This window comes from Gorilla gorilla, chromosome 20, assembly GCF_029281585.2.
Source record: "Gorilla gorilla gorilla isolate KB3781 chromosome 20, NHGRI_mGorGor1-v2.1_pri, whole genome shotgun sequence".
NCBI classification, from domain to species: domain Eukaryota; kingdom Metazoa; phylum Chordata; class Mammalia; order Primates; family Hominidae; genus Gorilla; species Gorilla gorilla.
The window spans coordinates 58,857,351-58,918,298 of NC_073244.2; the positions used below are offsets into that span (position 1 = coordinate 58,857,351).

Sequence of the window (60,948 nt, forward strand, 5' to 3'; positions counted from 1 at the left end):
CCTGTAATCCCAGCACTTTGGGAGGCCGAGGCAGGCAGATCACCTGAGGTCAGGAGTTTGAGACCAGCCTGGCCAACATGGTGAAACCCCGTCTCTACTAAAAATACCAAAATTAGCTGGTGTGTTGGTGCACACCTGTAATCTAAGCTACTTAGGAGGCTGAGGCAGGAGAATTGCTTGAACCCGGGAGGTGGAGGTTGCAGTGAGCCAAGATCACGCCACTGCACTCCAGCCTAGAGTGAGACTCTGTCTCAAAAAAAAAAAAAAAAAAATTAAATTTAGAACTAGCATACAGACCCAATGTTGTCCAACAGAAATATGATGTGGGCCACATGTATATCTTTGTTTTCTAGTAGCCACATTAAATAAGTAAAAAGAAATAGATGAAATACTTAATAATATATTACAATCATATGTTATATTAAGAACAATGAGGCTTATGTCTGTAATCCCAGCACTTTGGGAGGCCAGCCTGGGCAACATAGTGAGGTTCCATCTTCAAAAAAATTAGTCTGAGCATGGGGGCTCATGCTTGAAATCCCAGCACTTTGGGAGGCTGAGCTGGGCAGATCACAAAGCCAGGAGTTCGAAATCAGCTTGGCCAACATGGCGAAACCCCATCTCTACTAAAAACACAAAAATTAGCCGGACATGATGATGCACGTCTGTAATCCCAGGTACTCAGGAAGCTAAGGCATGAGAATCACTTGAACCCGGGAGGCAGAGGTTGCAGTGAGCTATGATTGTGGCTTGGCACTCTAGCCTGGGCGACAGAGTGAGACTCTCTCAAAAAAAAAAAATTTTTTTTTTAACGAAAAAATTAGCCAGTGTGGTGGTAGTGCCTGTGGTCCCAGCTACTCGGGATGCCGAGGCTGGAGGATCGCTTGAGCATAGGAGTTTGAGGCTGCAATGAGTTGTGATCGCACCGCTGCACTCCAACTTGGGTGACAGAGCAAGACCCTGTCTCCAAACAAACAAACAAAAAATTGCCTGAGTGTCTCGACAGACAGATGCTGCAGTCTCTTGAGCTTGCAGAAGTGGCTGTGAGTGGTGTCTGTGCCTGCTTGAGAGTAGACGTTGGTACCTGGGACAAGATCCTCTCTGTAACTTGTGCTCATTAGTGCAGATTCCCCAGGCATCGAGGTCACGGGGAAGGACCTGAGCCCCAGCCGCCTTCAGCTCCTGGGGTTGGGCTCCCGGCAGCTCCCTCCTCAAGAAGACAACACCAGCCTCCTGGCCTCCTGGCCTTCTCCCACCTGCTCCGGTCTCTTCCATGGCTGCCCCTGACCTGGATAGTTTCCCTCTGCCTCTTTGCTGGACCTTTCTCCGCGTCCTTTGCAGAGTTTTTTCCTCTTCGACGTTGGCGTTCCTCAGCTGTGTGTCCAACTCATTCGGTGCGCTCACTCCTGCAGCTTCATCCAATATCTTCAGCATCTCTCTTCCACACTGGGCCTCCCCACCCCCTTGCCACGGCCAGACTGACCTCAGCAATCTCCCCGGAACCTCTTCCTCCCCTTCCCTCCCGACTCCCGAGACAACCCCGCGGTGCACCCAGTCACCCAGGCCTGAGCCTGGGGCCCATCCTGGATGCTACCTCCTTCCCGCCCCACACCCTGCCTGGCCCATGCCCTCCATCCTCTCCCATTTGGCTCTCTGCCTTGCCCCTTCCCTGATTTCCTGGCTGTCCAGTCTGTTTTTCCCAGACCATCCCTGCCTCTATTCTGCCTTCCTTCAGGGGTTACCTCCTCCAGGAAGACCTCCCTGACTTCCTCCTCTGCCTCCCCAACCCCTACATTCTATCTCTATTCCCAGTCATCCTGTAGCTTTCCTGGCTTCGGGAGTTGCAGGCAGTGGGTATTTTCTACCCACCCTGATTTGGGAAGGAGATAGTGTCCCAAAAGCTGGGAGGCCAAAGAGTAGGAGTTGGAGGCCAAGGAGTGGGATCCAGGTAGTCTTTCCAAGGCAGCCCCCATCTGGTGTTGACCTGCCCTGCCCAGTATGGAAGTGGGGTGAAGGGGCAGACAATTGCCAAATCTGCAGCTTGGGGAATCTGCTGGGTCAACAAGTTCCGAAGGGGAAGTGGTAGGGAAGGGAAGTGGATGATGGGCTTGGCTGAGTCAGGCTGTGTCCCCTTTCCAGCACCCACCCCCACTCCCTGCAGCCCTGGGATCTTATTCACGCATCTACTGGGCAGACTAGGATGCCCCTAAGTCCTGGAGCCAAAGCCTTCTCCTCTTTATCTGTGCCACGTGACCATCCTGAACCTCACACCTCTCAGAGCCAGGAGGGCATTTCTCTAGATGAGCACAGTCCCATAGAAATAGACTGTGAGTGGCCGGGCGCGGTGGCTCACACCTGTAATCCCAGGGCTTTGGGAGGCCGAGGAGGGTGGATCACCTGAGGTCAGGAGTTCGAGACCAGCCTGGCCAACATGGCAAAACCTCGTCTCTACTAAAAATACAAAAACTAGCCAGGTGTGGTGGCGCATGACTGTAGTCTCAGCTACTTGGGAGGCTGAGGCAGGGGAATTACTTGAACCCGGGAGGCGGGGGTTGCGGCGAGCTGGGATCGTACCACTGCACTCCAGCCTGGGCGACAGAGTAAGACTCTGTCTCTAAATAAATAAATAAATAAAATAAAATAAAAGAGAAAGTAATAGACTGTGAGCCAGGAGGCAGGAGGATCGCTTGAGCCCAGGAGTTTAAGACCAGCCTGGGCAACACAGGGAGACCCTGTCTCTACAAAAAATAAAAACAAACAAATGAAATAGCTGGGTGTGCAGGTGTGCACCTGTAGTCCCAGTTAGGAGGCTCAGGTGGGAGAATTGTTTGAGCTCAGGAGAGACTGAGGCTGTAGTGAGCCAAGATCACACCACTGCACTCCAGCCTCGGTGACAGAGTAAGACCCTCTCTCAAAAAAAAAAAAAAAAAAAAAAGAAATAGAATGATATTTATATTTTCCCACAGGCAAGCAACAGACAAAAAGAAACAAAAAGAATCAGGTAAAATTAATTTTGATAATACATTTTATTTAACACAAGATAAGGAGTATCATTTTAACATGTGTTCAATAGAAACAAATTCTTGAGACTTCATATTCTGTTTTTTTTGGTACTGTGTTTTCAAAATCTGGTGTGTATTTTCCACTCACAGCACTTCTTATCTCGGACCCGAAGACATTTCAAGTGGTCCGTAGTCTCTTGTGGCTGGTGGCTGCAGTGTTGGACTGCTCAGGGCCAGACTTCCTTGACTAATGTATACAGCGTCTACAGAATTTGAACATCTAACTGTTGGAGCCGTGCTTCTAACCCTCCGAGGTTCTGGTGTGATATTCTAGGATCCTGTGATTCAAATAGCCTCTAACTCACATTGTAGGATCTGTTAGGTTCAATAGTCTATGATTCCAACATTTTAAGAGTCTGTGATTCCAATATTCTGGTCTCCAGAGTCTTTGATTGATTGATTGATTTTGAGACAGAGTCTTGCTCTGTCACCCAGGCTGTAGTGCAGTGGTGCGATCTCGGCTCACTGCAACCTCTGCCTCCCAGGTTCAAGCGGTTCTCCTGCCTCAGCCTCCTGAGTAGCTGGGATTACAGGTGACCGCCCCACGCCCAGCTAATTTTGTATTTTTAGTAGATACGGGGTTTCACCATGTTGGCCAGGATGGTCTCAATCTCTTGACCTCGTGATCCACCCACCTCGGCCCTCCAAAGTGCTGGGATTACAGGCGTGAGCCACCGTGCCCGGCTGTGATTGTGTTTTATGACTCTCATATATGTTAAGACATTCTCCCCTATGCATCAAATATCACATAAATAGTTTCATATTATATTGTTCAAAAGAGAAAAAGGTCTATGGTCCTCCCCATCTTAGTCACTCATCCTGTCAAGCCCTGTAATTCCATTAGATTGAACCCTAGGAAATTGCCAAGATTCAGTCCTTTTGGGGTGGGATGTGTGTGTAACAATTTATTTATTTGTTGCTTTTGAAACATTGTGGTGCCATGGCACAGTGGCTCATGTCTGTAATCCCAACACTTTGAGAGGCTGAGGTGGGAGGATCACGTGAGCCCAAGAATTCGAGACCAGCCTGGGCAACATAGGGATACCCTATCTCTACAAAAAAAAAAAAAAATTAGCCAGGTGTGGTGACATGTACCTGTAGTCCCAGGTACTTGGGAGGCTGAGGCAGGAGGATCGCTTGAGCCCAGGAGGCAGAGGTTGCAGTGAGCTGAGATCACACCACTGCATTCCAGCCTGGGTGACAGAGTGATCCGAGGTGGGTGGATCACTAGGTCAAGAGATCGAGACCATCCTGGCCAACATGGTGAAACCCCGAGTCTACCAAAAATACAAAATTAGCTGGGCGTATTGGCACGTGCCTGTAGTCCCAGCTACTCAGGAGGCTGAGGCAGGAGAATCGCTTCCACACAGCAGGCAGGTGGAGGTTGCAATGAGCCAAGATGGAGCCACTGCCCTCCAGCCTGGTGACAGAGCAAGACTCCGTCTGAAAAAAAAAAAAAATGAGTAAAAGAAAAATTGTAGTAAAATGCACATAACATAAAATTTACCATTAGTGGCATTTCATGCATTTGCAGTGTTGTGCATCCATCACCGCTATCTTGTTCCAGAACATTCTCATCACCCCAAAAGGAAACCCAGTACCCATTAAGCAGTCACTCCCCATTCTTTGCCTTCAACCCCTGGCGACCACCCAGGTACGTTCTAACTCTACAGATTTGCTGAAATTTGACCTTGTGGCCTGACATGGTATCTCATGCCTGTAATCTCAGCACTTTTGGAGGCCAAAGTGGGAGGATTGTTTGAGGCAAGGAGTTCAAGACCAGCCTGGGCAACATAGTGAGACCCCTGTCTCTTTTGAAAAAAAAAAAAGAAAGAAAGAAAGAAAAAAAGAAATTCAACCTTTTTGACCTAGAAAAATGATAATTTTTTTTTTTTTTTTTTTTTTTTTTGAGACGGAGTCTTGCTCTGTCGCCCAGGCTGGAGTGCAGTGGCACGATCTCGGCTCGCTGCAAGCTCCGCCTCCCGGGTTCACGCCATTCTCCCGCCTCAGCCTCCCGAGTAGCTGGGACTGCAGGTGCCCGCCACCATGCCCAGCTAATTTTTTGTATTTTTAGTGGAGACAGGGTTTCACCATGTTAGCCAGGATGGTCTCAATCTCCTGACCTCGTAATCCACCCGCCTCGGCCTCCCAAAGTGCTGGGATTACAGGCGTGAGCCACCGCGCCCAGCTGAAAAATGATAATTTCATATGGATTGACTTAAGAACCTTTTAGGATGGTTGGGTGTGGTGGCTAACACCTGTAATCCCAGCACTTTCGGAGGCTGAAGCAGGTGGATTATTTGAGGTCGGGAGTTTGAGACAACCCTGGCCAACATGGTGAAACCCCGTTTCTACTAAAAATACAAAAATTAGCTGGGTGTGGTGGCAGGTGCCTGTAATCCCAGCTACTCAGGAGGCTGAGGCTGGAGAATTGCTTGAACCTGGGAAGCAGAGGGTATAGTGAGCCAAGATCACACCACTGCACTCGAGCCCGGGCGACATAGCAAGACTCTGTCTCAAAAAAAAAAAAAAAAAAGAAAAAGAAAAAAAGAAGCAAAAAAATCCTTGTAGGATGTTCTCATTCAAAATTTCTCCCAGGAGGAAATGGCTGGTGAGTTGAGGGGGTGGTGATCGGCTTTTCACAGGGTGGCTGAGAGAGAATCCCCTGCACGTACACACTGGCCCCCCTCCTGCCTTCCGAGGCCTGTAGAGACCCTGTTCTTGGCCCATAGCAACCCCCAGACCTCCAAGTGACAGCCCTCAGCTCCAGGGACACCAGAAAATCTTTGCCTTCCCAAATCTAAGATTTTTGTTTTGTTTTTGTTTTTTTGAAATGGAGTCCCGCTCTGTCGCCCAGGCTGGAGTGCAGTGGCGCCATCTTGGCTCATTGCAACCTCCGCCTCCCAGGTTCAAATAATTCTCCTGCCTCAGCCTCCTGAGTAGCTGGGATTACAGGTACTCCCCAACCAAGCCTGACTAATTTTTTTTTTTTTTTGTATTTTCAGTAGAGACAGGGTTTCACAATGTTGGCCAGGTGGGTCTGGAACTCCTGACCTCAAATGATCCACTGGCCTTGGCCTCCCGAAGTGCTGGGATTACAGAAGTAAGCCACTGCGCCCAGCCTCAAATCTAAGACACTTAAAAATTTTTTTTTTTTTTTTTTTGAGACGCAGTTTCGCTCTTGTTGCCCAGGCTACAGTGCAATGGCGCGATCTCGGCTCACCGCAACCTCCGCCTCCCAGGTTCAAGCGATTCTCCTGCCTTAGCCTCCTGAGTAGCTGGGATTACAGGCGCCCATCACCTCAGCTAATTTTGTATTTTTAGTAGAGACGGGGTTTCTCCATGTTGGTCAGGCTGGTCTTGAACTCCCGACCTCAGGTGATCCACCCACCTTGGCATCCCAAAGTGCTGGGATTACAGGCATGAGCCACCATGACTGGCAATTTTTTTAAAATTTTAAATTATTTTTTCGAGTCAGGGCCTTTCTCTGTTGCTCAGGCTGGAGTGCAGTGGTGCATTCACAGTTCACTGCAGCCTTGAGCTCTTGGGCTCAAGCGATCCTCCCTCCTCAGCCTCCACCTCCCACTTCAGCCTCCAGACCAGAGTAGCAGGACTACAGGCTCGCTCCAGCACGCCTGGCTAATTAAAACAAATTCTAGGGGGGCAGATGCTGTGGCTAGCACACGTAATCACAGCACTTTGGAAGGCCAATGTGGGAGGATTGCTTGAGCCTAGGAATTGGAGACAAGACTAGGCAACAGAGACAGACCCCATCTCTACAAAAAGTTTTTTAAAAAATTAGCTGGGTGTGGTGGCTTGAGCCTGTAGTCCCAACTACTTTGGGGGCTGAGGTGGGAGGATTGCTTGAACCCAGGAGGTCAAGGCTGCGGTGAGCTGTGATCACACCACTGCACTCCAATCTGGGTGAAGAGTGAGACCCTGGATTAAAAAAAAAAAGATATTTTTCCCCCAGAGACAGCATCTCACTATGTTGGTCAGGCTGGTCTCAAAATCCTAGCCTCAAGCAGTCCTCACACCTCGGCCTCCTAAAGTGTGGAGATTAGAGGTGTGAGCCATCCTGCCCGGCTGCAATTCTAAGAAATGTATGTTGAGAAACTTAGTGGCTGTATCAGGAGTTTATCAAGATGAAGCATCTGAGGAACAGACCATCGTTAACTTTTCAAGTTAAAGAAAGTTTGAGCTCCCGGGCGTGGTGGCTCACGCCTGTAATCCCAGCACTTTGGGAGGCCGAGGCGGGCGGATCATGAGGTCAGGAGATCGAGACCATCCTGGCTAACACGGCGAAACCCCGTCTCTACTAAAAATACAAAAAAAATTAGCCGGGCGTGGTGGCGGGTGCCTGTAGTCCCAGCTACTCGGGGGGCTGAGGCAGGAGAATGGTGTGAACCCGGGAGGCAGAGCTTGCAGTGAGCCGAGATCACGCCACTGCACTCCAGCCTGGGCAACAGAGACAGACTCCGTCTCAAAAAAAAAAAAAAGAAAAAAAGAAAGTTTGAGCTGATAAAGGGAAGCTTCCACCTCGGTTTCTTTCCTCTTAATCTCTTCTTCAGGCCAGGGCAGATTCCCACAGGAGATTGGGGCTGGCAGGATGTCCCTCCTCTCCCAAGGAGGGGGCCTCCCGGTACAGAAGAGGAGGGGAGGGGACTTGGGGGATGTTTTCCTCTCTGAGGGTCCGGGGTGAGGGTCAGCCAACGCAGGGTCACCTAGTCAGGGAAACAGAGTGGAGGAAGCCCTGGGTCAAACAGTGAGTCCCAGCTCCTTGTCTCACGAACAACTTCCTCTAGCAAAGTGATTTCATTCTCTAAAACAATAACAAAAGAAGTGTGTAAATATATCCCTTGAATCCCTAAAGCACGCACAAAAAAACCACAAACAGAAAGAACTGCTGAATAAAGAGTTTCCAAAGTTGGGGTTGGAGCCACTTCCTCTTGCTAAGCCTGAGTGGTATGTGTACTTTAAGAATTCACGTTACAGTCTTGTTGCCGTTGCGTGAGCCTAGCGTATACTATGTGCCAGGCACTGCTCTGGTTTTTTTGTTTTTGTTTTTTTGAGACAGAGTCTCACTCTGTCGCCCAGGCTGGAGTGCAATGGTGAGATCTCGGCTCACTGGAACCTCCGCCTCCTGGGTTCAAATGATTCTCCTGCCTCGGCCTCCCGAGTAGCTGGGATTACAGGCATGCACCACCACGCCTGGCTAATTTTTGTATTTTTAGTAGAGATGGTGTTCTGCCATGTTGGCCAGGCTGGTCTTGAACACTTGACTTCAAGTGATCCACCTGCCTTGGCCTCCCAAAGTGCTGGGATTACAGACGTGAGCTACCGCGCCCAGCCAGTTCTGTGCATTTTAAATGTATCCAACGCTCATAGCAAACATCCACCGCACAGATGAGGAAGTTGAGGTTCAGAGGGGCTGAGGCCCTGAACTTTGATGAGGGTGTGTCGACCTGGAATATGAATCTCATCATTCTGGCCCTTGAGTTCTTGTTCTCAGCCACTGTGATATGCTGGAAGAGGTTAAGAATTGCTATCACGGCTGTGGCTCACTTCTGTAATCCCAGCCCTTTGGGAGGTCGAGGTGTGAGGATGGCTTGAGGCTGGGCAACACAGCAAGGCCGCACCTCTACAAAAAATTTTTAAAAATTAGCCAGGTGTGTTGGTGCATGCCTGTAGTCCTAGCTACTCAGGAGGCTGAGGTGGGAGGATCACTTGAGCCTAGGAGTTTGAGGCTGCAGTGAGGCATAATGTTGTCACTGCACGCCAGTCTGAGAGACAGAGCAAGACTCCATCTCTAAAAAAAGTAAAGCATCGCTATGGCCAACAACATCTTCCCATTCTACAGATGGAAAATTGAGGCCCAAGAAAGGAGTTGTTTGTGCTTTTTCTACCACTGAGGCGTTGGGCCCTGCGCTCAGCTGCTGTGGTCTTTTTGTGGAGAATGTGACCCCAGGCTGTCTTCCTCAGAGCCGAGGAGGAGGGAGGGATGTTTGTCTGTCCTGAGGCTGCAGAAGGGAGGGGTTGAACACAGTTAGAGGCCTGGAGGTGGCTGGGGGCAGCTGGCATGTTGTGGGCAAACAGAATCCAGGCCAAGACCTCTAAGGCATTAAAGAGCAAACCGCATGCAGGTCTGGCTTCCAGGAAGGTGGGACTTCGAGACTAGGGTTGGGGACTTGGAATCAGCCCTCCACCCAACCGAGCCCTCTCCTGCCCTGCCAGCCACCCTGTAATTTTGGGTTCTGTGAGTCACGGGAAGAAGACAGGACAAACACACCCTGAGAGCGAGACAAGGCCACTCCTATTTTGTACTGCTTATAAAGATTCACTGGGACCGGTGAGGTGGCAGTGCTCAGCAGCATCCGACAGGAGCCCTGGCAAACAGGACGGATTTCCAGGACTCTACCAGCTGCCAGACACGGCGGGGAGAGACCCCAGACCTCCTGGGTCCTGGCTGTGGGCCCGGATTGGGCTCCCAAGTGGCATTTGACTCACGTGGGGACACTCTTGGAAGAGACGGTAAGGATGGAGGCAACAAGGGCGGGAAGGAGGGAGAGAGAGAGATTGCATGATCTTGGCTTCTCGGAATCATTACTTTCAGAATCTGGGAAGCAGAACTAGAGTTTGAGAAGTGCAGTCTTATTACAGCCACACTGGAACGCACGTCACAGTCCTGGGCTCTTGGAATTAACTTGGGCAGCCCAGCAGCAAAGCTCTTGTCAAAGGATCTAAGCATTTTTTTTCTTTCTCTTTTTGGAGACAGGTTTTCATTCTTGTTGCCCAGGCTGGAGTGCAATGGTGCCATCTCGGCTCACCGCAACCTCCACCTCCCAGGTTCAAGCGATTCTCTTGTCTCAGCTGGGATTACAAGCGCGTGCCACCATGCCTGGCTAATTTTGTATTTTTAGTACAGATGGGGTTTCTCCATGTTGGTCAGGCTGGTCTCGAACTCCCGACCTCAGGTGATCCATCCGCCTTGGCCTCCCAAAGTGCTGGGATTACAGGCGTGAGCCACTGTGCCCTGCCCAAATGGTTTTTCACACACAGGTGTATGGGAAACAGCCTCTCTCAAACCTGCAGGAATTCCTGCAGCTTTCGGCAGATCCACCAAACTGTAGCATGCGTAGCAAGCAAGCCCTTTAACTCAGCGATTCCAATTCTTTTCTCTTTCTTTCCTTTTCTCTCTTTCTTTCTTTTGACAGGGTCTCACTCTGTCTCCCAGGCTGGAGTGCAGTGGTGCGATCTTGGCTCACTGCAACCTCCGCCTCCCAGGTTCAAGTGATTCTCCTGCCTCAGCCTGCTGAGTAGCTGGGATTACAGGTGCACGCCACCACACCTAGCTAATTTTTGTATTTTTAGTAGAGACGGGGTTTCACCATATTGGCCAGGCTGGTCTCCAACTTTTGACCTCAGGTGATCCACCTACCTTGGCCTCCCAAAGTGCTGGGATTACAGACGTGAATCACCGTGCCTGGCCCCCTCAATGTTCTATCACAAAATCTGTCCACATTCTTGTGTGGTGTTTGTTCATTCTCATCGTGTAGAATATTCCACAGGGTGAACATCCCATGATGTGTTTATCCATTCTGCTGTGGGTGGCTATTTGGACGGTTTCTCATCTTGGGCTGCTGTGAACATTCTGGCACATGTATTCTGGTGAGCATATGTGTTCTTTTCCGGGAAGGAGGCTGATTGCTGGGTCGTGAGGGAGGAATCCTAGAAGATGGATGTTCAGGAATAAAGAATGTTCAGACTTCTTTTTTTTTTTTTTTTTTTTGAGATGGAGTCTTGCTCAGGCTGGAGTGCAGTGGTGCAATCTCGGCTCACTGCAACCTCCGCCTCCCGGGTTCACGCCATTCTCCTGCCTCAGCCTCCTGAGTAGCTGGGACTACAGGCGCCTGCCACCACGCCCAGCTAATTTTTTGTATTTTTTAGTAGAGATGGGGTTTCAGCATGTTAGCCAGGATGGTCTCGATCTCCTGACCTCATGATCCACCTGCTTGGGCCTCCCAAAGTGCTGGGGATTACAGGTGTGAGCCACTGCGCCCGGCCAGCCTTCTTTGATTCTGCTCCAGGGTTTTCCAGAGCAGAGAACCCAGCAAGACTGGATGCACAGACAGGCGTGCACCAAGAGGCACACGTGAGGGTGCTTGCAATCACAACAAAAGAAACCTAAGTGACCACTTAGTCTCTCTGTGCCTCAGTTTACTCTTTTATCCTTTCACTTACCAAATATCGACCATGCCTGTGCTGTGTGCCAGGTTCTGTCCCAGATGCCAGGGACACAGCGGCACCCGAGGCCAGAAGGAGCTGATGTTGTGGGATGTGAGGATGATAATATTGACCTCAAGGGTTTGTGTTGAGGGTTATATCTTGTAGGTCATAGGTGCTCAATAAAAGCCATCTATTATTTTAATTATTATGAAATAATAAGAAGGGTACCTATGATTTAAAAGCTAGATATAAGTACAGACGCTCTTTGACTTACAATGGGGTCCCATCTCTATCAACCCATCGTAAGGCTGGGCACAGTGGCTCACGCCTGTAATGGCAGCACTTTTGGGAGGCTGAGGTGGGAGGATTTCTTGAGCCCAGGAGTTTGAGATCAGCCTGGGCAACAGAGTAAGAGCTGTCCATACAGAAAAAAAAAAAAAAATTAGCTGGGCATGATGGCATGCACCCATAGTCCCAGCTACTCCAGAGGCTGAGGCAGGAGGATCAGTTGAGCCTAGGAGGTAGAGGCTGTGGTGAGCCGAGTTTGAACCACTGAACTCATCTTGGGTGACTGAACAAGACAAAAACACAAAACAAAAGCCCCCAACATTTTCAACATAAGTTGAAAATATTGTAAATCAAATTGGATTTAATACACCTAGCTTACTGAACATCATAGCCTACTTTTTTTTTTGAGACAGAGTCTCACTCTGTTGTCCAGGCTGGAGTGCAGTGGCGCGATCTTGGCTCACTGCAGCCTTGACCTCACGGGCATAGCCTACCTCAAATGTGTTCAGAACACTTACATTACCCAACAGCAAGACAAAATCATCTAAGCCAAATCCATTTTTTTTTTTTTTTTTTGAGATGGAGTCTCACTCTGTCACCCAGGCTGGAGTGCAGTGGTGTGATCTCAGCTGACTGCAACCTCCACCTCCCAGCTTCAAGGGATTCTCCTGCCTTGGCCTTCTGAGTAGCTGAGATTACAGGCACTCGCCCCCACGCCCAGCTAATTTTTTTTTTTTTTAATCTTTAGTAGAGATGAGATTTTATCATGTTGGCCAGGCTGGTCTCAAACTCCTGACCTCAAGTGATCCGTCTGCCTAGGACTCCCAAAGCGTTGGGATTACAGCTGTGAGCTTCTGCACCTGGCCCTGTTTCTCATTATTCTCCTTACCATTGCTATTGAATGGCCTTTAGTTAATAAGCACCACTTGGGCAGACAGTGGACTGTTTTTGATGCTTTAAGGACGAATGGGGTTGATATCTGTACAGATAGACAGGAAAACAGATATCGGGCACGTTAAGTGGAAAAGATGAAGAAATGGAACAATGTATGTTGAAAGCTCCCATTTCTGGTTAAGATGTTACAAAGGAAATGCCATCTACGATACCATTGCTTTGGGCTAAAGCTGGGCAAATTATATGCACAGAAAGTTTCCTGGATTGGGCTGGGCATGTTGACTCACACCTGTAATCCCAGCACTTTGGGAGGCCCAGGTGGGCGGATCATGAGGTCAGGAGATTGAGACCATCCTGGCTAACACGGTGAAACCCCGTCTCTACTAAAAATACAAAAAATTAGCCGGGCGTGGTGGCGGGCGCCTGTAGTCCCAGCTACTCGGGAGACTGAGGCAGGAGAATGATGCGAACCCGGGAGGTGGAGCTTCCAGTGAGCTGAGATCGCACCACTGCACTCCAGCCTGGGCGACAGAGTGAGACTCCATCTCAAAAAAAAAAAAAAAAAAGAAATTTTTCGTTTTCTGGATTGTAATCAACAAGGGCCAGGAAGTGTGGAGTCTTTGCGGGGTGAGAGGATGCGTGTGGACAGTGATAACAGCAGCTAGCATACGTATGACACCCACTGAAAACCAGCGCTATACACTCAGCTCTACCCTTCTAACTTGTTGAATTCTTACGACACCCCCTAAGGCAGGAATATTATTATTCCCATTTTACTGAGGCAAGGATAGTTTAGGTGACTTGCCCAAGGCCACACAGCTGGTAGGAATTTGAGGGTTTTTGTTGTTGTTGTTTGTTTGTTTGTTTTTTATGATGCAGTCTTGCTGTTGTCGCCCAGGCTGGAGTGCAGTGGCATGATCTTGGCTCACCGCAACCTCTGCCTCCCGGGTTCCAGCGATTCTCCTGCCTCAGTCTCCCGAGTAGCTGGAATTACAGGAGCCCACAACCATGCCTGGCTGATTTTTGTATTTTTGGTAGAGACCAGGTTTCACCATGTTGCTCAGGCTGGTCTTGAACTCCTGGCCTCAAGTGATTTGCCCGCCTCGGCCTCCCAAAGTGCTGGGATTACAGGTGTGAGCCACTGTGCCCGGCTAGGGGGGTTCAGTTTTTAAATGCTGTACTCTCTTTCTTTCTTTCTCTTTCTTTCTTTCTTTCTTTCTTTCTTTCTTTCTTTCTTTCTTTCTTTCTTTCTTTCTTTCCCTCTTTCTTTCTTTCTTTCTTTCTTTCTTTTTCTTTCTTTCTTTCTAGGGACAGGGTCTCACTCTGTTGCTCAGGCTGGAGTGCAGTGGCGCAATCATGGCTAACTGCAGCCTCAAACTCCTGGGATCATATGATCTTCCACCCCAGTCTTAGAAAAGGTTGGGATTGCAGGCACGAACCACTATGCCTGGCTAATTTTTACATTTTTTGTAGAGACAGAGGGTCTCACTGTGTTGCCTAGGCTGGTCTTGAACTCTTGGCCTCAAGCGATCCTTCCTCCTCAACTCAGCCTCCCAATGTACTGGGATTACAGGTGTGAGCCACTGCACCTGGCTAAATTCTGCACACCTTTTATTCTAGGGATAAAAATAATATGAAAGTGGAATGCCAGACTCCAAATACACACACCAAGTGGCCTGGACTCTTCACTGCTACCTGGCATGGGGGAGGGGAGTGCCCCAACTTCCTCTCTGTCCTTCCTGTTGCCTCAACACCAGCTGGAGTCCTGAGCAGTGCCAGCCAACCCATAATAGTCAGCAGAGAGCCGCAGGGCCAGGTCACTCTGACATTGTGGGGGTGGGGGGGTGGGGACTCCTCCCTGGGTCCTGTGCTACCCACAGCTTTGTCTACCGGAGCCTGTGTGCCACGTGCTGGACAAATCTTAACTCCTCAAGGACTCCCAAAACCAGAGAGGTAGGTTCACCTCAATGACTCTTGTTTCCCCGATGAGGAAATAGGCACAGCCAGCTGCAACTGACACCCACAGTCATGGAGGCCGGGGCTGCTCAGGGCCACTTGCTGTACTGCCTGCCAGCTCTCCAGAGCCTGAGATTTGGAGACGGTAATATTCTAGGGCATGGGGTTCTGCAGCGGGGACTAACACACTTTGAAATTTACCTACTTAGGGCTGGGCGCGGTGGCTCACGCCTGCAATCCCAGTACTTTGGGAGGCTGAGGTGGGCGGATCACAAGGTCAGGAGTTCGAGACCAGCCTGGCCAATATGATGAAACTCGTCTCTACTAAAAATACACAAATTAGTTGGGCATGGTGGCGGGTGCCTGTAGTCCCAGCTACTCAGGAGGCTGAGGCGGGAGAATCACTTGAACCCTGGAGGCGGAGGTTGCAGTGAACCAAGATTGCGTCACTGCACTCCAGCCTGGATGACAGAGTGAGACTCCGTCTCAAAAAAAAAAAATTTTACCTACTTAGCTGAGTGATCTTAGGTAAGTTACTTAACTTTTCTGTGCCTTGTCTGTAGAATAAATATAACAGTAGTGTCAAATCCAGACAGTTATTATAAGGTTTCAGTGAGGTCAGGCATGGTGGCTCATGCCTGTAATCCTAGCACTTTGGGAGGCCGTGGCAGGCAGACCACTTGAGGTCAGGAATTCCAAACCAGCCTGACCAACATGGTGAAACCCCGTCTCTTCTAAAAATATAAAAAATTGGCCCCGGGCATGGTGGTGCACGCCTGTAATCCCAGCTACTCAGGAGGCCTGTGGCAGGAGTATCGCTTGAACCCAGAAAGCAGAGGTTGCAGTGAGCCGAGATAGCGCCACTGCACTCCAGCCTGGGCAGCAGAGTGAGACTCCGTCTCAAAAAAATAAATAAAATAAAATAAAATAAGGTTTCAGTGATAAAGTGTTTAAAGCTGCGTGGTGGCCGCTGCCTGTAGTCCCAGCTACTCAGGGGTCAGAGGTGGGAGGATCGCTTGAGCACAGAGTTGGAGGCTGCAGTGAGCTGTGATTGCACCACTGCACTCCAGCCTTGGCAAGACGGCGAGACCCTGTCTCTAAATATATATATATATATATAAATTTGCCAGGTGTGGTGGGGAACATCTGTAGTCCCACGTACTCAGGAGGCTGAGGTGGGAGGACCACTCGAGCCCAGGAGTTCGAGGCTGCAGTAAGCCAAGATAGTGCCATTGCATTCCAGCCTGAGTGACAGAGCAATATCTGTCCCTAAAAAAAAAAAAAAAAAGTTGACACAAAACACAGTGTTCAAGAAACAGTGGCTTCCAATAATAATAATTTTTTTATTATTATTATTGTCAGGCACAGTGGCAATCATGCCTGTAATCCCAGCAGTTTGAGAGGCTGAGGCAAGGCAGGTTGCTTAAGCCCCAGAATTCAAGACCAGCATGGGCAACATGGTGAAACCAGATGACCTCCAAAATAATAATAATAATAATAATAATAATTAATCAGGCATGATGGTGTGCACCTGTAGTCCTAGCTACTTGGGAGGGTGAGGTGGAGGGTTGATTGAGCCCAGGATATGGAGGCCGCAGTGAGCTGGGAAAGTGCCGCTGCAGTCCAGTCTGGGCTACAGAGCCAGACCCTGTCTCAAAAAATAGTAATAATATAGTAATAATATTATTGTGGCCGGACATGGTGGCTCACGCCTGTAATCCCAGCACTTTGGGAGGCTGAGGCAGGTGGATCACCTGAGGTCAGGAGTTCGACACCAGCCTGGCTAACATGGTGAAACCCCATCTCTACTAAAAATACAAAAATTAGCCAGGTGTGGTGGCATGTACCTGTAATCTCAGCTACTTGGGAGGCTGAGGCAGGAGAATTGCTTGAACCCGGGAGGCGGAGGTTGCAGTGAGCCGAGATCATGCCACCACACTCCAGCCTGGGCAACAGAGCAAAACTCTGTCTCAAAAAAATAAATTATTGCTATGATAGATTATGTCGCTTCCTTGCTCAGCACCCTCCTATAGCACCTGTCTCATTTGGAATAAATGATGATGTCCTTGCGTTGCCCATGTGGCCCTACATGCCGTGGCCCCTGATAACTGTTTTTTATTTGTTTTATTTTGTTTTGTTTTTTTCTTTTTTTGAGATGGAGTCTTGCTCTGTTGCCCAGGCTGGAGTGCACTGGCATGATCTCAGCTCAGCAACCTCCACCTCCCTGGTTCAAGTGATCCCTCCTGCCTCAGCCTCCTGAGTAGCTGGGATTACAGGCGCCCACCATCACTCCAGGTTATTTTTGTGTTTTTAGTAGAGATGGGGTTTCACCATGTTGGCCAGGCTGGTCTCAAACTCCTGACCTCAGGTGATCCACCCGCCTTGGCCCCCCAAATTCCCGTGATTACTGGCGTGAGCCACTGTGCCCGGCCCCTGATGACTCTGCTATTGCCTCCCACCCTCTCCCGCTGGCAGATTCCACTCCAGCCACACTGGGCTCCTTGCTGTTCTTGGACATGACCGTCATGTTCCCACCTCAGGGCCTTTGCACTGGCTGTTCTCGACGCCTGAAACACTCTTCCCCCAGATCTCGATGCATTTCTCCTACTGTTCCTTCAGATTTGTATGCAAATGTCACCTCCTCAGAGAAGCCTTCCCTGACCATGCCTGTACAACTCCAACATAGCCAGCTTCCCTGTGTGATATTTTTCCCATAGTATTTATTATCTTCTAAAATACTGTGGATTTTGGATTTTGCTCATTTCTTTCTTTCTTTTCCTATTTTTTTTTTTATTTTTTGAGACAGAGTCTCTCTCTGTCATCCTGGCTGGAGTGCAGGGGTATGATCAAGCTCACTCAATCTCCTGGGCTCAAATGATTCTCCCACTTCAGCCTTTTCGGCAGCTAGGATCACAGGCACGCATGACCATGCCTGGCTATGTTTTAAAAGTTTTCGTAGAGATGGGGTCTCCCTATGTTGCCCAGGCTGGTCTAGAACTCCTGACCTCAAGTGATCTTCCCACCTTGGCCTCTCAAATCGTTGGGATTACAGGCCTGAACCACTGTGCCCAGCCCCAATATTCCAATGTACTAGGGTTCTGGCATTGTAATATTCTAGAATTCCAAGATGCCACTTCTAACAACACTAAGTTCTAGAATTCCAATTTTTTTTTTTTTTCTGAGATGGAGTCTCACTCTGTCTCCCAGGCTGGAGTGCAGTGGTGTGAGCTCAGCTCACTGCCACCTCCACCTTCTGGGTTCAAGAAATTCTCAGCCTCCCAAGTAGCTGGGATTACAGGTGCCCACCACCACACCCAGCTAATTTTTGTATTTTTAGTAGAGACGGGGTTTCACCATGTTGGCCTGTCTTGAATTCCTGACCTCAAGTGATCCACCTGTCTTGGCCTCCCAAAGTGTTGAGATTACAGGTGTGAGCCACCACACCCGGCCTAGAATTCCAATATTCTAAAGCACTGGAGTCCTTATGACGCAATACTCCAGTTTGCAAGGTGCTGGTGGGCCGGGCTGATGGACACCCTAGATCTCCAGGGCCGTGGAGTTTCCTCCTCTGAGTTTTCATCGTCTTTCTCTCCTGCCCAGACACCAGGAGCCTGAATGGGGAACGATTCTGTCAGCTACGAGTATGGGGATTACAGCGACCTCTTGGACCGCCCTGTGGACTGCCTGGATGGCGCCTGCCTGGCCATCGACCCGCTGCGCGTGGCCCCGCTCCCACTGTATGCTGCCATCTTCCTGGTGGGGGTGCCGGGCAATGCCATGGTGGCCTGGGTGGCTGGGAAGGTGGCCCGCCGGAGGGTGGGTGCCACCTGGTTGCTCCACCTGGCCGTGGCGGATTTGCTGTGCTGTTTGTCTCTGCCCATCCTGGCAGTGCCCATTGCCCGTGGAGGCCACTGGCCGTATGGTGCAGTGGGCTGTCGGGCGCTGCCCTCCATCATCCTGCTGACCATGTATGCCAGCGTCCTGCTCCTGGCAGCTCTCAGTGCCGACCTCTGCTTCCTGGCTCTCCGGCCTGCCTGGTGGTCTACGGTTCAGCAGGCGTGCGGGGTGCAGGTGGCCTGTGGGGCAGCCTGGACACTGGCCTTGCTGCTCACCGTGCCCTCCGCCATCTACCGCCGGCTGCACCAGGAGCACTTCCCAGCCCGGCTGCAGTGTGTGGTGGACTACGGCGGCTCCTCCAGCACCGAGAATGCAGTGACTGCCGTCCGGTTTCTTTTTGGCTTCCTGGGGCCCCTGGTGGCCGTGGCCAGCTGCCACAGCGCCCTCCTGTGCAGGGCAGCCCGACACTGCTGGCCGCTGGGCACAGCCATTGTGGTGGGGTTTTTTGTCTGCTGGGCACCCTACCACCTGCTGGGGCTGGTGCTCACTGTGGCGGCCCCGAACTCCGCACTCCTGGCCAGGGCCCTGCGGGCTGAACCCCTCATCGTGGGCCTTGCCCTCGCTCACAGCTGCCTCAATCCCATGCTCTTCCTGTATTTTGGGAGGGCTCAACTCCGCCGGTCACTGCCAGCTGCCTGTCACTGGGCCCTGAGGGAGTCCCAGGGCCGGGATGAAAGTGTGGACAGCAAGAAATCCACCAGCCATGACCTGGTCTCGGAGATGGAGGTGTAGGCTGGAGAGACACTGTGGGTGTGTATCTTCTTATCTCATTTCACAAGACTGGCTTCAGGCATAGCTGGATCCAGGAGCTCAATGATTTCTTCATTTTATTCCTTCCTTCATTCAACAGATATCCATCACGCACTTGCTATGTGCAAGGCCTTTTTAGGCACTGGAGATATAGCAGTGACCAAAACAGACACAAATCCTGCCCTCAGGGAGCTGATATTCTAGTGGAGGAAGACAGACTATAAACAAAGATATATAGGGCCATTTGCCGTGGCTCACACCTGTAATTCCAGCGCTTTGGGAGGCTGAGGCAGGTAGATCACTTGAGGTCAGGACTTCAAGACCAGCCTGGCCAATATGGTGAAACCCTGTCTCTACTAAAAATACAAAAATTAGCCGGGCATGGTGGCGCATGCCTGTAGTCCCAGCTACTTGGGAGGCTGAGGCAGAAGAATCGTTTTGAACCCGGGAGGCAGAGGTGGCAGTGAGCCAAGATCGAGCCCCTGCACTCCAGCCTGGGTGACAGAGTGAGACTCTGTCTCAAAAAATAAAAAAAATAAAAGATTTTATTTATATATTTATTTTTTTGAGATGGAGTCTCACTCTGTCGCCCAGGCTGGAGTGCAGTGGCACAATCTCGGCTCACTGCAAGCTCCGCCTCCTGAGTTCACGCCATTCTCCTGCCTCAGCCTCCTGAGTAGCTGGGACTACAGGCGCCCGCCACCATGCCCAGCTAAATTTTTGTATTTTTAGTAGAGAAGGGGTTTCACCTTGTTAGCCAGGATGGTCTTGATCTCCTGACCTGGTGATCCACCCACCTCAGCCTCCCAAAGTGTTGGGATTACAGGCGTGAGCCACCGCACCTGGCCGAAAGATTTTGATAGGATCCCTCTGGTTGCTGGTGGAGGTGAGAGTATGGTGTAGGGGCAGTGAAGATCCCAGAGAGGAGGCTACTGCAATGGTCCAAGCAGGAGGTGATAGCGATTTGGATCAGGGTAACAGAGCCGAGGTGGTGAGAGGCTGACAGGTCATGCATCTATTTTGAAGGAAAGGCCAAGTCCAGGCTCCTTAGCTCGGCATTCAAGGCTTCTCTCCACCACTGGACACACTTACTCTCTAGCTTCTCAGACCCTGTAGCAATCAGAATCATGACCCCCCGTGATGTCCACATCTTAATCCCCTGAACCTGTGAACAGGTGACCTTCCATGGCAAAAGGGACTTTGCAGGTGAGATTAAGTAAAGGATCTTGAGAAGGGGTGGTTATCCTGGATTGTCTGGGTGGGCTCAATGGAGTCACAAGGGTCCTTTTAAGAGGGAGGCAGGAGGGTCAGGGTCAGTCGCAGGAGGTGACAACGGAAGCAGATGTCATAGTGACGTGAGGAGGTGCCAAGAAATGCAGGCAGCTTCCGGAAGCTGAAACAGACAAGGAAACAGATTCTCTCTGAAGCTCCCAGAAGGAACACAGACCTCCTGACACTTTTAGACCTCTGATCCGCAGACCTTTAAGAAAATACATTTGTATTGTTTTAAGTCACTATGTTTGGGGTGATTTGTTACAGCAGCCGTGGGAAGCTAATACACACCCTTCGGGCTATATTCATGCTTCTGCATCTTTCCTGAAGCTGTGCCACTGGCTGGAATGTCCTTCTGATCTATGGTGTGCAGTTCAACAATCAAGAGCCATCTGTGGCTATTCAAATTCGAATCAATTGGCCAGGCATGGTGGCTCCTGCCTATAATCTCAGCACTTTGGGAGGCCGAGGCGGGAGGATTGCATGAGCCCAGGAGTTTGAGACCAGCCTGGGTGACATAGCAAGACCCCATCTCTACAAAAAATAGAAAAATTAGCCAGACGTGGTGGGGCGTGCCTGTAGTTCCAGCTACTGAGGAGGGAGTTGTTTGAATCCTTCTGCTTCAATCCTCCTTAAAGCAGGTAGATTGCTTGAGCCCGGGAAGTGGAGTTTGCAGTGAGCTTAGATCACACCGCTGCACTCCAGCCTGGATGTCAGAATGAGACTCCATCTCGAAAAAAAAAAGAAAGAAAGAATAAATTTTCATTTCAAATTTAGTTCCTCGGGCACACTGGCCATAGTTCAAGTGCTCAGTAGCCACATATGGCTGGTGACTGCCATATTCGACAGCACAGCTATAGAACATTGCCATCATAACAGAGATTTCTGTTACAAAATGCTGTTCTAGAATTTACTTTTGAACTCTACCTGCTCAGATCTTTTAAATTACATGGTAGGCCAGGCATGGTGGCTCACGCCTGTAATCCCAGCACTTTCGGAGGCCCAGTCAGGAGGATCCCTTGAGCCCAGAAGCTGGAGACCTGCCTGGGCAACAGAGCAAGACCCCATCTCTACAAAAATAAAAAAAAGAAAATTAGCCTGGTTTGGTGGCACATGCCTGTAGTGCCAGCTACTAGGGAGACTGAAGTGGGAGGATTGCTTCAGCCTGGGAGGTTGAGGCTGCAGTGAGCCGTGATCTCATCACTGCACTCTAGCCTAGGTGACGGAGCGAGACCCTGCCACTAAATAAATAAATAAATAAATAACATAGTAGTGATACCTGTGTCTGCAGTCATTACTCCAGAACAGCACTTCACACATAGTTTCTCCTTTAAGGTCATTCTCACAACAGCCCAGGGAGATAGGGTGGCATGCTTCATTTTATAAGCTGAGGTCCTGGGAGGGGAGGTCATTTACCCAAGATCACACAGCAAGAACACCAGACAGCTGGAATTTGATCCCAGTTTTGACTCCAGTGCTCTTGCTCTTCATCATCAATAATTTCCTTCAAGGCCTCCCTCAAATGTCACTTCCTCCAGGAAGCCCTCCCTGATTTATGCTCCTTCCAGAAAGAATGGGCTCTTCCTTTCTCTGAGTCTCTGGAACACAAGGTCCCAGCTAAACTGTAAATTCCCCAAGGGTAACAACTGGACTAATTTTTTTAAATTTTATTTTATTTTATTTTTTTGAGATGAAGTCTTGCTCTGTCACCCAGGCTGGATTGTAGTGGCACGATCTCGGCTGACTGCAACCTCCACCTCCCGGGTTCAAGCGATTCTTATGCCTCAGCCTCCCGAGTAGCTGGGATTACAGGCGCTGCCACCACACTTGGCTAATTTTTGTATTTTTAGTAGAGACAGGGTTTCACCATGTTGGCCAGGCTGGTCTCGAACTCCTGACCTCAGGTGATCCACCCACCTTGGCCTCCCAAAGTGCTGGGAATACAGGCATGAGCCACCATTCCCGGCCTTATCCTTGACTTAGAATACCTAACCTCCTGGGAATGCAGCCCATAGGTCTCAGCCTTATTTCACCCAGCTCCTGTTCAAGATGGAGTCACTCTGGTTCACATGCCTCTGACATTTCCCCACTCCCTTTTATAAGAGAACCTTTAATCCTAAGGGTTGTAGAGGGAGGAAGATCCAACTTCTGTAACTTCTTCAGGCTGGACAGGGGTGATGATATTCCTGCCTAACTGTTAGGATCTATTGGATTCAGGGTAGACAGGAGCTCAGTCAGAAAGCATTGGTATCACTTTTTTTTTTTTTTTTTTTTGAGACGGAGTTTCACTCTTGTTGCCCAGGCTGGAGTGCAATGGCACGATCTCGGCTCACCACAGCCTCTGCCTCCCAGGTTCAAGCGATTCTCCTGCCTCAGCCTCCCCAGTAGCTGGGACTACAGGCGTGTGCCACCAAACCCAGCTAATGTTTTTTTTATTTTTTATTTTTAGTAGAGACGAGGTTTCTCCATGTTGGCCAGGCTGGTCTCGAACTCCCGACCTCAGGTGGTCCGCCCGCCTCGGCCTCCCAAAGTGCTGGGATTACAGGCATGAGCCACCACGCCTGGCCTGATATTTTATTACTTAGTATTTTACTCGGAATTATCATGAGTGAATTAAGACCAAGGCTGTCTTGTAAAATAAAATTTGTTGTGGAACAATTTATACAGCTCCTTTGAGGTAGGAGGCAGGACTTAACTCTGGAGATGGGGCTCGGCTCGAATATTGGACCAAATTGAGGACCAGCTAAAACAGGGAGGAGGCTGAAGCAACTTATTATTTTTATTTATTTTTATTTTTTGGAGAAGGAGTCTTGCTCTGTTAACCAGGCTGGAGTGCAGTGACACGATCTCGGCTCACTGCCACCTCCACCTTCCGGATTCAAGTGATTCTCCTGCCGCAGCCTCCTGAGTAGCTGGGACTACAGGCACATGCCACCATGCCCAGCTAATATTTTTGTATTTTTTAGTAGAGATGGGGTTTCGCCATATTAGCCAGCCTGGTCTTGAACTCCTGACTCAGGTTATCTGCCCACCTCGGCCTCCCAAAGTGCTGGGATTACAGGTGTGGGCCACCACGCCTGGCCCGAAGCAACTTTCTATGACACGCCTACCAGTGTGCCATGTCAGTTTGCCATTGCCATGGCAACACACCCAGGAGTTACTGCCCCTTTCCATGGCAATGACCCCATGACCCAGAAGTTACTACCCCTTCCCTAGATATTTCTGCATAAACTGCCCCTTAATCTACATTTAATTAAAAATAGGTATAGGCTATTTTTATACCTATATAAATAGGTATAGGCTAAAAATAGGTATGGGCTGGGCGTGGTGGCTCATGTCTGTAATCCCAGTACTTTGGGAGGCCAAGGCAGGTGGATCACCTGAGGTCAGGAGATCAAGACCATCCTGGCTAACATAGTGAAACCCTGTCTCTACTGAAAATACAAAAAATTAGCCAAGCGTGTTGGCGGGCGCCTGTAGACTCAGCTACTCGGGAGGTTGAGGCAGGAGAATGGCGTGAACCCAGGAGGCGGAGCTTGCAGTGAGCCGAGATCACACCACTGCACTCCAGCCTGGGTGACAGAGCAAGACTCCGTCTAAAAAAAAAAAATAGTAAGAAAGAAGGAAAGACACAAAGACAGAAAGAAGGAAGGAAAGAAAGCAAGCTGTTTTCCCCTGCCTTGCCCCTGCTCACCTTTGAATTCTTTTCTGGGCAAAGCCAGGAACCCTCGTGGGCTAAAACCCCACTTTGGGGCTTAAAGTTTGCAAAATCCTCCCATTAATCTATTGGGACCAGTTGCCACTTAGGAGCATTCTTTGATAACTTTTACAAAACATCTTTTGTGGTTTTTGAAATGTTTTCATTTTGTAGTCATTAGCCCTTCTTTTTTGAACTGGAATACATTTCACGGGAGTTTTCAAATGTAAGTCTGTGCAATGTTACATAAAATACCTTTGATTATTAAAAGCCATCTGTTTTGTTATAACTTCCCTTTTTTTGTTCTAAAGTTTGTTTATTTCTGCTATTTGTTTTTTTACCATAGAAATATTGATTTCCTTAAGTTTTCAAAGAACCAAGTTATTAATAATTTCTCTAAGAACTAGTCTCAAGCTTGCTATACAATCCTATGGTTGATAGACTGTGGCTTTCTTGTTGATTTCCATTTGTTGTTCATTTCCTCCAATTTTCCTTTTTTAAAAATTATAATTATTGTTTGGATTATTTATTTATTTATTTATTTATTTATTTGTTTGTTTGTTTGTTTGTTTGAGACAGAGTTTCTCCCTGTCGCCCAGGCTGGAGTGCAATGATGCGATGTTGGCTCACTGCAACCTCCACCTCCTGGGTTCAAGCGATTCTCTTGCCTCAGCCTCCCGAGAAGCTGGGATTACAGGTGTCCGTCATCATGCCCCGCTAATTTTTTATGTTTTTAGTAGAGACGGGGTTTCATGATGTTGGCTTGGCTGGTCTCGAACTCCTGACCTCAGGTAATCCACCTGCCTCGGCCTCCCAAATTGCTGGGATTACAGGCGTGAGCCACCGCACCTGGCCTTGTTTGGAAATTTTAAGCAGAATGCTTAGTCCATTTATTCTTCTTCTTTTGATAATAATGTATGAATTGGCTTCTCTATCTCTAAGTTGTTTTCCAAAGGCTTGATAATTATATCCAACTTTCCACTTGACATCCCCAGTTGATGTCCAATGCATAACTCAAACAATATGCTGAAAACAGAACTTCGGATTTTCTCTCTAGCCTCTCTCCCACGTCTTCCTGATGGTAGTAGATGGTGACTCCATATTTCCAAATGCTCAGGCCAAAAACTTTAGAGTCCTTCTTTTTTTTAGACATAAAACTTTTTTCTGGCGAGGCGCGGTGGCTCATGCCTGTAATCCCAGCACTTTGGGAGGCCGAGGTGGGTGGATCACGAGGTCAGGAGATCGAGACCATCCTGGCTAACACAGTGAAACCCCGTCTCTACTAAAAATACAAAAAATTAGCCGGGCGTGGTGGCGGGCGCCTGTAGTCCCAGCTATGCGGGAGGCTCAGGCAGGAGAATGGCGGGAACCTGGGAGGCGGAGCCTGCAGTGAGCCGAGATCGCGCCACCGCACTCCAACCTGGGCGACAGCGAGACTCCGTCTCAAAAAAAAAAAACAACAAAACTTTTTTCTTTTTTTGAGACAGTCTGGCTCTGTCACTCAGGCTGGAGTGCGGTGGTACCATTATGGCTCACTGCAGCCTCAGTCTCTCAGCCTCCTAGGTTCAATCGATCCTCCCACCTCGGCCTCTTGAGTAGCTGGGACTACGGGCACACACTACCATATCCGACTAACTTTTGTATTTTTTTGTAGAGACAGGGGTTGGCCATATTGCCCAGGCTCGTGTGGAACTCCTGACCTCAGGTGATCCACCTACCCCGGCCTCTCAAACTGTTGGGATTACAGGCGTGAGCCGCCGTGCCCAGCTGTTTCTTCTTTCAGTTAATAAAAGAGAGGGTGCATTGCTGGCTAATGAGATTGTTTCTATACTTGGGGGCCTTCCTGAATGTGTGTGATTGAGTTTATTGCAGAGAAAGGTAACAGAAAATGGGGTTGTAGAAAGAAAAGAGGTAGAGGCTGAGTGAGATGCCCCACATCTGTAATCTCAGTGCTTTGGGAGGCCAAGGCGGGCGGATCACTTGAGATCAGGAGTTGGAGACCAGCCTGGCCCAAATCGTGAAACCTCGTCTCTACTAAAAATACAAAAATCAGCCAGGTGTAGTGGTGTGCGCCTGTAATCCCAGCTACTCGGGAGGCTGAGGCAGGAGAATGGTTTGAACTTGGGAGGCGGAGATTGCAGTGAGGTGAGATAACGCCACTGCACTCTAGCCTGGGAGACAGAGTGAGACTATGTCTCAAAAGAAAAAAAAAAAGTTCCTGGGCCCCAGACCAGCTCTCCCTTTGGGTTAAAACCCCGGCGTCCCGGAGCTGAGGCGCACGTGGCTATGGTTGGGGAGAAGAGGGCGGGGCCGGGGAGGAGGTGCTTGCAAGTCTGTACCGCAATGCCTCTACTGACCTCTAGAGGGCGCAATCACTCGAGGCTCCGCCCCAAGCGAGGCGGGGCGGAAGCGTGCTGTGCACAGGCGCAAGATGGGTCTTGGGCAGCCCAGAGCTTCCGATTGGCTCTTCTGTGGTGGCGGGGCGGGGTCAGAACGAGATGGCTGTGTGCGCAGGCGCAAGACTAGCGCTCTTGGGACCGGAAGTTAAGGCGTTCGCGGCGTGTGGTAAGTGAGGGGGGCGGGACGGGTGTACCGGGTTGTGGCGGCGATGGCTGTCGGAGTTGGGCCGCTTGGGGGTAGTTTGGGGTGCGAGTCCAGGGGCGAGGGGAGTCTCGAGGTGAGGAGAAATGTAGGAGGCAGCCGAAGGGCCGGCAGACGCGGGCGGAGATGGCACCTGAGCGTCCCTGGGAGAACCTGGGCGACAGGCCAGAGACCGAAAGAAATGGAGGCACGAAAAGAAGCTTCGAGAAACTGAGGGACTGAAAGACGAGGGTGTTGGGAGAGGAGGGAAGCTGAAAACTAGAGGGCGTGGACGAGAGTGCCGATGGGTTCCAGCGAGAGTCTTAGAGCCCACGAGGCCGAGAGGCGTGGTCGCCCATCAACTTGGGGAGTGGAGGGAAAAGTCGGAAACTGATCGTGGACACTAGAAACAGAAAAAATGGAATTTAGATGGAGAAACGAGACACTGAATCACAGGGGAGACCGAGAGATACGGAAGGATGGAGACAGTTGAAGTAGGGAGAACCCCACAAAAGCTGGAGATAATGGAGAATGATGCTGAGAAATGGAAAAGCGAGGGAGTGGAGCCCGAACCCCTGGATTTGAGTGCCTCATCTAACACTCGGCTACTCACTTAGCCTCTCTATTGTTCAGTAAAATAGGGGGTGATCATAGTGCCTGACAGTCATGAGAAAAGTGTGTGTGTGTATGTACATAGGTGTGGGATAGGAATAGATCATGCAGATAGGATAGGTCTGTGTGTTAATGTGAGTAAGCATGAGCTATTATTAAAGCTTCTGATATTGGGAGATAAAGTATTAGATGGGGAAATGGAGAGAGGTGGTGATGGAGAGTGAATACTGGAAGGACAAAAGGGAGGAAAAAAAGATTCAAACAGAAAATGAGAAAGGGCGTGGTGACTCATTCCTGTCATCCACAGCACTTTGGGAGGCTGCGGTGGGAGGATCACTTGAGCTTGGGAGGTCAAGGCTGCTGTATGCCGTGATTGTGCCACTGCACTTCAGGCTGGGTGACAGAGTGAGACCCTGTTTCAAAAAAACAAAAATGAATTTTTTTTTTTTTTTTTTGAGATGGAGTTTCGCTCTTGTTGCCCAGGCTGGAGTGCAGTGGTGCGATCTCGGCTCACTGCAACCTCTGCCTCCTGGGTTCAAGCGAGTCTCCTGCCTCAGCCCCCAGAGTAGCTGGGATTACAGGCAGGTGCCACCACCCTGGCTAATTTTGTGTTTTTAGTAGAGACGGGATTTTTCCATGTTGGTCAGGCTGGTCTCGCACTCCCGACCTCAGGTGATCTGCCTGCCTCAGCCTCCCAAAGTGCTGGGATTATAGGCGTGAGCCACCGTGCCCGGCCTGAAAAAGCATTTTTTTTTTTTTTTAATGAGAAAGATGGAGAAAGTCAAATGGAGAACTGAAGAGAGATGGAGAAAGGAAGAGTTGGATTACAGAGAAAAATCAGACTACAGAATGACTCATAAGTGAAGAGAGATGCGAGCTGACTAGGACAGGGAAGAGAGATGAGGGTGATGAACAAGACGGACTGAAAAAGAGACAGAGGCCTGAAGATGGAGTGGAAAGAGATGGAGGGGACAGAGGGGGAAACAAACCCACTGAAGGCCATGAGCCCAGGGCAAATAGGCCAAGAGACCAAAAGATGGTCAGAGACACAGTTATACAGAAACTTGAAGATGCAGACAACCTAGAAGCCGAAAAAGATAGATACCTTGAGAGGAGCGGGATGCTGTCAGTGGGGCCCAGCATGCATAAGCAGTTTCTAGCCTCAGGAATGCTCTCATTTTCTTTTCTTTCTTTTTTTTTTTTTTGAGACAGAGTCTCGCTCTGTTGCCCAGGCTGGAGTGCAGTGGCTCAGTCTTGGCTTCCTGCAAGCTCTGCCTCCAGGGTTCAAGTGATTCTCCTGCCTCAGCCTCCCGAGTAGCTGGGACTACCCGAGTAGCCAGGTGCCCGCCACCACACCTGGCTAATTTTTTTTCTCCAGCCTGGGTGACAGAGCAAGACTCCATCTCAAAACAAAAAAGACTCCAACTGTAAGCAAAAAGGCATTTTCTGGTGTAGCTGAGAAGTGGGGGGTTGAAGGGAACTAAGCTTCAAGACCTAAATGATGTTGCCAAGCTTCTCTTCCTCTCCCTCTTTCACCTCTCCCTGTGGTGCACAGTGACCATCCTTGTTCCTGTATCTAGTTATTTCTCTAGGATAGATTTTAGGAAAGACTCTGTCATGTTCCAGAGCTACCACAAACAGCTCCAGGCTTATATCAAACTTGCCTGATTATGATGGATAAAATGAGAGCTTTTCTGTCCTAGCAACCGAGTGTAAATTCCACAAAAGGGCCCTGATTGGCCCTTCTTGGATCATGTGTCCGTTTCTCAGACCAATCATTGGTTAGAGGGGGAGTAGAATACTAAGATTGGCCAGGTCTTTGTCACTTGCCTACCCAATAGGGGTTCTTTGTCTTAAAGGCCCTCAGAACCATGTAGAATCGAGGAAGGGCTGTTGTCCAAAGGAAGGTGGATACTGTCCTCAGAAAAGAAGTAAAGGGTTGTGCCAGGCAGGCAAAAATTACATATAACACTTGCAAAATTTTGTCTTTTATCTCAATGTTCTGAATCTCACTGGACCCCGGGTGAAGAACCCTTGCCTTATTCTTTTCATTATATCACACCTCTCTCCTGTTACTGCCTGTGGAGACAAGGTTCTGCTGTTGGTTGGCCATGTGACCTACATCTCTCCTTTAGGTCTCAGGTCAAACATCCCCTCCTCGCAGGATCCTTCCCTGATTCCCAAGCATGGGAAGGAGGAGGAACCTCCTTTGGTGTCCCACAGCTCCCTAGGATTCTGTCATCACAGTCCCCATCACTGGATTGTCACAGTCTGATGACGTGTGTGTCACATGAGAGATCATGTGATCATGGCCATCTGTGAGGACTCTGGTGGTCATATTCATTACCTCCTTTTTCTAGTTCAGTGCTTAAGAAACAGGCTGTTAGAAATGTTTCTAAAAATGGGCTGGGCATGGTGGCTCACACTGGTAATCCCAACACTTTGGGAGGCTAAGGTGGGGGAATTGCTTGAGCCCAGAAGTTTGATATCAACCCGGGCAACATAGTGAGATCTCATCTCTACAAACAGTAAAAAATTAGCTGGGTGTGGTGGCATGTGCCTGTAGTCCCAGCTGCTCGGGAGGCTGAGGTGGGAGGATCGCTTGAGTCCAGGAGGTCGAGGCTGTGGTGAGCCATGATTACGGCACTGCACTCCAGCCTGGGAAACAGAGTGAGACCCTGCCTCAAAAAAGAAAAAAACAAAACAAAACCAAAAAAAGCAATGTTCCCAAAAGAGAATTAATGTCTTCTGTTCTCTCTCTTAAGAATCCAGGGCCTGAAAACCCAGAATGAACTTGTGTCCATCCCAGAGATCACTGCAGATGTCATGAGGTACCCTTTGTGTCACCAGCTCAAGCAGGCCTCTGGCCACTTTATCATCTGTGATGGTCCTGTGCCGTGACCAGGAGGAAAAATTAGCTCTTTGAAGAGAAAGTGGTTCTCTATTGCAGGCACTGGCCTCTTAAATTGTTGCAGGTGGGGAATGGATGAGAATATTTGTTTTGGGTGATCAGAACTGAGACTCCTATTGTGGATTAGTAACATGCCTCCTCCTAGAACAAGGGAGGGCAGGGATCGCCGAGACCACCACCGGGCTCCCAGCGAGGAAGAGGCCTTGGAGAAATGGGACTGGAATTGTCCAGAGACGCGTCGCCTCTTGGAAGATGCCTTCTTCCGTAAAGAGGATTACATCCGTCAGGGTTCTGAGGAATGTCAGAAGTTTTGGACCTTCTTTGAACGCCTGCAGAGATTCCAGAATCTCAAGACCTCCAGGAAGGAGGAGAAAGACCCTGGACAGCCCAAGCACAGCATCCCAGCGCTGGCCGACCTACCTCGCACTTACGACCCACGTTACCGCATCAACCTCTCTGTTCTTGGCCCTGCCACGCGGGGCTCTCAGGGACTGGGCAGGCACTTGCCCGCGGAGAGAGTGGCTGAGTTCCGCCGAGCCCTGTTGCACTACCTGGACTTTGGCCAGAAGCAGGCATTTGGGCGTCTGGCCAAGCTGCAGCGTGAGCGGGCAGCCCTCCCCATCGCCCAGTATGGGAACCGCATCCTGCAGACGCTGAAGGAGCACCAGGTGGTGGTAGTGGCCGGTGACACCGGCTGTGGCAAGTCCACTCAGGTGCCCCAGTACCTGCTGGCTGCTGGCTTCAGTCATGTGGCGTGCACCCAGCCCCGGCGGATCGCCTGCATCTCACTGGCCAAGCGTGTGGGCTTTGAGAGCCTCAGTCAGTATGGCTCACAGGTGAGTGGGACGTACCAGGTTTCCGATTTTTCCAGCGTGACCTTGGGGGAATAGGTTGCTTGTCCATATGGCAGTATCAATAAAAATGAAGCACTTACCCTTGGACCCAGCGATGATTCTTCTAGAACTTTATCCACAGAGTGGCTTGTCTGTGGTCTGCATGACAAAGGAGCTAGCATTAACCAGTGTAGCACTTTAACAGCAAAACAATGGGAAATGTCCTAAAGGCTCATCACTTTTTTTCTGAGATGGAGTCTAGCTCTGTGGCCCAGGCTGGAGTGCAGTGGTGCGATCTTGGCTGACTGCAACCTCTGCCTCCCAGGTTCAAGCAATTCTCCTGCCTCAGCCTCCTGAGTAGCTGGGATTACAGGCACCCACCACCATGCCCAGCTAATTTTTGTAATTTTAGTAGAGACGGGGTTTCACCATGTTGGTCAGGCTGGGCTAAAACTCCTGACCTCAGGTGATCCACCCACTTCGGCCTCCCAAAGTTTTGGGATTACAGGTGTGAGTCACCATGCTGGGCTGCAAGGGTAATTCTTGACGATCACCGCAATGCAAACTGCCATCTTGGAAGACCAATAATAGTCCTTCTGTCTCATGGTGGTCATGAGGATGAAATGGGTTGATATACATAAAGCACTTAGAGTGGCATATAATGTCCTGGCACATAGCAGGGACTCAAGAAAAGGTTATTGCTATATAGTTAATATTATATATACATGAGGCACAGTGCTAGATACTTTCTGTGTATTGTCACATGGAATTCTCACAGCATCTAGGAGGAGAACTATAAGGGATGGCATTGCCTGCCCAAGGTCAGTTGGCACTAAGTGGCAGAGGTGAGATTCAAACCCAAGCTGTTGGACTCCAGAGTCTGATGGGTAGGCATGGTATTTGCTTAGGTTTTCTTTTTGCTTTTTCTTTTTTTTTGAGATGGAGTTTCGCTCTTGTTGCCCAGGCTGGAGTGCAATGGTGCGATCTTGGCTCACTGCAACCTCCGCCTCACGGGTGTAGGTGATTCTCCTGCCTCAGCCTCCCAAGTAGCTGGGATTACAGGCATGCGCCACCACGGCCGGCTAATTTTGTTTGTATTTTTAGTAGAGATGGGGTTTCTCTATGTTAGTCAGGCGGATCTTGAACTCCCTACCTCAGGTGATCCGCCCGCCTCTGCCTCCCGAAGTGCTGGGATTACAGGCGTGAGCCACCGCACCCGGCCTGCTTAGATTTTCAATTTGGGCAGGGCCAGGGGCTGGTACCCAGGCTCAGGGTCCTCTCCTGATCCTTTCTTTCTCCCACCCCAGGTCGGCTACCAGATCCGCTTTGAGAGCACACGTTCGGCGGCCACCAAGATTGTATTCCTGACAGTGGGGCTGCTCCTGCGACAAATCCAGCGGGAACCCAGCCTGCCCCAGTATGAGGTCCTGATTGTGGATGAAGTTCATGAGCGGCATCTCCACAACGATTTCCTCCTGGGCGTCCTCCAGCGCCTGTTGCCCACGCGGCCTGACCTCAAGGTCATCCTCATGTCGGCCACCATCAACATCTCGCTCTTCTCCAGCTATTTCAGCAATGCCCCTGTGGTACAGGTGCCTGGGAGGCTGTTCCCCATCACAGTGAGTACTTCCCCCTCCTCCCACATCCCCAGACCTCCAACCTGGTCTCTGTCCAAACCTGGACATGCCTCTTCTCTCTGCTGCTGTATCTCCCATCTCTTTTATTTAAAGATGTTCTCTTTTTTTAAAGCTACCATTTTCTGAGCATTCATAATCAGCTGGTTAGAGTGCTAAGTGCTTGTTAGAGTAAAAGCTGTTACAAGAAGACCCAAAAATGGCTGGGCGCCGTGGCTCATGCCTGTAATCCCAGCACTTTGGGAGGCCGAGGTGGGTGGATCACGAGGCCAGGAGATTGAGACCATCCTGGCTAACATGGTGAAACCCCATCTCTACTAAAAACACAAAAACAAAATTACCCAGGCATGGTGGTGGGTGCCTGTAGTCCCAGCTACTCGGGAGGCTGAGGCAGGAGAATGGCGTGAACCTGGTAGGCGGAGCTTGCAGTGAGCCGAGATCGCGCCACTGCACTCCAGCCTAGGTGACAGAGTGAGATTTTGTCTCAAAAAAAAAAAAGACGCAAAAACGTAAAGTCTCAAATAAGAGAAGTTTATTTCTCTCATATAACAGTGTGGCTGATCCAGGCTGGTGGGCAACTCTGTTCCATGTGGTCATTCAGGGATCCAGGCTCCTCCTTTCTCATTACTCTACCATCTCACTGGGCAAGATTTCTCAAAGTCAGCAAGATTGACATTTCAGTCTGGATAATTCCTTGTCGTGGGGGCTGTCCTGTGCATCATAGGATATTTAGCAGCATCCCTGGCCCCTACCCACTAGATGCTAGTAGTCTTCTCCTGTGGTTGTGACTATTAAAAAGGTCTCCAGATATTGCTATATGTTCCCTGGGGGGCAAAACCACCCCTAATTGAGAAACACTGTCCTAGTGAGTTATCCTTGTCTGTATAGTCAAGACTTACAGGAAGAACTTCATTGTCTCTTGTGATTTCTGGTTCCAGATGCCCATCAATTTGCCTTCTAAGCAGCCATAAAAAAAGAAAGAATGGGTCGGGCACGGTGGCTGGTGCCTGTAATCCCAGCACTTTGGGAGGCTAAGGCAGAAAGATCACGAGGTCAGGAGCCCAAGACCATCCTGGCCAACATGGTGAAATCCCATCTCCACTAAAAATACAAAAATTAGCTGCGCATGGTGACGCACGCCTGTAATCCCAGCTACTTGGGAGGCTGAGGCAGGAGAATTGCTTGAACCCGGAGGTCGAGGTTGCAGTGAGCCAAGATCGCTCCACTGCACTCCACCCTGGGAACAGAGCAAGATCCTATCTCAAAAAAAAAAAAAAAAGAAAAAAGAAAGAGAGAGAGAGAGTGTGAGCCGAGTGTGGTGGCTCATGCCTATAATCCCAGCACTTTAGGAGGCCGAGGCGGGTGGATCACCTAAGGTCAGGAGTTCGAGACCAGCCTGGCCAACAAGGTAAAACCCCGTCTCTACTAAAAATGCAAAAATTAGCTCGAGTGGTGGTGCGCCCCTGTTATCCCAGTTACTCAGGAGGCTGAGGTGGGAGAATTGCTTGAACCTGGGAGGTGGAGGCTGCAGTGAGCCGAGATCATGCCACTGGGTGACAGAGCGAGACCCTGTCTCAAAAAGAATGAGGCTGCTTCCTGAGAAATGTTTTCTAGGGTTTTTGTTTTTTGGTGTGTTTTTTTTTTTTTTTTTTTTTTTTAGTAGAGACGACGTGTTGCTATGTTGTCTGCCTGGTCACGCATACCTGAGCTCAAGCAATCCTCCCACCTTGGCCTCCCAAAGAGCTAGGATTACAGGTGTGAGCCAACTATGCCGGGAAATCAGCCAACCAACCTGGCTCAGGCTCAGGGTCCTCTCCTGGTCAGCCAACCAACCTGATTTCTAGGTTTTTAATCGTGGTTCCATCACCTAGAATATTTTTCTTGTTGAAGCTACTCCAAACATAAGAGAATGCATGCATTGTAAGTGTATAGCTTAATTAGTTTTCACCAGTTACACACATCTGCGTAGCTAGCACCCAGGTTTAGAAAAGTCAAACATTGCCAGCACCCCACAAGCCTTGCAGTTGCTTTGTTACTTTGTCTTTTTATTACATCCTTCAGAAATTATCTAGCTGGAGTGTGCTGTCTATCACCTGACTGTTTCTCAATTAGGGGTGGTTTTGCCCCAGAGGGAACATATGGCAATGTCTGGAGACATTTTTAATAGTCACAAGCAGTGGAGAAGACTACTAGCATCTAGTGGGTAGGGGCCAGGGATGCTGCTAAATATCCTACAATGAACAGGACAGCCCCCACAACAAGGAATTATCCAGACTGAAATGTCAGTCTTGCTGACTTTGAGAAATCCTGCCCAATGAGATGGTAGCATAATGAGAAAGGAGAAGCCTGGATCCCTGAATGACCACATGGAACAGAGTTGCCCACCAGCCTGGACCCGTTGCACTGTGTCTTCTCCGTTAGCCTGTGGTCTCCCCCGTCAGCCTGCAGCCTCCGCAGCCCATTGCTCTGAGCTGGAGGAACAGGATGTGCTTCTACCTGGGGCTGTCTCCTCTCAGGTTGTGTACCAGCCACAGGAGGCAGAGCCGACCACGTCCAAGTCAGAGAAGCTGGACCCGCGGCCTTTCCTGAGGGTGCTGGAGTCCATTGACCACAAGTACCCACCTGAGGAGCGGGGTGACCTCCTCGTCTTCCTCAGCGGCATGGCGGAGATCAGCGCCGTGCTGGAGGCTGCCCAGACCTATGCCAGCCACACCCAGCGCTGGGTGGTGCTGCCACTGCACAGCGCCCTGTCTGTGGCCGACCAGGACAAGGTATCACAGGAAGCCCGAGTGGGGCAGGCAGGGGGTCTGCATGAGTCAGGGGTGGCTGCGCACAGGACTTGTGTAACTCCACAAACACAGGGCTCGGGGGCTGTACTTGTGCAAAGTCGTAGCCACCTAGTGGCAGAGCCAGGCTGCAAACCCGGGTAGTTTGGCCCCGGAGCCCATGCTCTAAACCAGAGGTCGGCAAACTTTCTATAAAGGGTCGGAGTAGATAATGTCAGTCCTATCGACCATGGGCTCTCTGTCTGTCACAGCTACTCAGCCCCACTGTTGCAGCATGAAAGCAGCCATAAACTGAGTGGGTGAGGCTGTGTTCCAAAACAGTTTTTTTTTTTTTTTGAAACAGGGTCTTGCTCTGTTGTCCAGGCTGGAGTGCAGTGGCACGATCAGGGCTCACTGCAGCCTTGACTTCTTGGGCTGAAGTGATCCTCTCTCCTTAGTCTCCCAAGTAGCAACTATAGGTGTGTGTCACTAAACTCCATTAATTTTTTTTTCTTTTTGGGACAGAGTCTCACTCTGTCGCCCAGGCTGGAGTGCAGTGGCATGATCGTGGCTTACTGCAATCTCCACCTCCCGGGTTCAAGCGATTCTCCTGCCTCAGCCTCCTGAGTAGCTGGGACTACAGGCACCCGCCACCACATCCGGCTAATCTTTTGTATATTGAGTAGAGATGGGGTTTCGCCACGTTGGCCAGGCTGGTCTCGAACTCCTGACCTCAAGTGATCTGCCTGCCTCAGCCTCCCAAAGTGCTGGGGTTACAGGTGTGAGCCACTGTGCCTGGCCTCCGTTAATTTTTTTTTGAATTTTAGTAGCAAAGAGGTCTCACTGTGTTGCCCAGGCTGGTTTCAAACTCCTGAGCTCAAGCGATCCTCCCCTAGTGGGGGCAGTGCCAGTTTATGCTTCAGCAGATCCCTCTGGCTGCCATGTGAGTCGACAGGCCAGAGATCTGAGGGGAAGCTGGAGTAGGATCAGAGTGGGCGAGGAGAGGCCTGGACCAGGGCAGGGGCTGGGCTGTCGGAGGAGGGAAGGATTTCAAGAAAAGTTCCAGATGACCTGGTACATTGGCTCACGCCTATAATCCCAGCACAGGAAGCTGAGACAGGAGGATCACTCGAGCTCAGGAGTTAGAGACCATCCTAGGCAACACAGTGGGACCTTGTCTCTACAAAACAAAAGAAAACTAGCTGGGCATGGTGGCATGTGCCTATAATCCCAGCTACTTGGGAGGCTGATGCAGGAGGATCGCATGAGCTCGGGAGGTCAGGGCTGCAGTGAGCTGTGATCATGCCACTGCACTCCAGTGTAGGCCACAGAGTGGGATCCTGTCTCAAAAAAAAAAGAAAAAGTTCAAGATGTTCAGGTCGGGGGAGCAGGTGTGGTGACTCATGCCTGTAATCCCAGCACATTGGGAGGCCAAGCCAGGCGGATCACCTGAGGTCAAGAGTTCAAGACCAGCCTGACCGACATGGTGAGACCCCGTCTCTACTTAAAATACAAAAATTAGCCGGGCATGGTGGCAGGCACCTGTAATCCCAGCTGCTCGGGAGGCTGAGGCAAGATAATTGCTTGAACCCGGGAGGCGGAGGTTGCAGTGAGCCGAGATCACGCCACTGCACTCCAGCCTGGGCGACAGAGCAAGACTCCGTCTGAGGGTGGGGGAGGGCCCAGGATGGCCCAGGTGATGGGGTGGATGGTGAGCCATCTCCAAAAGGGAGGTCTCTGAAGGAGGAAAGGGTTCCAGGGAAGCTGCTGACACAGGGGTGGGCAAGAAATTGGACACATAGGTTAGTCGGGGCTGAGTTAGTTCCTGACACCACCCCCTCCCTTCCTCCCAGGTATTTGATGTGGCACCCCCTGGAGTCCGGAAATGCATCCTCTCCACCAACATTGCTGAGACCTCAGTCACCATTGACGGGATCCGCTTCGTAGTAGATTCCGGTAAGGACCACCATGAGCCCCTACCCACCACCCCCAAGGACTTAGGATCATGGGGTCCGGAGGTGCGCGTGTGTGGCAGGGGCGCACCAGCTTGGAGTGGGAAGTACAGTTGACTTTCCCATATCCAAAATGCTTGCAACCAGAAGTGTTTGGAATTTCGGGTTTTTTTGAATTTGGAATATTTGTATCTATTTTATTATTTGAGTATGTCAAATCCAGCAATCTGAAATCCTCCAGTGAGCATTTCATTGGAGGGTCACGTTAGTGCTGAAAACATTTCAGATTTTCGAGCATTTCAGATTTTGGATTTCCGGAATTGGGATGCTGGAAGACGATGTGTGGGGCCGTGGACCAATGGCAACATCTTAATTTTTCTCACACCTTCCAAGCCTGCTTCTGCCCTGTGGCCTTTGTACTGTTCTCTCTGCTGAGAGCTGTCTTTCTCCAGGAATCCACACAGGTGACGCCCTCACCTCATTTCAGGGCCCGCATAAATGTCCACCCATCAGAGAGGCCCATACTGTCCACTCTGTCTAAGAGATATCCCCCTCCTCCATCCACTGTTGCTTGTCATATGAGGGGGATTGACATTCTGTTTTTTGTTGGTGGTGGTGTTGTTGTTGTTGTTGTTGTTGTTTTTGAGACGGAGTCTTGCTCTGTTGCCAGACTGGAGTGCAATGGTGCAAGCTCCACCTCCCGGGTTCAAGTGATTCTCCTGCTTTAGCCTCCCAAGTAGCTGGGATTACAGACATGCATCACCACGCCCGGCTAATTTTTGTATTTTTAGGAGAGATGGGGTTTCACCATGTTGGCCAGGTTGGTCTCGAACTCCTGACCTCAAGTGCTGCCTGCCTCAGCCTCCCAAAGTGCTGGGATTACAGGCGTGAGCCACCACGCCCAGCCCGGCATTCTATTTTATGTGCTGCTCCGTTTGCGCACTTTCTGTCTTCCTGACTGGAATGTTCGCTGGGAAGTCAGCATAGCATAGTGTTTGGAGACACTGGAGCCTGCCTGGCCAGGTTTAGTGCTGGCTGTGTGGCTGGGGTCATGTGACTGACACTTCATGTATCGGTTGGCTCATCTGAAAAATGACAATGACAGGCCGTCCCGGCTGGGCGCGGTGGCTCACACATGTAATACCAGCACTTTGGGAGGCCAAGGCAGGCAGGTCACTTGAAGTTAGGAGTTTGAGACCAGCCTGGACAACATGGTGAAACTCCACCCCTACTAAAAATACAAAAATTAGCCAGGCATGGTAGTGCGTGCTTGTAGTCCCAGCTGCTCAGGAGGCTGAAGTGGGAGAATCACCTGAGCCCAGGAAATCGAGGCTGCAGTGACCTGTGATTGTGCCACTGCACTCAAGCCTGGGCAACAGAGCGAGACCCTGTTTAAAAAAAAAAGAGAGAGAAATTAAAAAAATAATGTCTGCCAGGTGCCGTGGCTCACGCCTGTAATCCCAGCACTTTGGGAGGCTGAGGCAGGTGGATCACCTGAAGTCAGGAGTTCAAGACCAGCCTGGCCAACATGGTGAAACCCCGTCTCTACTGAAAATACAAAAATGACCCGGGCATGGTGGTGGGTTCCTGTAATCCCAGCTACTCAGGAGGCTGAGGCAGGAGAATCGCTTGAACTCAGGAGGCAGAGTGAGCCGAGATCGTGCCATTGCACTCCAGCCTGGGCAATAAGAGCGAAACTCCATCTCAAAAAAAGAAAAGAAAGAAAATGTAAAAAAAGGTTGTTCTGACACTGGAGGAAATATGGTGCTCTGTTCAGTCCTGTGAGACTAGGACCTTTGTTTAGCTCACTGCTGTTCCCCTAGTGCCTAGTGCAGTGCCTGGTATATAGTAGGTGCTTAATAAGTATTTATTGGATAAGTGAACCTCTGAAGAAACAAAGACTTGGGAAAATAAATGAAAAGATGTGTGAGTGAAAGGCTGGGTGCAGTGGCCCACGCTTGTAACCCCATCACTTTGGGAGCCTGAGGCAGGCAGATTGCTTGAGCCCAGGAGTTTGAGATCAGCCTGTGAAACCCCGTCACTGCAGAAAATTAGCCGGGTGTGTTGGTGTGCACCTTTAGTCCCAGCTACTCGGGAGGCTGAGCTAGGAGGATCATCGCTTGAGCCTGGGAGATTGAGACTGCAATGGGCTCTGACTGAGCCACTGCACTCCAGCCTGGGAGACAGTAAGACCCTGTCTCAAAAAAAAAAAAAAAAAAAGAAAAGAAAAAAAAAAGATGTGTGAGGAAATGAAAGAATAAATGAACAAAATGTCAGAGTTGGGCCCAGAATAAGCCCTCGGTTAGCATTAACAGAATAAAGGAGTAAGTGAGGGTGTTGGCGAGTGGCAAGAGCCAGGAGCGTGGCCGGCTGCACGTGGCTGCCACACACAGACTCCCTTTCCTCATTGCTCCCATCCAGGAAAGGTGAAGGAGATGAGCTACGATCCGCAGGCCAAGCTGCAGCGGCTGCAGGAGTTCTGGATCAGTCAGGCCAGCGCAGAGCAGCGGAAGGGCCGGGCGGGCCGCACGGGCCCCGGAGTCTGCTTCCGCCTCTATGCTGAATCGGACTATGATGCCTTCGCCCCCTACCCCGTCCCGGAAATTCGGAGGGTGGCCCTGGACTCGTTGGTGCTACAGGTGAGGCACGGGCAGAAAGGGGACTATATCCTAACTGCTGGCACAGGGAGGAACCTGGGAGGCCTTTTTTATTTTATTTTATTTTATTTCGAGATAGGGTCTTGCTCTGTCACTCAGGCTAGAGTGCAGTGCTGTGATCATGGCTCACTGCAGCCTCCATATTACAGGCTCAAATGATCCTCCTATCTCCACCTCCCAAGTAGCTGGGACCACAGGCACACACCACCACGCTTGGCTAACTTTTACAATTTTATTTATTTATTTATTTTTGAGACAGAGTCTCCCTCTGTCGCCCAGGCTGGAGTGCAGTGGTGCGATCTTGGCTCACTGAAACCTCCGCCTCCCAGGTTCAAGTGATTCTCCTGCCTCAGCCTCCCGAGTAGCTGGGACTACAGGCGTGCACCACCACGCCCAGCTAATTTTTTGTATTTTTTTTTTTAGTAGAGATGGGGTTACACCATGTTAGCCAGGATGGTCTTGATTTCCTGACCTTGTAATCCACCCGCCTCGGCCTCCCAAAGTGCTGGGATTACAGGCATGAGCCACCGCGCCCGGCCTAACTTTTTTTATTTTTAGTAGAGATCAGGTCTTGCTGTGTTGCCCAGGCTGGTCTCAAACTCCTGAGCTCAAGTGATCTTCCCACCTTGGCCTTCCAAAGTACTGGGATTACAGCCATGAGCCATTGTGCCCAGCCAGCCAGGAAGCATTTACATAGGACCCAACCCCAGAGTGTCAGGGTCAGGAAGGACAGGGCTAGCCAAGCCACTGAGGGGAACCCATCCCTTCCAAATGTCAAAACCCTTGTTGAGGGGAGAATTGTTCCTTAAATCCACAGGGTCAGCTGGGCATGGTGGCTCACACCTGTAATCCCAGCACTTTGGGAGGCCAAGGCAGGTGGATCACTTGATACCAGGAGTTTGAGACCAGCATGACCAACATGGTGAAACCAGTCTCTACTAAAAATACAAAAAATTAGCCGGGTGTGGTGGTGTGCACCTGTAAGCCCGGCTATTCGGGAGGCTGAGGCAGGAGAATTGCTTGAACCCGGGAGGTGGAGGTTGCGGTGAGCCGAGATCACGCCACTGCACTCCAGCCTGGGCGATAGAACAAGACTCCATCTCAAAAAAAAAAAAAAAAAAAAATTTCCATAGGGTCAAAGGAAGAACCAGTGACTCAATCAGGATGCTTTCAGCTGTAACAGGAAACCTAGCAGGAAAGGGCTTTTAAAACCAGGGTTTCTCAATACATTTTGTGTCATGATTTGTATCTCATTTGTTAATTTAGCATAGGTTAGACTGCCATGACAAATACACATGGTCACGAATGGCCAACAGCGGAATGGTGGTTTACAAGTTGGCAGGCCATTTTCTTTATTCAGGGACCCAGGGTCCTTCACTCTTGTGGCTCTATAATCTCCCCAGGGGCTTTTCCTGCATATGTGTCCAGCCAGCCAAAGGGTCAAGGGCGTGGGAAGTGAGTACAGGAGGGTTCGAGGGTCAAGCCTGCAAATGGTGCACTTGCCTTGCACTCACCACTCCTGGTCAGTCCTCAGTCTCGTGGCCACGCCCAACCGTGAAGGAGGCTGGGAAGTGTAGTCCTTGTGCTCAGGAACAAAAGGAAAAGGAAAGTTGGGAGCAGCTGATGGTGTCTGCCACAGGCTCACGTGCGGGTGTAGCACAAACCAGTGGCCTTCCTGCAGGAGGTGCACACTATTTTCTATTCTGTTTGATTTCATCTTTTTAAAAAAAAAAATACTAGTGCTGCCGGCACAATGAGTGACTCATGCCTGTTATCCCAGCACTTTGGGAGGCTGAGGCAGGAGGATTGCTCGAGGCCAGGAAGTCGAGACCAGCCTAGGCAACATGGTGAGGCCCTGACTCTAGAAAAAATTTAAAAATTAGCCCAGTGTGATGGCACACACCTGTGGTCCCACGCAGGAGGCTGAGGCAGGAGGATCGCTAGAGCCCAGGAGTTCGAGGCTGCAGTGAGCCTTGATTGCATCACTGTACTCCAGCCTGAGTGATAGGGCAAGACCCTGTCTCATAAAAAAACAAAGTCCATGGGGTAGGTAGTCTTACCCTAATTTTTGGACCAGAAGAAGGGTGCAGAGAGAGAGAAAATATTGCCCCAGGTCACACAGCTGGCAAGTAGTAGAGTCAGGGCTCCATCCGAGGCCACCAGGCGTCAGAGCCTGCTTCGTGAGTGGCTGCTGGCTCCAGGCACAGTGGGCGTCACCTCCTCCTCCTCCTTTACCATCCGGAGGCAGAAGCAAGGAACTGCCCTTCTCTGTGGGTCTAATTTTTAAGGCCACAGGAACATTTTCTAGACTCCTCTGGCCAGTCTGTCATCCTCTCTTGTCAGCAGAACCGGGTCATATGTGTTCACCCTATGCCCAGCAATTGTCTAGGGTTGTGGCATTGCCTTAGTTGATCAGAGCAGTGTCTCAGCCCCAGCTGCATTCTAGAAACACCTGGAGAATTTAAAAAAACCCAGGCCCTGCCCCCTGCCTCTTTAAATTGAGCTTCTAATGTAAAGGTTATTTATTTATTTATTTATTTTTGGGACAGAGTCTCACTCTGTCACCCAGGCTGGAGTGCAGTGGTGTTATCTCGGCTCACTGCAACCTCCACCTCCCAGGCTCAAGTGGTTCTCCTGCCTTGGCCTCCCGAGTAGCTGGGACCACAGATGGGTGCCACCAGGCCCAGCTAATTTTTGTAATTTTAGTAGAGAGGGAGTTTCACCATGTTGGCCAGGCTGGTCTTGAACTTCTGACCTCAGGTGATCTGCCTGCCTTGGCCTCCCAAAGTGTTGGGATTACAGGCATGAGCCACCGCGCCCGGCCTATAAAGGTTTTTAAATGAGTATTGGGTGAACTCCTAGACGGCATCAAGGCTTGGTCAGCAGGGAGGAAGGAGCAGCAGCTGCTTGCAGGTGGAGGCCAGAACTTCTAGTGCCCTCGGATCAAAGCCAGGCAAACAGACTTCTCTGAGCTTCCTTCTCGCTCTCTGGCTGTCACATGAGCTGCCTTGCCAGGCTGTCCTTCTTCCAGTCACCAGAGAGGTGCTGTTTGCTTACGTATGCCACGCCAGACCCCGGGGTGGACATATGCTGTCACTTAATTCTCCCACCATCTACTGCCTGCCTGGACTGCTGCATTAATTGGGATTCTTTTGGTTGTAAGTGAGAGAAATACAACTGAAACTATTGTAGGCAGAAAGGGGGATCTTACCATTTTGTGCATTCGTGAGGCGGCATGTCTAACTTAGGAACAATCCAAGAATTTCTCTATCTGCTATAGATGGGCCCATTTCCAAAAAATGGACAAAGTCAAAGGTCACAGCAGTTCTGGGTTAATAAGATAGGCTTCCATCCTGGCCACAACCAGAGAGGATGCTGGGAATGCTCTTCCTGGCTCCAGTCTCATGGAAGGATTCTGATTGGTCCAGCTCAGGTCACGTGCCTCTCCTCCATGGTCAGAGTCTGGGGCAAGATGTGCTAGGCAGACAGATACAGAGACAGCAGCCCTCCTTGCCTGTCTCTGCACAGTGGATCTTGACATTGGGAATTTTATTTTATTTTATTTTATTTTTGAGATAGAATCTCACTCCGTGGCCCAGGCTGGAGTGCAGTGGTGCAATCTCGGCTCACTGCAACCTCTGCCTTCCAGGTTCAAGCAGTTCTCCTGCCTCAGCCTCCCAAGTAGTTGAGATTACAGGCACTCGCCACCACACCCGGCTAATTTTTGTATTTTTAGTAGAGATGGGGTTTCACCATGTTGGCCAGGCTGGTCTCAAACTCCTGACCTCAAGTGATCCACCTGCTGCAGCCTCCCAAAGTGCTAGGATTACAGGCATGAGCCACTGTGCCTGGCTGACACTGGGAATTTGAGATGGAGTCTCGGTGTATTGCCAGGCTGGAGTGCAGTGCAGAGGCGCGATCTCGGCTTACTGCGATCTCCACCTCATGGGTTCAAGCGATTCTCCTGCCTCAGCCTCCCGAGTAGCTGGGATTACAGGCATGCACCACCACTAATTTTTGTATTTTTAGTAGAGACAGGGTTTCACTATGTTGGCCAGGATGGTCTTGAACTCCTGACCTCAAGTGATCCGCTTGCCTTGGCCTTTCAAAGTGCTGGGATTACAGGCGTGAGCCACCACGCCCGGCCAACACTAGGAATTTTAAAACGTCATGAATTTGTGATCTCTGAGCCCCCCTGTGCTGCACGGTGGCTCTTGTGTTCCCCAATCTTGGGGGTTTTGCTTCTCATTCTAGATGAAGAGCATGAGTGTGGGGGACCCCCGAACCTTCCCCTTCATCGAGCCCCCACCACCAGCCAGCCTGGAAACCGCCATCCTCTACCTCCGGGACCAGGGGGCCCTGGACAGCTCAGAGGCCCTCACACCCATTGGGTCCCTGCTGGCCCAGCTGCCTGTGGACGTTGTGATTGGTGAGTACCCACCCCCCTCGTGATCACTCAGGGCCCCAGGAGCAGGTATGGGCACAGCTCACTCTCTGAGTGGCCTGGGGGCAAGTCTGTTTCTTCCCTGGGTCCAGTTCATTTATTCACTCTTCACTGGGCCAGGCACTGTTCTAGGTGCTGGGCATATAGCAGTGGACAGAACAGACACAAATCTCTGGCCTCAGGGAGCTGACATTTTGGTGAAGAAGACCAGCAATAAATTAGGACAATAAGGAAAAGGCATAGTAGATCAGATGGTGCCTAGTGTTCTGGAGAGAAGAAACAACGGGGTTGGGGAATGGGGAGTTGCAGTTTATAATACAGGCCTCATGTATAAAGCAGACCTCATGGGGAAGGTAACATCTGTGCAGAGAAATGGAGATGAGGGCTAGGAGCCATGCAAATACTGGAACATGCTTGCCAGCAGAAGTCGAGAAACATGGCCAGCACAGTGGCCCACACCTGTAATCCCAGCACTTTGGGAGGCCGAGGCAGGTAGATCACGAGGTCAGCAGTTCGAGACCAGCCTGGCCAACATGGTGAAACCCTGTCTCTACTAAAAATACAAAAATTAGCTGGGTGTGGTGGCACACGCCTGTAATCCCAGCCACTTGGGAGGGTGAGGTAGGAGAATCGCTTGAACCTGGGAGGTAGAGGTTGCAGTGATGCAGTGAGCCGAGACCATGCCATTGTACTCTAGCCTGGGCAACAGAGTGAGACTCCATCTCAAAAAAGAAAAAAAAAGCAAAAACAAACAGGTGAGATTCATTTTGATAAAATAGCTGATTTAACCTAATATACCTAAAACATCATAATTTTAACATAATCAATAGAAACATTTTTGCAAGATTTTATGTTATTTTTAACCATACGACGTCTTGGAAATCTTGGTTTGGACCAGCCATCTTCAACTGCTCAGTAGCCATGTGTGGCCAGAGGCGGCCGTATTGGACAGTGCAGATGGTGCATGAGGGTGTTCGGGCAGTGGGAACAGCCAGTACAGAGGCCCTGTGGGGGCACATGCCTGCTGCTACGGGAACAGTGAGGAGCCCCATGTGGCTGCAGTGGAGTGAGAGGGAGAAGGTGGGAGATGTAACCAACAGTCTCATCATTCATTCATTAAATCCTTTTTTTTTTTTTTTTTGAGACTGAGTTTTGCTCTTGTTTCCCAGGCTGGAGTGCAATGGTGCCATCTCGGCTCACCACAACCTCCACCTCTTGAGTTCAAGTGATTCTCCTCCCTCAGCCTCCCGAGTAGCTGGAATTACAGGCATGCGCCACCATGCCCGGCTAATTTTGTATTTTTAGTAGAGCTGGGGTTTCTCTATGTTGGTCAGGCTGGTCTCGAACTCCCGACCTCAGGTGATCTGCCCGCCTTGACCTCCCAAAGTGCTGTGATTACAGGCTTGAGCCACTGCTCCCGGTCCATTGAATGTGTGTGTGTGTGTGTATATATGTGTATATATATACACACACACACATATATACACACACATATATATACACACACATATATGTACATACACATATATATATACACACATATATATATATGGTTTTTTTTCTTTTTGAGATGGAGTCTCGCTCTGTTGCCCAGGCTGAAGTGCAGTGGTGCGATCCCAGCTCATTGGAACCTCTGCCTCCTGGATTCAAGTAATTCTCCTGCCTCAGCCTCCTGAGTAGCTGAGACTGTAGGTGCCCACCATCATACCTGGCTAATTTTTGTTTTGTTTTGAGACAGTGTTTTTGCTCTGTTGCCTAGGCTGGAGTGCAGTGGTGTGATCTCAGCTCACTGCCACCTCCTGTGTTCAAGCAATTCTCCTGCCTCAGCTTCATGAGTAGCTAAAATTACAGGCTCACGCCACCCTGCCTGGCTAATTTTTGTATTTTTAGTAGAGACGGGGTTTCATCATGTTGGCCAGGCTGGTCTTGAACTCCTAACCTCAAGTGATCTGCCCACTTCAGCCTCCCAAAGTGCTGGGATTGCAGACTTAAGCCACCGTGCCCGGCCAGTATTTGTTTTTTCAGTAGAGAAGGAGTTTCACCATGTTGGTCAGGCTGATCTCAAACTACTGACCTCAAGTGTTCTGCCTGCCTCCCAAACTGCTGGGATTACAGGCATGAGCCACTGCGCCCGGCCAACATTTGTTTTTTCAGTAGTGTCAAGGTTTCACCATGTCGGCCATGCTGGTCTTGAACTCCTGATTTTAAGTGATCTGCCCACTTCGGCCTTTCAAACTGCTGGGATTACAGGTGTGAGCCACAGCTCCTGGCCCATTCATTAAATAATTTTTGAGCACCTGCTCTGTGCCAGGTCCTAGTCTAGATGCCAGAGATACAACAGTGAATAAAACAAAACTCCTGCCCTCACGGAGCTCACATGTAACAGGGGAGATGGACAGGGGCAGATAAATGAGTGAAAACACGGAATGTCAGCCGCTGATTGCTGCTCAGGTGGACGCAGGGCGCGGTGGGCACAGTGGGGGCTGGGAGCAGTGTTAATTGGCTGTCCTGGGAGGCCTCACTGAACAGTGACATCTGGGCAGAGGCCTGAAGGAGGGGAGGGGACAGCTGTCCCTCTGGCCCTGGGTCAGGTGAGGAGCTTTGAATTAAATGGGAAGTGTTTAAGTGGAACTGGGTCCTAAGTGGCTGAAGCTGGCCAGAAAATTGATCAGTTGACCTGGCGGTTCTGTGAGGATCTGGAAAGGGCGGGTCCACAGAGGTCAATGGAGACCATTTTCAGTTCCCAGCCCTCCTGATCTCAGGTCTTCAGTAGCCAGTCACAAGCAGATGTGGTGCTCCTCGTCCCCACGCTGTGTCATCAGGAATAGGGCGTTAATCTTGAGGGATTTGGGGCCAGCAGACCCTCTGACCCTGTCGTTCTTGTGTGCACCGTCAGTGTCTCAGGCAGTCACCTGACGCTGCAGATGCCACCACCAGAGGCTGGGTGTGGCCTGTGGTGTCTGGCTTGCAAGGCTGTTTCAGAGAATGTGACGCAGAGTGCCCTGGTTGTGCGTGAGTGACAGGAAAGACAGGCTCTCTCGCTTGGATTCCCCAGCACTTGGGGTCATGACAGGGCCTCCCTTGGGAGGCACAGGCAGGTGGGGTACCCAAGATCCCCCAAACGCAGAAAGAAGTCTTGGCTTTTCCACAGCTCAGACCCCTCCCACCTCTCTCCTCTGCACAGCGTCTCCCCAGCTCTGCCCCGCACCCCTCTCTTGCGGGCTCAAGGATGTCAAAACTCTTCCTCTCCCTCATTCCTGAGTCATGCTCGCCCCTCCTGGGGAGCTCACTGACTGAGGCTTGTTCATCTTGCCCGATTCTCCTGACTCAAGACTTTCTATTTCCAGCAGCCTGAGGCCCCCCATGGCAGGACCACCCATGTGTGTGTGAACACCGTTAAAGCCCCCCATCCTTGCAGCACAGCGGGGCTTCAGTGTGGGCAGCAGGCTGGATCCGCTGGACTTGGAGGGCTGCCCAGGCTAAGAAGATGGTTCATTTTTGTTTTATTTATTTATTTATTTATTTAGAGATGGAGTTTCACTCTGTCTCCAGGCTGGAGTGCAGTGGCATGAGCTTGGCTCACTGCAACCTCCACCTCCCGGGTTCAAGTGATCCTCCCACCTCAGCCTCCTGAGTAGCTGGGATTATAGGCACGTGCCACCACACTCAGTTTTTGTATTTTTTAGTAGAAACGGTTTCACCACATTGGCCAGGCTAGTCTTGAACTCCTGACCTTAAGTGATCCGCCAGCCTCGGCATCCCTAAGTGCTGGGATTACAGGCATGAGCCCCTGCGCCCGGCCTCATTTTTGTTTTGGAAGGAAACAGGGCTAGAGCAGGGAGAATCTGAACTGAGAAGCAGAAGAATGTTCTGTGAGTGCTTGCTGTGTGCCGGCGAAAGGCTCTGTGGACTTTCCATTATTTCATCCTTACCTGCTGAGGGCAGGGCCTCTGATCGCCCCCAGTGTGTAGATGGGGAAACTGAGGCTGGGCCCAGGAGGCTCCTGAGGGCATGGGGAAGCCTGGCTTTGATCGGAGGTGATGCTAAATGCCTCACACACATTATCTCCCTGTGGGCTGGGGGCAAGTGCCCCCACTTTCCCGGTGGGGAAAACGAGGCTCAGAGAACTGCTGCTCAGGGTCACAGTGGGAACTGAGAGGCACGGATGACCCTGTGCTGGGCGTCCTCTGTGCCAGGTGGAGTTCTGAACGCTTCACAGGGTGAAACACAAAGCACCCTCTTGGCAGCCTGAGGAGAGGCCAATGCTGTTGTTCCCCTGTTTACAGATGGGGAAGCAGCGTCACGGCGAGGTGGGGCCACTTGTCCCTGGTGACAGAGCTGGGGTGTCCTGGAATAGGACAGGGGCCTGCACAGTACAGCCCCAAGCCCTGCTTTACTGCCACCTTTGTTTTATGAGGCCAGGTTTTTTTGTTTGTTTGGTTTTTGAGACGAAGTCTTGCTCTGTTCACTCAGGCTAGAGTGTAATGGCAAGATCTCAGCTCACTGCAGCCTCCGCCTCCAGGGTTCAAGTGATTCTCTTGCCTCAGCCTCCCAAGTAGCTGGGATTACAGGCGCCTGCCACCACACCCAGCTAATTTTTGTATTTTTAGTAGAGACAGAGTTTCACCAGGTTTGCCAGGCTGGTCTTGAACTCCTGACCTCAGGTGATCCACCCATCTTGACCTCCCAAAGTGCTGGGATTACAGGCGAGGGCCACCACGCCTGGCCTTTTTTTTTTTGTTTTTTTGAGATGGAGTTTCACTCTTGTCACCCAGGCTGGAGTGCAGTGGTGCTATCTCTGCTCACTGTATCCTCCGCCTCCCGGGTTCAAGCGATTCTCCTGCCTCAGCCTTCCAAGTAGCTGGGATTACAGGCACCCACCACCATGCCCAGCTTTTATATTTTTAGTACAGATGGGGTTTCACCATGGTGGCCAGGCTGGTCTCGAACTCCTGACCTCAGGTGATCTGCTTGAGTCCAGTTTTGTGACAGGCACTGTGGAAAGTCAGCGAAGGTCAACAGTGGAGGGGCGGGTCAGACGCATGACACAGACCACTAGTTACAGGACAGGTGGGCAAGGGAGTCCCCAGAAGTCCAGCGTCAGCTCGGGCGCCCAGAACCAGGGGATGTCTAGATGCCCGCTCTGGAGCGCTCACAGATGGAGACAGGGTTCACCTGTCTCCAGGTGAGACTCGGCCACCCTGGGAGATGGTTCCTGCCACTTTTCCTCTCTGTGGCCTCCCCTCTGTCCTTCCTCCCTTTTCCCTACCTCTCCCAGCCCCTGCCCCATCTTTCTCCATATCTTCGCCTTCTGTCCCCTCTTCCTCTTCCACTTCCACCTTGACCTAAACAAAGGCTGCAGGAGAAGATTCATCCTGTGATAGGCACAGGAGTCAGTGCCTGCCTGTGCCAGGGCAGAGCGAGAGGGACTCACTTACAGGTGACACTCTAGCGCGGAGGAGAGACGTCCACCGCGATGGGTCAAAATGAGCTCCTAGAGCAAAGACCAAGCCAGGGAAGCATCGGAGCGCTGGGGGAGTGGGTTGTAAATAGCAAAGTGGGGAACTTGGTGACAGGAGTAGTCAGCGCTTAGACAGTGTCTCCTGTGTGTCCAAGGAGGCAGGGACTGGCCATCTCCAATCTACAGATGGGGAAACTGAGGCCCTTGCCCATGGCCACGTGAGCAGAAAGCATAGCGTGTGGGTTTGAATCTCCATCTGGGTCACGAGACTCTTAGTGGGCAAGATGGAGGGGGTGGGAGCAGGAGGGCAGGCGGAAGGGCAGGCTGGGGCCCCGAGGGGCAAGGGCTGCGCCTGTCCTGGCACCCAGGAGCCTCAACCCCGTGTCCGCCGCTGCAGGGAAGATGCTGATCCTGGGCTCCATGTTCAGCCTGGTGGAGCCTGTGCTCACCATCGCAGCCGCGCTTAGCGTCCAGTCGCCCTTCACCCGCAGTGCCCAGAGCAGCCCAGAGTGCGCGGCAGCACGGCGGCCACTGGAGAGCGACCAGGGTGACCCCTTCACGCTCTTCAACGTCTTCAACGCCTGGGTGCAGGTGAGGCTGGTGGTGGGGCCCCTCCGTCTGTCACCCTGCTCAGGGCCAAGGCCTTCTGTGGCTGTGGCTCCTCCTCGTGTCCCACCCTCAGCCCCACCCTGGGAGGACCACTGAGCCCTCCACAGACGGGGCCTGCCTGGGGAGGGCCATGTCTCCATCATCCGTGCTTTCGGCTCAGGACAGCATGTGCCCAGGCCCGGGGTTGAGAGGAGCCTGGGGTTTCTGAAGCACTGATGAAAACCTGTGCCACCTGGAGAAAGTCCAGGCTCCTTGGGAGGCATCTGGAGATCCAGTATATGTCCCTTGAGTCCTCACCCTAACCCTGGCCCTGTAGTGTAGTGCTGGGGGCCCATCAGTGCCAAAACTACCCTGGCCCTGCCCTCCCGGGGCTCACAGCCCAGTGCAGGGAGACAGACCACGGATGTGACAGTGACAACCCAGAGAGGGCTGGAATGGGGAGTCCAGGGGGCTGGGAGAACCCAGCGGGGCGTCTAACCCAGTTTGTGGGTAGTCTGGGAGGGCTTCCCATAGGAGGGGGCACTGGGGCTGAGACCTGGAAGCAGGAGAGCAGGTGTCCCTGAGGGATGCCCATTTTGGGGCTCTGGGTGCTCAGTCAGCCCCTCCCTCCCCGCACTGGCCGGGCCCTGACACACTGGCGTCTGCTCCTCCACCCAGGTGAAATCTGAACGGAGCAGAAACTCTCGCAAGTGGTGCCGCCGCCGGGGCATAGAGGAGCATCGACTGTACGAGATGGCCAACCTTCGGCGCCAGTTCAAGGTGAGGCTCGGGAGGAGGGGTAAGGCCGGCCCCACCCAGGCAGATGCGTGTAAGCACACTCCAGAACACTGCTTCCCCTTCCCGGACAGTGGTCAGACCAGAATCCCACCCTGCACCCACCTCCCCCACCACCCGGTGAGCAGGCGTTGGGGCAGCTGGGCAGAGCAAAGGGAGCAGAAATCCAGGAGGGCTTCCTGGAGGGGTGGATCGAGTCAGTGGACATGCAGCATCCTCGGGAAGAGCTCGCCCTCCGGACCGGGGATGCAGAGCTGGCTGCATGGGCATGGTGTTGGAGGCAGCCTACGGTTGTGGTTGGCCGGCACATCTGGAGCCAGACACCTCAGCCACGAATCCCAGCTCTGCCATTTCTGACAGCATGGCCCCGGGTGTGTTACTGCTTGTCTCTGGGCCTCAGCTTCCCCTCGATAAAAAGAGAGGATAAAAATAGCACTTGCCAGCCGGGCGTGGTGGCTCACGCCTATAATCCTAGCACTTTGGGAGGGCGAGGTGGGTGGATCACGAGGTCAGGAGATCGTGACCATCCTGGACAACATGGTAAAACTCCTTCTCTTCTAAAAATACAAAAATTAGCCAGGCATGGTGGCACGTGCCTGTAATCCCAGCTACTTGGGAGGCTGAAGCAGGAGAATCGTTTGAACCCAGGAGGTGGAGGTTGTGGTGAGCCGAGATTGAGCCATTGCACTCCAGCCTGGGCAACAAGAGCGAAACTCTGCTCAAAAAAAAAAAAAAAGATTTGGGTTTCTCCTGTGCCCACACAGTTCTGCAGCTTGTTTCATAGATACTGTTCTCCAGCTGAGTGCAGACAGACCTGCTGTTAGGTCCTTTTCCATGGTTGTATCCATGGATTGAGAATAGAATAAAAGGGTTCCTGGTGTAATCCATTCTGTTTGGTTGGAGATGGGCAAGCTGAGGCCCAGAGGGGGCAGTCACCCAGCCGACACCTCCTGTACCATTTCTGGGGTCCCGGTGTTGGGGACCACAGATGCCCCGATTGCTCTGAGCATGGGTCCCGAGTTCTCTCTGGCTGCTAGAGCAGTGTTCAGGCTTCAATGGTCCCCAGATGCTTTGAGAATCTAATGGAAAGTGTGAGCCCTTTGCACCCACATGCACACATACAGACACACATGCACGCACAATCTCCTGTGTCCTCCATCGGTCAGGGCTCAGCAGGAAACAGAAGGTCCAACCAAAGTGGGTCACTTGAGGAATGTTGACAAGATGTGGGCACGGGGAGGGCAGGGGTCTCAGATTTTATGGGCCACAGGCAGCTGGAGGGTCTGTTGGGTCCAGATGGCCAACCCCGCCGAGGCCCCTCCTCTCTCCACTTGGTCGTTCTGGGATGAGGCCCAGGACTTGGCATTCCCAGCATGTGCCCAGATGCCCCAGGGCTATACTCAGAAGCACTAGTGCAGGACGCCCACCAGGGCTGTGTGGGAAAGCAGGGCCCCCCAGACCCAAGGGGCAGGTGGGGCAGTCAGCAGAGCCTGGAGCCAGCTGTGGGAAAAGGCACTGGACGCCCCCGCCTGCCTCCTCCTGCCCCTGGCCCGGGCGTTCCCTCCGCTGACCAGCGAGGACAGCTCTCTCTGAAGCAGCGATCCATGCCCAGCACCATGCGAGGGGCTGTTTTCAGCCCCCTTTGGGCACTAGCAGCCCTGCCACTGGGAGGGTCCCCATTTCCATGAGTCCAGAGCCCACTGAGCCTGCCCTGAGGCCCTCACCCCTACCCACCTGCCCCTAGGAGCTGTTGGAGGACCACGGGCTGCTGGCTGGGGCCCAGGCCGCGCAGGTAGGGGACAGCTACAGTCGGCTGCAGCAGCGCCGGGAGCGCCGAGCCCTGCACCAGCTGAAACGCCAGCACGAGGAGGGCGCGGGGCGCAGGCGCAAGGTGCTGCGGCTGCAGGAGGAGCAGGACGGCGGCTCCAGTGACGAGGACAGGGCTGGCCCAGCCCCCCCAGGGGCCAGTGATGGCGTGGACATCCAGGTGGGCGCCATGGGCTGTGGGGTGTGGGGGTAGGTGGGTGGGGTTTACCAAGGTGGGCCTTGGCCTCTCCTGGGGGGTCCCAGGGGACATGGCCCTGTCCTCATTTCAGGAGCCGGGTTTCCATGGACGGTGCTTGGTCCCAGGTATCTGCAGAGCCTGGGGGTCTGCGGATCATGGTAGGAGCCCCTCAGGTCCCCTAAGACTCTGCCTCCCCGTGCTCCCCCCAGGATGTGAAGTTCAAGCTTCGGCATGACCTGGCGCAGCTGCAGGCCACCGCCAGCTCAGCCCAGAACCTGAGCCACGAGCAGCTGGCTCTGCTGAAGCTGGTGCTGGGCCGGGGCCTGTACCCGCAGCTGGCCGTCCCCGACGCCTTCAACAGCAGCCGAAAGGACTCAGACCAGGTGGGGCCTGTTCTGCCCCATCCTATGTTTTGTCCTCCAACACACGAACCGAGTGCCTGTCCTGTGCCGGGAATGCAGTGGTGACTGAAACAACCCTGGTTCTGTCCCCGTGGGGCTCACAACCCAGTGGGAGGACAGACCCGTCCCCAGACAACCCAGAGTGGGCAGGGCTTGGGGAGTCAAGAGCACTATAGGAGCCCACAGGGGGCATCTGCCCCAGATTTGGAGGAGTCAGGGAGGGCTTCCTGGAGGAGGGGACCTGGGCCAGAGGGTGGAGGAGAGGCATCCTGGGCAGAGGAGAGAGCAAGATAGGAGGGCTTGTGCTTTCTCTCTGTCCTCCAGATTTTCCACACGCAGGCCAAGCAGGGCGCCGTGCTGCACCCCACCTGCGTCTTCGCTGGCAGCCCCGAGGTGCTGCACGCACGGGAGCTGGAGGCCAGCAACTGCGACGGAAGCCGAGGTACAGTGAGCCCAGGCGGAAGGAACCCCCATCTGGGATGTGAGGGGCAGGGATACCGTGAACTCCCGGGCCCCTCTGGCTGGGGCTCCCACACCGGCCCAGGCTGGTATTGACGGGGGCCCACAGGAGGGGAAGTTCCAGGGCCAGGCCTCCCTGGGTAGCCTTGGGTGACTCACCCCTGCTGGGCCTCACCTTCCGCATGGTGGTGATAGTCAACCTAAGCCAGTGTGGCTGTGCCCAGAGAGTGAGCACTGGTCAGGGGGCCTGTCCTATGGACTCTGTGAGCTCCCAGCTGGGTCCTGCAGAGGGAGGCCCCCCCTGGCACCCGTGTGCATGGAAGGGTGTCTCGCTGCAGGCATGGCTGCGTGCTGGGAGTCACATTCAGATTTGGCTGACCTTCTTGTCTGAGCCAGGCCACCAAAGCCATGCCATAAGCATACTCTTTCTACCGATGTGTACTTTGACCGGGTGGGACAGGCGGGCTTCTGATGGGCCTGGGTGGGCCAGGGTGGGCCTGAGTGGTCCTCCTCAACCTTTCAGACGACAAGGACAAGATGAGCAGCAAACACCAGCTCCTCAGCTTTGTGTCCCTGCTGGAGACCAACAAGCCGTACCTGGTGAACTGCGTCCGCATCCCTGCCCTCCAGGTGGGCCTCTGCCCCACCCCGCCCCCATGCCCAGATATGAGAGCTGCGTTGCCCAGGGTGGTGGGTGGGGGCACCGCGTGGGCTTGGAGGGGCCGCCTGGCACCTGGGCTGGCCGCAGGCATCAGCCTTGGGCCGTTGCTGTGGCTGCTTTTTCTCTCATTCATGGACTTGCTCAACAGTTAACCTGCCGAGTGCCTGCTGGGTGCCAGGCGCTGTGCCGGGTGCCAAGGGCGCAGCAGGGAACCAGGCATGAAGCCCAGCCCCTGCCCTCTTGGGCTCCAGTGGCAGGGGACAGTGACAGCAGTAGCACAGTGATGCCCTGAGCGACGTGTGGGAGGGTGGTGCTGGGCAATGGAGAGTAGGGTGGGGGTGAGGGTGGACACAGGGTGTGGTACGAGATAAGGCCACCTGGTGTCCCCAGGCAGAGACCCAAAGAGGAGAGCGTGTGGATCTCGGGGCAGAGTGTTCCAGGCAGTGGGGTGGCCTGCATAGAGGCTCCGAGGCAGACATGTGCCTGGCATGCAGTCAGCAAGGGAGAGCGTGTGGAGATGAGGCCAGAGAGGCGAGGGAGACAGGACCCTGGGGACTTCTCAGCAGAGCTGGGACAGGGTCCCAGCCAGGAGGGCTGGCAGCTGCCAGGAGGGAGAGGAGGGTGCGGCCCCGGTGGAGGCTGAGGCCGAACTCAGATCATGGATGCCCTTGCATGGGCACCGGCAGCAGAGCCATGGGCCCCACGGCAGCCACTGCCCTGCCCCTAGTGCTCCTTGAGCGTCTTTGTGATCCTAGGCCTGGCCTCGGAGTCCTCACGCAGCCCTGTGGGTCTCCCTTTATAGAGGGGACTGAAGCTCAGGCAGGGGTGGGGATACGTCACCTAAGTCACACAGCAAACAGGTGGCCAAGCCAGAGCTCCTGGGTCACACTGCCCCCTCCTGCCTCCCGGCTCACTACCAGCACTCCCCGGCTTGGGTCCCAGGGAACGTGGAGGGAAGAGAGGAACCTGCAGGCTCCTAGAGCCTCAGGGTTTTGTTGACACTGCGCACTGCGATTGCCACCAACACCACAAAAGCCAGCTCAGCTCAGTCACTTCTGTGCGTGTCCACACCTCCCTCGAACCCGTCTGGTGGGCCAGGCACTGTTAGTGTTCTGGGGCCGGGGGTGCAGCTGTGGTCAATATCAACCAAACTCCCCACCCTCATGGGGCTCAGATAGGATGGTAGAGGCAGACGGTAAACCAAAAGGGTGATGCCGGGTGCTCATGTGAGCATGGGAAAGCAGGCAGCACGCAGGCCAAGGGACAGAGGATTGGCGACCAGCCGGGCCGCAGGAAGCGGAACAGACCTGCTACCTGAGGCGCTCTCTCCCTGCACTGGACTGCTTGTTGAGAGAATCTGGCCAGCTCACACCTGGAATCCCAGCACCTTGGGAGGCTGAGGTGGGAGGATCGTTTGAGCCCAGGAGTTCAAAGGCAGCCTAGGCAACATAGGGAGACTCTATCTCTACAAAAAATTTTAAAAAGTTAGCTGGGCGTGGTGTGGTGTGCCTGTAATCCCGGCTACTCGGGAGGCTGAGGCAGGAGGATCGCTTGAGCCTGGGAGATCGAGGCTGCAGTGAGCTGTGATTGTTGACACTGCACTCCAGCCTGGGTGACAGAGTGAGACACTGTCTCAAAAAATAATAAGCCGGGCATGGTGGCTCACGCCTATAATCCGGGCACTTTGGGAGGCCGAGGTGTGTGGATCAGTTGAGGCCAGGAGTTTGGGACCAGCCTAGCCAATGTGGTGAAACCTCATCACTACTAAAAATACAAAAATTAGCCGGGCGGGTGGCGCGTGCCTGTAATCCCAGCTACTTGGGAGGCTGAGGCAGGAAAATCGCTTGAACCTGGGAGGTGGAGGTTGCAGTGAGCCAAGATTGCGCCATTGCATTCCAGCCTGGGCAACAGAGTGAGACTCATCTCAAATAAATAATAATAATAATAAAAAGATGGAGAAACTTCACATTCACATAAGCAGGCAGAACAGTATATGGAGCCCTCCTGTACCATCCCTGGCCCCCAAACCATCCACGCGTGGCCAGTCCTGCCCTTTCCTCTGCCCTGGCCCCAGCCCTGAGGATTTTCCCCAACATCTTATGAGCCACAGCACTGGTAATTACAGCGCTGACTTCCGTCCTCACAGAGGAGCGTGTGCTCAGGGTCTGGGCTCTCCCTGCACGTCGTGTGTGTCTGAGTGCCTGCTGTCCCTCTGCCACCCTGCCTGAGAATGCAGCTGTCTCTCCCAGCACGCTCCCATCTGCCGCCCCGCCACCCCAGCCCCCTTCCCTGACTCAGCGGCTGCCTTGTTCATGCCGTATCCCCAGCACCCGCAGGGGTGCCTGGTACAGCGGGTAGATGGCGGGTAGGTGGATGCCTCGCATAGACGGGTGGTGGGTGGGCAGGAGCCCAGCCGGGCAAGGCCTGTCTCCAACAGTGCCCTGCCCCTCACACCTACTCCCTGTCTTCTGCCCCCTCTCTTTCAGTCCCTCCTGCTTTTTAGCCGGTCTTTGGACACCAATGGTGACTGCTCCCGCCTGGTGGCCGATGGCTGGCTGGAGCTGCAGCTAGCAGACAGTGAAAGTGCCGTCCGACTCCTGGCGGCTTCCCTGCGGCTCCGTGCCCGCTGGGAAAGTGCCCTGGACCGGCAGCTGGCGCACCAGGCCCAGCGGCAGCTGGAGGAGCAGGATGCGCCAGTCAGCCCCAAGGAGGTGGCCACCCTGAGCAAGGAACTCCTGCAATTCACGGCATCCAAGGTACCCTCCACCAGGGTGCCCGTGCCTGCCTATGGCCAGAAGGGGCGTCCGTCACTGGGCTTGAGCCTCGGGAAGGCCTGGCTTCCCATTCACTCCACATGGGCACATTTGGGGGTTTTCAGGCCACAGAGGTTCAGTCACTTACACAAGGTCACTCCAGTGGTCTGGGTGGAGCCAGGATTTGACCCCAGGAGCCTGGTTCCAGAGGCCACACTACCCACTGCTGCCTTGTTTACTAAGCACCTTCTGCAAGCATGGCTGATCCCCTCTTGCTAACAGTAAAGGACAGGCAGGGTGTGAGAGGGAAGCCGTAGACATCTGCTTGTGGATGGGAAGAACTGAACCGAGCAGACTCGAAACCAGCCCCCGACTCTTAGGTGGGGAGTGGAAATTGCTCGTGGTTCTACTTCATGTGGGTGGGGTGGGGAGAAGGGTACAATCCAGGCTGACTTCCTGGAGTAGAAGGGCTTGAGGACAAAGGAGCAGGAACCCAGTGAGCCATGGAGAGGGGACCAAGGCTGACATGCTAGGAAGAGGAGGGGGGAGGTGGCCAGACTTGAAGGTTAGACTCAAGGTCTGAATGGGGTCCCACCAGTGACAGGGGCAGAAGAGGGGCCTGGGGAAGGCAATTTAGATGGGGGCGGGTTATCAGGTATATTCTAGACAGACCCCTGGTCATGCGTGTCTGCAGCCAAATTGTGATTGGCTTAAGCACTTGGTTCCCGTAACTGCAAAGCCCGAGGGAGGGCTTCAGGCACAGCTGGATCCAGGTGCTTTGGCGGCATCTCCGAGTCTGTCTCTCTCCATTTCCTGTCTCTCCTTCCTTAGATTCCTTACAGCCTCCGGCGGCTTACAGGGCTAGAAGCCCAGAACATGTATGTGGGACCCCAGACCATCCCAGCCACCCCCCATCTTCCTGGCCTCTTTGGCAGCTCCACCCTGTCCCCCCACCCCACAAAGGGGGGCTACGCAGTCACTGACTTCCTCACCTACAACTGCCTCACGGTAAGCATGAACCCTCCTTCCCTGAAGGTGGGATTTCAGGAAGACCCCACCCCTGACCCCACCACCCCGTTTCACCTTAGTCCAGGGACATAGTTCCCAAGTGGGGCCCGTGGCCCTGAGGGCTTCTGGGAAGGGTCCCGGGGGGGCACTTGGGTGGTGGGTGGCACTTGGCGGGGGCCCAGCCCTGACAGCTGGCCTGCCACAGCGTGATACAGACTTGTACAGCGACTGTCTCCGAACCTTCTGGACCTGCCCCCACTGTGGCCTGCATGCGCCCCTCACGCCCCTGGAGCGCATCGCCCATGAGAACACCTGCCCCCAGGCCCCACAGGATGGGCCCCCAGGTAAGCACAGGACTGTGGGGACCCGGCCACCTCTGCCCAGCCGTCTGCCCATCCCATGATGGTCTCCTGTGCGTGTGGGCACTTGCTAGAGCTTCGAGGACTGACGACCTCCACCCGCTGGCCCTGGCTGGTGCCACACACAGGCCTTGTCCTGAAGATCAGGAGCCCAAGGCAGGGAGGGCCTGGAGCGCCACCTCTTTCTGTCTGCCTGTCCCCTGTGGGGTGTCTGTGTTGCTGTCTTTGTCTCTCTGTTTCTGTCTCTCTCTGGCTATGTCTCTTGTTATTTTTCTCTGTCCTGCAGCTATCTCTGCCTTGGTCACCTCCACCCTGTTGTCACCCAGGGATGCCACACACTGGGGTTCAGTGGGGGAGACAGCACTGGGGCCACATGCCCCCACCCCAGGGCTGGCTGTGTCTGCCTCTCAGTCTCCATGTCTCTCCTTGTGTCTTTCTCTCTGTCTCTCTCACTGGCAGGGATGCAGAGTAAAGACAGACCTGTGTATTTTTATTAATCTGGGAGGGCTTCCTGGAGGAGGCAAAACTGAGTTCTCCAAAGGCCAGGAGAGAACCTGAGCCCCCCGGGTGCCTGGCATTTGGGTGCGGGTAGACCTGTGCACTGGAACAAGCCCCTCACAGCCTCCTCCTTTTCCTCCCTTAGGGGCTGAGGAAGCTGCCCCCGAAACCCTCCAGAAGACATCTGTCCTGCAGAGGCCCTACCACTGCGAGGCCTGCGGGAAGGACTTCCTCTTTACACCCACAGAGGTGCTGCGCCACCGGAAGCAGCACGTGTGAGCTGGGCCAGGAGCCCTGCCCACCTCCCCGCAGCTGGCCTGCCCTCCAGCCCAGGACTAGGGGCAGGACTCTTGCCTGAACCCCCAGCCTGGGCTTAGCCCTGTGGTCCTGTCCCAGTGCAGAGGGCCTGGAGCATGGATTGTGAATAAAGCCTCACATGCTGACACACACTGTTAGGTCTGCACCTGCCCATCCAGAAAGCAGCAGCTGCTCCGTTAGTCCTCCCCAGGGTCTAGCTTTCCTTCTTCCTGCTGCAGGGTGCTGCCTGAGGGGTCCTGGGTAGGAGGGGCATTAGAGCCAGCAGGGACCTCCCATGTCTCCAGATTCCAGGTGCAGGTTCTTAGCACCTCCGCAGCCGCTCTCTCTTGAGTCCATCCTCAGTCTCTCCTTCCCCTTGAAGTAGGGGGACCCTGAATTTGCCCATCCACCTGGGTCACTTTGAGAGTTGTGCAGGGGGGCTGGGAGCACTGGTGTTCACGTGGGACCACAGGCTGCACCATAAGACCCACTCACAATAAAAATAAAAGAACAGGCCGAGCCGGGCATGGTTGCTCACTCCTGTAATCCCAGCACTTTGGGAGGCTGAGGCGGGTGGATCGCCTGAGGTCAGGAGTTCGAGACCAGCCTGGCCAACATAGTGAAACCCTGTCTCTACTAGAAATACAAAAACTTAGCTGGGTGTGGTGGTGGGCATCTTTAATCCCAGCTACTGGGGAGGCTGAGGCAGGGGAATCGCTTGAACCTGGGAGGCAGAGGTTGCAATGAGCTGAGATCATGCCATTGCACTCCAGCCTGGGCGACAAGAGTGAAACTCCGTCTCAAAAAAAAAAAAAAAAAAAAAATCAGGCTGAGGCAGGTGGATTGCCTGAGCTCAGGAGTTTGAGACCAGCCTGGGCAACACGGTGAAACCCCATCTCTATTAAAATACAAAAAATTAGCTGGGCGTGGCAGCGTGTGCCTGTAATCCCAGCTATTCAGGAGGCTGAGACAGGAGAATTGCTAGAACCCAGGAGGCGGAGGTTGCTGTGAGCCGAGATCGTGCCACTGCACTCCAGCCTGGGCGACAGAGCGAGACTCCATCTCTAAAAAAAAAAAAAAAAGGAAAAGAACAATAAAATCACTCAGGAGAAAAAGAAGGTATGGCATAGGAATGGAAGGACAACCTGTAGATCCTACAGATAACGAAAAGGAGAAGGGAATACGATAAACAATGTGCCACACAGAAATTCACTCATTTGAAATGGAAAAAAT

At 52.2% G+C, this 60,948-nt stretch overlaps 2 protein-coding genes across 7 annotated transcripts; both read left to right on the top strand.

Moving 5' to 3' along the window:
• The first annotated feature begins 9,310 nt into the window (after positions 1-9,310).
• C5AR2 (complement C5a receptor 2) lies at positions 9,311-20,583 on the top strand. Of its 2 annotated transcripts, none has more exons than XM_055369836.2 (2): positions 9,311-9,593; positions 18,027-20,583. In XM_055369836.2, the coding sequence occupies exon 2, from the start codon at positions 18,042-18,044 to the stop codon at positions 19,053-19,055; it is 1,014 nt and encodes a 337-aa protein (XP_055225811.1). In that variant the 5' UTR covers positions 9,311-9,593; positions 18,027-18,041; the 3' UTR covers positions 19,056-20,583. The 2 variants fall into 2 exon arrangements, with proteins under 2 accessions (XP_055225811.1, XP_055225812.1); XM_055369837.2 differs by lacking the exon at positions 9,311-9,593 and adding an exon at positions 17,147-17,935.
• A 5,878-nt stretch (positions 20,584-26,461) lies between these two features.
• DHX34 (DExH-box helicase 34) lies at positions 26,462-59,863 on the top strand. Of its 5 annotated transcripts, none has more exons than XM_055369840.2 (17): positions 26,462-26,607; positions 30,000-30,981; positions 32,286-32,597; positions 35,129-35,383; positions 37,231-37,333; positions 39,751-39,968; positions 44,241-44,415; positions 50,289-50,482; positions 51,158-51,259; positions 53,019-53,261; positions 53,489-53,662; positions 54,005-54,122; positions 54,663-54,769; positions 57,287-57,556; positions 58,385-58,561; positions 58,767-58,905; positions 59,564-59,863. In XM_055369840.2, exons 2-17 carry the CDS (start codon positions 30,277-30,279, stop codon positions 59,695-59,697), a joined length of 3,426 nt encoding a protein of 1,141 aa, XP_055225815.1. In that variant the 5' UTR covers positions 26,462-26,607; positions 30,000-30,276; the 3' UTR covers positions 59,698-59,863. The 5 variants fall into 5 exon arrangements, with proteins under 5 accessions (XP_055225815.1, XP_055225818.1, XP_055225816.1 ...); XM_055369841.2 differs by having other exon boundaries at positions 26,605-26,719; XM_055369842.2 differs by lacking the exon at positions 26,462-26,607 and adding an exon at positions 26,615-27,116.
• The last annotated feature ends 1,085 nt before the right edge of the window (positions 59,864-60,948 follow it).

What these genes read in the sequence shown, in the direction of transcription:
- C5AR2 (XM_055369836.2), top strand. Translation starts at nt 18,042, where the DNA reads ATGGGGAACGATTCTGTCAGCTACGAGTATGGGGATTACAGCGACCTC.
- DHX34 (XM_055369840.2), top strand. Translation starts at nt 30,277, where the DNA reads ATGCCTCCTCCTAGAACAAGGGAGGGCAGGGATCGCCGAGACCACCAC. An exon ending in CCGCTTCGTAGTAGATTCCG is followed by an intron (nt 37,334 to 39,750) that starts GTAAGGACCACC and finishes GCTCCCATCCAG; the next exon opens with GAAAGGTGAAGGAGATGAGC. An exon ending in TGGACTCGTTGGTGCTACAG is followed by an intron (nt 39,969 to 44,240) that starts GTGAGGCACGGG and finishes TTCTCATTCTAG; the next exon opens with ATGAAGAGCATGAGTGTGGG.